This window comes from Lissotriton vulgaris, chromosome 1_1, assembly GCF_964263255.1.
Source record: "Lissotriton vulgaris chromosome 1_1, aLisVul1.2, whole genome shotgun sequence".
Taxonomy (NCBI): Eukaryota; Metazoa; Chordata; class Amphibia; order Caudata; family Salamandridae; genus Lissotriton; species Lissotriton vulgaris.
In genome coordinates, this window is record NC_141685.1 from 572,357,215 (window position 1) to 572,429,303 (window position 72,089).

Genomic DNA, 72,089 nt, shown 5'->3' on the forward strand with positions numbered 1-72,089 from the left:
ATTTCTCATAAATGAGGCCCCAGGACACTAGCAACTCCCTCGCCCCACACACACACAGAATGTCTTCATTGGCAGTGTTGTCCTGCCTAGTGCGATTGGTCATTATTAAAGGTTGCTGTTATTCACCAGGCAGATGGACCCATGCTTCCAATGAAGAGGAGGAGGAGTAGAAGGAAGAGGAGGACAAGGGAGTGTTTCTTTTGTTGCAGGTTTTTTGTTTTCAACATGACTGTGTTAAAAATGTATTATTTGTTTAAGCATGCCATGCTGTACACCCTAGACCATATAAAGTGCATACTTGGTGTGTCAAGGAGCATTCATACTGCAAACTCAGTAGTGACGTAGCTGCTACCAGCTGTACTACTGGCTCATTTCAAGATAATGTGGCAGTATCTGCTGACATCCCTCTGCCTATCTTTTTGCAAACAATGATGTAGGGTGCAGACATTATGTTTACTGATATTTCACACTACATTCAATTTTCAATGCAACTTTAAATGCAAATCCCCAAGGTCAATGTAGGAAAGTCTGGGTTTTATGCACTGCTGCCATTTATTTGTGTGGGTGGATCTTTCCATTAAGCTTGCGTACTGTTGTGTAATTTCGATCAATTTGAAACATATTTGTCCAGCGAAATTCCCCAAATTGTGTTATTATGCCACATCATGTTCCCACCCAGCACTGCAGCCAAAAATTAGCACACAGGAACAAAGCGAACCACCCAAAAATATTTTTTTTAGGTGAAATGTGGCTTCATAGTGGACCCAAAGATAAATTTTGAACTAAAAAAGAATGCCAAATGCCTGTTGGAAATTTCACTTAATTACGTGTAATGGCCTTTTAATTTTCTGAAATTTTGGAATTTACGCAAAAGCAAATTACTTCAATTTTGCACAATACCAGCACCTAGGAATACATTGTGCGGCTAAAAAAGAGGGAGCACATTTTTCCGAACAGCAAAATGACATGCACTCAGGATGTACAAATAATCTGTAATGTTTACTCGTTGACTCTAAATGAGGGTGTACAGGGTCCTCACATGGTCCTTTAAAATAGCAACACACCAGCCATCAGGACTGGGCTTTGTCCGAAGTGTGTGATATTGAGATTTTTAAAGGTCTGGAGGTACAAAAGATGCACATGTGTTGATACACATGTGATGCAGAAGAACATATTATATATGTGCTTGTGTTTGTTCCACTTCTTCAAATGACTTGTGATGTATATATAATTCTCATACAAGATATTGGTTCTGAGCCTTGAAGCTTTGGTTTCTTACTCCCCCTGTACTTCACCCTGAGCCATTAAGTCGAAAACATTATCACCATACCCACATCAGAATGAGGAATACAACTAAAGCAAAACACTTTTGGGTTGCGAAAAGTTGTTTTTAGTTGTTTTTAGTTGACTCTGTGTCTGGCAGGGTGACCTCACATCCTAACAAAATATGTCACATACTATAAAGTGCATTTGTAAAGCAGATATTCACCCTTGAGCCTCTTGGTGCCAAAATGACAGATGTTTTTTGTTATCCAATGCAATGGGACACATTTTATTAACATTAGAAAGATGAGAGGCTCCTATGAGATTTGAGTCTGTCATAATGATGCCAAATACAGATCCCTCGAGGGGATGCATTAGTCCACTGAGCCACCAGATGAACCGCCTCACCATACTATACTGAATGCAACACAATGTGGCCAACAAACATTAACCACTTCTGCCAACAGAAGTTCAAAGTGACCTGCAACATAAAGGATAAGAGAGCCTGGGTACTCGCCAATGACTACACCACACACGGAGCCCAGTATTACACGTCTTTGTTCATCTGAGTGTAACTGTGAACTCAACATTCTAACCCAGCCTTCATTGCATTCCGCTCTAACACTAACGTCACAGTTCTAAGACCTCTATCAGTAGCTAAAAGGGTTCCATCATTTCTAATTTGCAAGACACTAAAGCCCTTCCCACCTCTCTTAAATAAAAAAATTAAATGTTTTACAGAATAGACATATATCAACATGTACAATTAAATCTCTTCAATCAATCTTTTTGGAGCTTTAATTGTTCGATCTAATCCTGTTTTTGGAAACTGGGACCTGTCACCAACACTGACCAGGATCTGTTTCAACGGTGTAGGGGCAATAGTAGTGATCCAGTCTCTCCTTTAACAGTTAGATCTGATGAAAGATTAGTTGAGTGCCTGAAATGAGAAGAGTCTCTGGTAATAGACACCCCAGGGCACTGGGCAGTCACCATGTGTCCTCTAGCAGACACTGATTGAAAAGGTTCTGCATCAAAGAGAGTGTTAGACTAGAAATGTTCCTGCTTACGCATTATTCTATGTAAGTTAGCATTCGCAGCACCATTTTCTCTTTGGGTGTCATTTTGAATCATGATCAAAACTAATCCTTTGCTATTTCTGAGAAACGGCCTCTGCTAGGTTTCGTTTCTCCAAGGTTGAGTTTTGCTTAACTGATGAATAGACTGTTCTTATTAATGCATACCATTCTCTCTAGATAGAGGCCTTCTCTCACTTGTCTAGTGGCAGGCATGGGCAAAATGACCTTGAGTAGTAGATAATGTGTGCCCAGCATCTGAATCAAAACTTATCCTCTGTTTTTTACTTCTTATCTGTATCTGCTTGGAAAATTCCACCATGGGCGTACCTTCATTGGTTTTAAATGTACTTAATGTATCCTTATGCTTGCTGATTTCAGTCCCTCTACAACACTCCTAGCGACTGGGCATAAACAAATATTAGTTTGTATTCTCTACTGTCTGATCGACTCTTCAATTTTTATGGAAGGCTAAGAGGTGGTCATTAGTGACCCGGGTGACCCGAATCGGGTAATTTCCTTCAAGAGCATCAGATTTTCTTTCCCGCATTTGTCCTGTGAGCACAGGATCTCCTTTCTTAAAAACAAACTTTTTCACATGTCGGCTTTTGTCAGCATACGCATTCTTCTTTTGTTTGTTAACCAAGTCCTTCTCATGAGCCGCTGTTTCATCTTTCTTTATCTGTTCCATTGTTCCATTGGGGTAACTTGATGTTCATTACTCTCCTGAATATCAATGTCACAGGACTTTCACCTGTGGTCAAGTGACATGTTAAATGATCAATCAATCGATCAATCAATCAATCATGGTTTGTAAAGCACGTCTACTCACCCATGAGTGCTGGCGTTCAACCTTCAATCGAAGAGCCATATTTTGAGCTATTTCCTGAATTGGTTCAGAGATGGGGATTGTCTGAGGTGGAGAGGCAGGGTGTTCCAGCTCTTGGTGGCGAGGTAAGAGAAGTATCTTCCTCCGGTCCTTGTCTTGTGGATACGAGGGACAGTGTCCAGGGCCAACTGGGTGGTGTGGAGCTATCTGGTGGGTACATGGCTTGAGAGGTGGTGGTTCAGGTATGCTAGTTCTGCATCTCGGAGGGCTTTGTAGGCATGTGTGCGGGCTTGAAAGTGATTATTTTAGTGACTGGGAGCCAGTGGAGTTCTCTGAGGTGTTTGCTGATATGGCTGTGGTGGGGGATGTCGAGAACCATTCTGGCTGCGGCATTTTAAACATTCTGTAGTTTCCTGAGGGTTTTCTGGGTGGTGCCGGGGTAGAGGGTTCTGCCATAGTCAAGTCTGCTGCTGATAAGTGCATGGGTGACTGTTATCTGATTTGGTGGGGACCCACCTGAATGTCTTTTGAAGCAGGTGAAGCACGTGGAAGAAAGATAAGGAGGAAGCGTAGATCTGACTGTTGATTGTAAGAGAGGAGTCCAGGTTTTGGTCATGGTCCGTGGGGGGTGGGCGGGGTTTGAAATGCGGAGGGCCACCAGGAGTCGTCCTATGCTGGAAGGATGGCTCCCAAGATGAGGACTTGAGTCCTGTCCGAGTTGAGTTTGAGGCAACTGTTTTTCATCCCAGTGACAACAGCCTGTCTCCCGCTGTGGATGTTGTTTCTGGGGGTTGTGGGTTTGTTGGTGAGGGACAGGATCAGTGGGTGTCATCGGCATAGGAGACAATGTTGAGTCCATAGTTCCTGACGATGGCTGTGAGAGGGGCCATGTAGCTGCTGAGGGAGGAGCCCTGGGTTACTCCACAGCTGATCTCCATGGGTTTGGAGAGAAACTGAGGCAGTTTGACTCGCTGTGTTCAACCGGTGAGGAAGGAGTGCATCCAGTCCAGGGCCTTGTTGCAGATGCTCGCATTGTGGAGTCTTGTGATTAGGGTGCGGTAAGAGACGGTGTTGAAGGGGGCTGAGAGGTCCAGAAGGTTAAGAGCTGTGGTTTAGTTCTGGTTGAGGATGGAGCGGATGTCATCGGTGGCGGCGAGAAGTGCGGTCTCGGTGTTGGGGTTGCTGCTGAAACCAGATTGGGAGATGTCCAGAACGTGGTTTGCTTCAATGAACTCAGAGAGTTGGACGTTGATGGCATGTTCGATGACCTTGGCTGGAAAGGGGAGCAGGAAGATGGGTCTGAAATTCTTGAGGTCTGTCAAGTCACCAAATGGTATCTTTAGCAGAATGTTGACCTCGGTGCGTTTCCAGTCATATGGTTAGGTGGTGGTCTCGATGGAGCAGTTGATGATGTGGCAGAGTTCAGGATGATGGTCCAGTATAGCAGGATCTGTTGAGGTGCAGCGGGGTTGGATGAGGTGGTGTTAGGCTTGGTGGGAGGGTCTTGGGTGTTAAAGTTGTTGTAGATCTGCCTGATCTTGTGGTGGAAGAAGGTGCTGAGTTTGTCGCAGTGGCAGATGGGGAGGGTGGGATGTCCGTGGTCTCACTGTTGGGCTTGGCAAACTCATTGACCATGGCGAAGAGCTCTTTACTGATGTATGCCTTTGCGTTTACTCTGTCCTGGAGGGCCATTTTCTTTGTGGTTTTGAGGATGAGGTGGTGTGTGGTAATTGTGGCTTTGAAGGTTGAGTGGGTTTCCAGGGCTTTGTTGTTCTTCCATTTCTTCTCTAGTCATCTGCAGGTGCGACTGGACTTGTGGAGGATGAGAGTGAACCGGCTGGCTTTCTTGGAGTATTGCTTGCCGGGTGCCTTTTTGAGGGGAGCAAGGCTGTCGGAAAAATTGGAGTTTCATCAGTAGAGCTAGCGTGCTGCCGTATTGGAAGCTGTAGGCAGTCTAGTAGTGCTGAGCGAGGCGATGAGCTGTTCTTCTGTGACCTTGTTCCAGCTGCGGCCGGGGGGGCGGTGAGGGCATTGATGTATGATAGATTTGGTGAATGCGAAGGGCACGCAGTGGTGGTCGGTCCAGAGGAGTTCTGTGGTGTGGCTGAAGATGATGTTTTCCACTGGCGAAAAGGACAGGGTCAAGTGTGTGTCCTGCTGCTTGAGTTGGAGCGGTGACTAGCTGCTTGAGTCCTACATTGGTGAGGTTCTCAAGAAGAGATGTGGTGTTCTGGTTGTTGGAGTTGTCCAGGTGAAAGTTGAAGTCACTGAGTAGGATGTAGTCAGTGGATTAGAGAGCCTGAGGGGTGATGAAGTTGACAATGACTTCCTTAAAGCGTGGGCGAGGGCCCCATGGTCTGTAGATGAGGGTCCCGCAGAGAGTGGTGCTGGAGTTAGTCTGGATCTGGAAGTGGAGGTGTTCCATTCTTGTAGTTAGGTTGTCCGAGTGGGTTGTCAGGCAAGGGTGTTTTTGTGGACGATGGCGATACCTCCTCCAGTTCACCCAGAGTTGAGGGCAAGTAGGGTGCTTGTGTCGTATGAGTGGAAGGTCAGAGGACCAGGGTCCGTGGTGCTGGGCGTGGTCCAGACTTAGACGGGAGCAGACAGACTGAACTTTGACGTGCCTTTGGTGTGCCAGTGGGTTGCCTGCTGCGTGTGGTCGCCATCATTTAGAGTGCGGGGGCTGGACAGCTGAGAGGTGGGAAACACAAGGAGACAGAAAGTGGGACTGAAAGGGGGCAGGCCACTGGGGATCGTAGTGGGAGGGGCAAAGCACAGCTAAAGGACGAAAAAGAGGAAAAAGTGCCAAAAGTTTGAAAGGGACAGAAAGAAAAGGCAGGAAATGCCTGAAAAAGCTGAAGAAGAGAGACAGAGTGCAGACCAGCAGCAGAGCATAGATGATTTACCACTAGAAGACCAGGGATGCAGGAAGAAAGCAGCAAAAAGCTGAAAAAAGCCAGGAGATGGGTAGAGAAAGCAGAGAAAAGAGAGACAGAGGGAAGTCCAGCAGTAGCTCAATGACGCTCTACCACTAGAACACCAGGGATGCTAGAGAAGAGCAGTAAAATAAAGAAAAAAGTGGAGAGAAAGGCAGAAAAAAGCTGAGAAAAAAGAGAGACAGAGGTCAGTCCAGCAGTAGAGCAGAGACTCTCTACCACTAGACCACCAGGGATGAGGCACGGCCGGGTGCCTGCGGGTGGAGGAGGGCCTTTAACCACTTACCAGAAGGTCAGAAGATCAGCAGCACGGAGCTCGGGCAGCAGCTACCAGGTGCGGCTGTGCAAGGAAGGGAGCAGTTCACTGATGTAATGATAAGCTCTCAATGTAGAATTCAACACAGTTTTCAAATTGGCTTCTCAAGAATAACACGTTGCACTACATTCTTTAGTGCAGTCATATAACACTCAACCAATCCGTTGGCCTGTGTCCACAAAGTGTGCATTTCTGATGCTTTATATTCATATGCTCCAAGAAATCTTTAAACTGTTGACTGTTAAAAAGTGGAACATGGTCAGACTTCACTATGGCTGGGACACCCCATGTCACAAAGATGCTATCTAGTCTTTTAATGACTTGTTCTTAAGCAGTAGATGAAAGATCTCCAATTAATGGAGATCATGAGTATTCATCTATAATCACCAGCAGGTGATGTCCGTTGTTGAGTGGACTGAAAAAGCCAATGGCTTTTCTCTCTCATGCATGCTTTGGGAGTTCAGACATGTTCATGTTGCGGTTAAATGGCAGCTGGTGTACTTCATTTTACAATGAAGTTATATAGGACTCAGCCATCTTGGATGGAGTAATGTCACCTTGTATAAGAACTTTGGAAAAGTAGTTAGCAGGGTTCTGCTCCTTCCCTGGATATTGCACCATGGTATAACCATACTCTTGTAACCATAGTCCCAATCTTTTAATGCAAGGATGCATTTTGTCCTTGATGATCAGTTACCAGCGAAAAAAGTTTTCAGTATATGAATACATGGAAATGTTCACAAACTCATACCATGGCTAATTTTTCTTTTTCTGGTTGTGATTGAGCATGTTCTGTTTGGGTCAAACCTCTACTTGCATATGCCAAGCTATGGCTTTGAGCATCCGGGTGTCCGCTGTGGTGTGCAAGGATAGCACCCAACCCGACTGCACTAGCATCAACAACAACCTCTGTATGAAACTTTGGATAGAAGTATGCCATTTCAGTAGGATTCTCAATGGCTTGTTTGATTGTCTTAAAACGTTTCTCACATTCACGTGACTAATGAAAAGAAACATTCTTTTTTGCCAAGTCTCTCAAAGGAGCACTTACAGTGGCAACGTCTTGCATGTATTTGGAACAGTAACTTGCCATGCCATAGAAACATCTTGTGGGGGACCAGAATTTGACAGCGGTTTTGCTTTAGCAGGATCTGGTGTCACACCCCCATCAGAAAAGCTATGGCTGAAGAATTTTAGCTTTGTCTTATGGAACTCACACTTGTCTGCATTCAAAGTAAAACCTGCTCCAGCAAGTAAATGCCATACTTGTGTAAGAGTTTTACTGTGTTCTTTTTGTGTAGCTCTGAAAACCAGGTATGTCATCATTATAATTGAACACATTCATGACAAGCTGTATGATTTGTCAAATGATGTCTTGAAAAAATTCTGCTGAGGATGACACACCAAAACATAGTCCTTAGTATTGAAACAGACCAACATGGGTAGAAAAGGTTGTAATGTACCTGCAATCTTCTTTGAGTTCCAACTGATGATAGGCTTTACTTAGATCAAGGCCAGAGAAGATCTTTGTACTATTTAGTTGTGTTATCATGTCAGCAAAGTGTGGACCTTGATTTCATTCCCATTCAATTGCCTTGTTTGCAGCCGCGGTCGGTAGTGGGATGACCTGCAGGGCGGTGACATGGGGAGGGGGTTTGGCAGGGTGGGGGGGGGGGTAGTAATGTATGGATTACAGAGTTTTACAGGTAAGTAAACATAAAAGTAAATAAAACGAATTACGTTGTGTGCACTGCATCACCAAATACGGTGCAGTGCATGCAACGAAATTTGTTTTATTTATTTATATGTTTTCTTACCTGTAAAACTCCATAATCCATACATTACTACCACCCACCCTACCCCTCCCCCTCCCCACGTCACCGCCCTGCAGGTCATCCCACTACGGACTGCGGCTGCTTGTTTGCCTGATCCATATGCATACAGCTCCTTCATTGTCCTTTTTAGGGACTACTACTATGGGAGAAAACAATGGTGTTGGACCAGTAGAATGCTCAATATTATCATGCTTTTTTTTTCTTCTCACAACAGATTTTATTAGTTGCATGGTAAAAATACATCAAGTAATTCTCTGATCTCCAGAGACAATCACTAGGGCAAATGATCAAGGACTGCAACATGCAAACATTTTGTACGGGCGAGCAAACAGTAAATTAATCAAACAAAGAAAATGCCTAGTTGTGCAGAAACAAGCCCCCCGCCCACCCCCAACTCCCCCCTCCCTCCCATACGTGCTGCTGCCTACTCCGACCGTGTCGTGCCATGCATGTTGCAATGTTCGCCATTACACAGGTTATGAGACTGTCAGATTAATTGTACATCATCCTCCTCCGGTGGCGGGTCTAGGTCCAAGCCCCGATAGTCTGCCCACCGCTTCCAAATTCTATAGTGCTTAAGAGGGCACCCCCGTGCGACATACACCGGCTGTTCCAGGCCCATACAAAAGTCCATTCCATTCTGCCATGCTAGGAAGGAAGGGGCACGAGGCACCTTCCAGGATCTCGCAATGTCCCTTTTTGCCAATGTCAGTCCCAACAGTAGTAGATGACGCCTGTACCGGTTGCCCCCAACCCCTGCCAGAACATGAAGAAGAGCCAATTTGGGGTCCCTCTGCAGCTCCCAAGCAAGTACTTCATTCAAACACTGAAACACTCTGTCCCAAAACCGCCGAAGCGCCCCACAGCCCCACACTGTATGTATCAGCGTCCCCACCTCAGTGTTGCACCTAAGACAATACGGGGAAGCAATCAGTCCCGCTCTCCACAGACGCTGTCTAGTAAAATATGTACGGTGAAGGTACCTGAATTGTATTAATCGCAAGCGCGTGGAAACGGCTGCTCCCCTGGGCCCTTCCAGGGCCTCCACCCAATCTTCCTCTTCAAGCTCCCCAACATCCCGCTCCCACTGGGTCCTGAGGTGGGCAAGGTCTGTGGCGCTGTGGCGCACAAGGGTCTGGTATATGCGGGAAATCTTTTTGTCCGGCAGCTCCCCCATGAAGACCTTGGCCTCAATGGGACTAAAGTCTGGTACATCTTCCACACCCTGGATATACAGGGTCAGAGCATGCCGGAATTGGAGGTACTTGTAAAATTGGGCATGTGGCATTTCAAACTCCTCCCGCAACATGGCAAAGGACTTGAGCACTCCCCCAGACATAACGTCACCCAGGGTGGAGATGCCTATCGCGTCCCACTGTCGAAAGCCCACCAGGGCCACTAGTTGAGGCAGTCGTCCATTCTGCCACAATGGGGTTTCTAGGGTCAGGACATTCCACCAGCCGACCCTGCGCAGGGCCTGCCGCCAGATCTGTAAGACCACCAGACGGCAGAGATCTCCGAAGCGCCGCCGAGTACAATAATGTGTGTAGGGAGGCAGAACCCATGAGGAAACGTTCCACCGCATAAGCGGGATTGCCCCTGTCTGCGTACCACCAGTCATTGAGTACCAGTAGGTGGGATGCTTGATAGTATGACAACAGGTCAGACGTGGCCAGGCCCCCTTCATATGTGGAACGGAAGCAAGTCCGCAACGCGACTCATATCACGCCACCTTCCCATAAAAAGCCACTCAATGCCGCATTCAGGCGTCGGAACCAGGTGTGTGGGACCAACGCCGGATGATTCTGTAATTGATACAGTAGGCGTGGGAGCGCGACCATCTTAAAGATGGCAGATCTGCCCTGAATGGAAAGCGGCATCCTGGCCCATGCCCTAAGATCTTCACGTGTTCGTTCCCAGACCGGGGTGATATTGCGCTCCAGGGCTACGGAAGCGTCTTCTGTGAGGTACACCCCGAGGTATTTCACGCCATCTACCGTCACCTGCAGCCCAGTGGCTGCGGACCTCCTAGAGTCCAGAGTGTGGACTTCCCAGGGTTCATATATAGCCCCGACGTTTCTCCAAAAATTTGCAGGATCCGCATAATGCGAGGCCCCGAGCGTTCCAGGTTAGTGAGAAAAAATAACACATCGTCGGCGTATAGGGCTATTCTATCCGCCACACCAGATGACCACTGAAAGCCCCTCAGCTGGGCATCGATCCGCACCCACGCCGCGAGGGGTTCCATTGCGAGCGCAAAGAGGTACGGGGAGAGGGGACACCCCTGCCTAGTTCCCCGCCGGATACTGAAAGAACGAGAAATGCCACCGCCGACACATACCGCTGCCGTCAGGTCCGTGTAGAGGAGCCGTACGTATGCTATGAATCGGGGACCCAGATTCAGGCGACCCAAGAGAGCAAACAGATATGTCCAGCTCAAAGAGTCGAACGCCCTATCCATGTCCGCCAGCAGCAACGCAGCCCGCTCTCCCAGACCCCGCCTAGCCGAGATCGCAACCTGAGCTCGCCTGATGTTATGGCGAGTGGCCCGCTGGGGCATAAAGCCGGCCTGGTCCGGATGGACCAAGTCCGTGATGTAGGGCTTGAGCCTGTTGGCGAGGGCTTTCGCCAAAATCTTGGCCTCGGTATTGAGCAACGAAATAGGTCTGTAGGACTCGTGTCTCTCAGGGGGGCGCCCCGGCTTCAGGAAAATTACAACCTCCGCATGTCTCCAGTCCGGGGGCAGCACTCCCCTCTCACGCGCCTCCTCGATAACCGCCCGGAAATGGGGTGTCAACAGCGTCGCGTAGTGTCTAAAAAATTTGCACGGGAACCCATTCGGGCCCGGTGCCTTGCCTGGGTTTAGCTCACCCAGGGCAGTGCCCAGCTCGTTATCCGTCAGAGGCCGGTCAAGTATATTGCGGACCACATCCGAAACGGCCCGTGGCGGAAGATCGTCTATGAAGCGCAGCACCATGACGGCATCCAGGCACTCCCGAGGCGCATACAGGGTCTCGTAGTAGGAGGCAAAGCTACCCGCTATCGCTTCGGGCTCCAACAGCGGCTCCCCCTCTGGGGCGACTATCTGGGGCAGTGGCTGTGCATGCATAATGCCCTGGCACAGGCGGTGGAGCATTTTACACGATTTATCGCCCCATTGGTATATGCGGCTCTGTGTGGCCAGCCAAACCTGGCGGGCCTCATTCAACAATACCGAAGTATACTGTTGTTGCGCCAAACCAAGCTGACGTCTTATCCGTTCGCCATCTTCCCCCCGACCCCTGCGCTCCAGGTCCTCCAAGTCCGCCTCGCGCCGCACCAGTTCCCTACGTTTCTCCCTCCGCGCTGCCGAGCACCATGAAATATCAACCCCTCTCATGGTGGGTTTCATGGCCTCCCACAGGACCGCCGGGGATGTCACTGAGCCCACGTTGACGGACAGAAAGTGCGCAAGTTCACAAGTAACGTGGGCGCGATAGGAGGGCTGTGTTAACTGCCAGGGCGACAGGCGCCACCTGAATGGCTGCCTAGTGCGCCCAGTGCTGACCAGTACGGAGATCGGAGAATGATCAGAGAGCGCCCGTGGCAAGATATCTGCCGACAGGAGCCTACCTGCCATCGCTCGCGGGAGGAAAATGTAGTCCAGGCGCGAAAACGAGTCTCGCGCAGCAGAGAAGTATGTGAAGTCCCTACGCGTCCCTCGCTTGTACCTCCAGGAGTCAATCCAGTCCAGCCCTGTGACCATTGCCCTCAACCGAGACACTTGCCCCTCCCTCCCCGCCACCTCGCCTGCAGCGCCCCGCCATCTGTCCCATGAGACATCCATAACGTCGTACCAGTCTCCCCACACAATCGATAACACTGTTGGCATATCCACCCATAGGGACATCAGCTTCTCCACCAGGGCCCATTGCAGTGGGGGCGGCGCATACACGCTACCAAGAACAACCATCTCACCACCAATCTCGCCCTGTACAAACACATACCTGCCCTGCGCATCTAGCCTTGTGCGTCTATGTGTGAAGGGAACTCTCCGATGGATCAGAACTGCCACACCCCGCGACCCCCTCGTGAAGCCTGCATGGAATATCTGCGTAAAGCCAGTACGCTGGAGGCAGAGCGCCTTTTTACCCAACAGATGGGTTTCCTGCTGGAGCAGTATGTCAGTTCCCCTACTTTTGGCCCACGCAAACACAGCCCCTCTCTTCACCTTATCTAGCATACCCCGCACATTCCAGCTCAGTATGCATGTCCCACAGGGATCTAACCGAGAGCCCCCAACATCCGAAGACATTTACGCAGCGGCTTATAATTCAAGCATGTCATTCCACAGGTACCAACAGCAGCACTCACCTCGGATCAGATGCAGCACAGCACACACAAACCCCTCCCCTGAACTAGAACAGGCCCAATCCCCAACAATCCCCCCCCGACCCCCCAACCCCCACCCCGCACCTCCCAAACGTGGAAGCACCTGTCGTGGTCAGGGAGTGGTCCCGGCCCCAACGGGGAGCCAGGGAGCACCCCTTCCAATGGATCCCCTCAGCACAACCCATGTCAAACTAGGTTGTGACCCCTTCCCAACTCTGAGAAAGCGTAGCCTCCAGCCAAGCTATAGCGCCCTGGTCAAAAAGAACTGTCAAGCAGGTGAGCAAGTATCCCATTCACCCCGCCACAGTCAAGGCACTTCATCAGTAGCTTCCTGCGAATTCTTGTCATTGCTTGTGTTGGATCTTGATTTTGGGCTGCGGTGCGAGCGGGAACGGCCCCGGTGCCCACGCTGATCGTCAGGACCCCCACTCGGGGGGCCACCGGTCAAGGAGTCAGACTCACCGCCCTTTGCCGTATTGACCCGCACCCTGACTGTCTCATCTGTCCACTGAAACACGGCCTCCGGGGTGTCGAAGAAGATGGTTCGGGACTGGAAGATAACCCGCAACCGAGCCGGGTATAGTAAGGCATAGGGTAAGTTCAGGCCCCGAAGGCGGGCCTTGGCCGCAGTGAAGGACTGTCTCTGCTGCTGCACCAATTTCGTGTAGTCCGGGAAAAAAAGGATCTGAGAGTTCTCGAACATGAGCTGACCCTTCAATCTCGCCTGTTTCAGGATAGCGTCCCTGTCGGCGTAGTTCAGCAATTTAGCGATCATGGGACGAGGGCGTTCTCCCACCGGGGGCTTCTGCGTCAAGGCCCGATGGGCCCTTTCAACGACGAAGCAGCGCAAGAGGGTATCAGCCGGCATCCACCCCTCCAGCCATTGCGTTAGGAAGCGCTCAGCATTGCCCTGTTCGCAGTCCTCTGGAAACCCAAGGAAGCGAAGATTACTGCGCCTGGCGCGTCCCTCTGCCTCCTCCGCTCTCGCCACCAGGCCTTTTTGTGTCCTCTCGAGGGCCACAACCCTCTTCTTTAGGGTAGTCATGTCGTCTTCTACGGCTGATATGCGCGTCTCCGCACCAGTTATGCGTTCCACAGCGTTTCGCAGGTCCTGCCGAAGGAGCATAACATCAGAGCCCACCGCCCCAATCTTGGCGTCCAGGACATCCCTGGACTGCATGATCGCGGCCAAGAGGGCAGCATTATGCGGCACCGGGGTTTGCCTCCCTTTGGCGCCCGCGGCCTCTGTGAACTTATCGATGGGGCCCTGTTTGCCCTGATTGCCACTGCCTCCCCGTGTCATGGTGTTGTGGGGGAGGGGGGCCCCGTGCCAGCCGGCCACAGCCCAAACCCCTCAGCCGCTGACTCTCATGACCAGGTATCCTGCAACAAGGCATCAGTCCCAGGAAGGATGCACTAAATAGAGTCTTTCAGCAGTAGCTTCGCCCCCCAGCCAGCGCCCCAATATGTCCAAGAAGCGATGCAAAGTCCCTAGGCTCTTGCCGGGGGTAGGGGAGAGGGGGTCCCACTGCACAGTCCTCTCAGGCCCCGGGGTCCGATCTGACCCCCGAAATGTAGCAGGGCCCTGTCAACCCCGGCATCCCCCCGCCGCGACCAGTAGGTGCCGGTCCTGCCCCCCTCCTAACTGGGTCTGGGTCTCACTGGCATTGCGGCAGCAGCCGTGCAGGGCAGAGGCAGGGGTGCGCTCGGGGCCTGACACGACCCCTGAATGCCTGCGCGGCTCCACTACCTCCTGTCCACCCTCCGGGTCCCGCTCTAACCTTGATCTGCTGCAGTCTCTCGCCGGGCCCCAGATCAGCCCCTGTCCAGGCAGCACCGCCCTCCAGCGCCGATGAAGGTGCTCTTTGCGGCAAGATGGCAGCCGCGCCTCTCAGCTCTCCCCGCCGCCATGACCCACCAGGCCCGCTCCGCAGCCGCCACCAGCAGCGCAACCCTGCGGGGGCCGCTCCTCCCAGGCCGGGGGGGCGGGGGCCGCCGCTATTGTTCTTTGACGAAGCTCCGGCAGCACTCGGAGCCGGCTCCCCAGTGACTCTCTGCGCGGCCCCTCTCACCCGGTGGGATAGTCCAGAAATCAAGGCCCCGGCTCCAAAGGCCGCACCACACCGCAGTCACCCTCCGGGACGTCGCACCGCCTGAAGACACGGTGTGGGCGGCTCCGGCCGCAGAATTCAAGTGTCCGGATGTTAGGGACTGGCCCAACTGCAGGGAACATAGAATGTTGACCAGGGGCAGGATATAGTAAGCAGGATGATTATCGGCTGGTCGGAGCTCCGGCTCTATACGACCGCCATGTCCGCTGGCCAAGCCACGCCCCCAATATTATCATGCTTAAGTAACGATTTAAGTTCCTTTTCAACAACTTCTTGCAAATTAATAGCAATTTGTCTATATCTCTGAGCAACAGGACGGACATCCTCATTAATATGCAACTTTGCTTTTATAGTCTTAAGCTTTTGCAAACCAAGAAATTACTAAAGGAATTGACTGACTATTTTGTGGTGAGCATTCCTGTTGTAAGACACAGAAATCAGTCCCATATCAGCTGCTGAACTGAGGTTTAGTAGACAGGCACTTGACACTGTGCCTTTAAGCACATGGATGGGTGCTTGAACCTTTGTTTCATTGTTGCTACAAATGAACCTTGAAGTTTTTAGGAGCGTCAATGCAGCCTATTAAACACTTTGGTTTTTGATGGCGCAAGTTCTGGCAATGGAGATAATTTACTACATTTCTCCTCAGGCATACTATTTATAGATGTACCACTGTCGATAACAAAAGATATTAAACAACAATTTACTTTCAATGTAATCTTCAGACAATGTTTGAATAACTTTGGTGCATGTCTTTTTTTACTGGCATTTTTCTTCATAAGCAGCTAAATCAAAATGCACATGCTTTCTGAGATACACAACGATATGACAATTTTTTTTCACTTTCTCTTAATATTATTGCAAATCAACTGTTTGATGATGATTTAGATGACAATCGACTATGTTCAGTGTCAATTTGTCTTAACTGATGTTGCTGCTTGGTCTTGTAAGTGTGCCTCGAATGTTGCTTCTGGCGATCATTTTGTCTTCACGCTGTGAAACACTTACTTTTTCCTTTGATATATGTAAACCGCCTCAAAATGGTTCTCCTTCCCACAGCCTTTACATATCTGTCCAAGAGCAGGACATTTACTTTTGTATGGAAACGAAAATCCACATCTAAAACACAACTTTGTTTTATGTGTAAACATCACTTTGTGTCTTTCAGTCTTTTGTGTTGGCCTCCTTTTCACACCCATGACGTACTCATTCTAGAAGCCTCTGGCCTCCATGTCAGCAGCTTATCTATTAGCACGCTCTTAAGCTCTGGCAGCCATTAAGACTCTTCCAGACTAAGAGTTTCTCTCAGCATTTGTCTTCTGAACGAATCTGACAAACATCTGCCAATAACTTTCAGACTCATAGCTTCTTCATCATTAAATTAATTGAACTTACAATGTCTGATGAGTATGCCAAGTCTCTCCACAAATTCAGCAAGGGTTTCACCAACTTTCTGATGTGGTGGTTGAAGATGTATAGTTTGTAATCAACATTGGGCGTTGGATTAAACTTGAGATTCAATGATTCTTTAATCTTATATGTGACTTATTTGTCAGTTCTCAGCATTTTCTTAATTACTTTTTTTACACCATCACCAGCAAGATTTTGAGATACTTGATAATCTTTTTGTTATCGTCGTTTTTTTCAAGTGCATCACCAAAATCATCAAATGACACTATCCAAGCAGTTCATCTAGCACCAATATTTAGCTTTTTGACTGTATCAAACTGAGGTGGGGGTTTCAGGAAAAACAGTGGCATTGTAGCCACTTCTGGGAGTGGTTGACACTGAGGGTTGAGCTCTCTCGGTCTCCCTAAGCTATTCATCATGAGCCTGTTCAAGTGAGCCATCTCTAAGGCCTTAAGATGTGCTGGACTCCGGAGGACTTTTGGTAAAACAGTCTCTGTTGTGGCCTCCATTGGAAAAGCAGCATTTCACAATTTCAAAGATATTGGAAACTGTATTGATTGCCACGCACTTGTCAAACACAACCCCTGTGCTTGATCTGGGTATCAGCAACTGGCGCTGAGGTCATACTGGCTCACTTTACTCAGGTGTTAGTGAGTACATACCTTTTTTATTCTTTGGTATCCCTTTGTACTGCCTCTCAGCACTTCTAAGCACAGCGCTATCTTGTAATTTGCTGTCACTCTTTGAAAACCTGGTTGTATTTGTCTTCAACGTCAACGCTTCAGATTGCGTATGACTGTATCTTACATAGCCGAGCAGTGCCTTTATGTACGGTCTGACTAGAAGGTTTTCGGTCACCAATATGTATATTTCTTTGCAATGCTATAGCTGTATTCAACTTCTCTACAGTAGCTGTATGTTGCGCTTTGACTCCACATGCATTAAGAGTCAGTTCTATATTTTGACTGCAACATACGTGGCATGCACGAGCAGTTTGCCTGGACAACGACAAACTCTTAGGGAGAGCACTGTTGATCTTGGGGTTACTTATCTCTTAACTTGTTACCGGGCTCATTTTGGTCCATGATGTGATAGGATGAACCTTTACCTCCAACAGTTACTTTTACAAACAAAAGGGAAGAATTTGAAAGAGATTATTTGAATTGGCCAGTTCATTTAGAGGCAGCACCGGACCATTTTTGGCTTAAATAAGCTGGTTGAATCCCAAGGGACACTATACTCTTATGTTGGAAGGAATAGCATCTGACTCACTGAGTATTTGGTACTGTTATCACTTTGGACGACATCCACAAAGTTACTGAATAGGAATCAGTCATCTTAACAAGAAGACCCTGGGTGTCTATGAAATTTGAGAGAACTCTATGGTTTTTTTTAAACCTTGAAAAAGTTACTTTTGAACGAAACACATGTCGGCTGCCGATCCACCGCTGTACAGGAGTTTTACTGTATTACGCTCTCCATCTCTGTAATACCATGTCTTTGCAAGATTTGCTTTTGAACTAAATGCATTGAAAATGTTGCCAAATTTGTGTATTTTATAGATATTAAATTGAACAGCGAACTATTCATTGCTCCTTGTTTAAATTGAGTATTGTATAACTGGATAACTTTCAACGAATGAATTACTGAATAGATCGGAGTGCTGAGGTTTATTTCCATGTATGACATTGTTACCAGTTGTGTCGACCTCCCCAGCTTGGGTACCCGTCAATGCTTACGCCACAAATGGATCTTAGTGTTACACCTCTTTATTCATCTGCATGCAACTGCAAACTCAACATTCTAAACCAGTCTTCATTGCATATTGTTCTAATGCTTACATCACAATTCTTCAGAGTCTATCAGGAGACAAAGATGTTCCATCATTTCTAATTCATAAGATACTACAGAATTAACAAGCTGAAGAACCTAAGGTGCCCCAACAGCATTAATAAGGAAAAGTGAACCGCAAACAGTGCCATCATACTAGTTCATGAAGCATCTTGCACGAATATCTTCCAAACATTGATAAACCATTTGGAATAAGAACAGCAGCCTATGAATTTCTGAGATGAGGCAGAATGAAAACACACGCTAAATGCATTGCCAAAAAGATGTATTCATTTATTGCACAAATGACTTTGCATCAAGATATGTTTGGTGAGTATTTGACAGACGTACATTGGTACTAAGTTTGGTATGTCAGAAAAAGCAACAAAAAGCATATATTTTGATCAACAGACCCGTCAAATTTATTTTGAACTTCTAGGAATGTGAACTAAGAATAATAATGCATTGGTGCACATTTTCTCATTTGTAGAATGAAATATGGAAGTAAACCTGTAGAAATTATAGGGCTTATGTTGAGGACTAATCATTATGAAAGATCTGAAATGAACTTTGAAGCTAATGCCAAAGCACAAGGCCCCGATAGGCTCATCAGTGTCTCTTTCAACATTTATTGTGTATGTAATTTTTGGTTGTAAATGTACTACAGGTGTCAGGTTCTCGCTTCGCACTAGAAAAACTCTCTAGGATCAGAGCAACAAACAATATGGTCCACCTCTTGACATCCTCAAGTCTGATTGCTGAAGAAGGCACATAGCTTTAGTGCGATCAAGTGAGGGAAGGGGTATGAGGTAGGGTCCTGCAGGCAAAGGTTTACATACCTGGAAAGAGAATGAAAGGAGCGATAACTATATAATAATTTCAAAACTCAGAAATTCTCACTAGATATTTAAGGTTATTACCTTATAATATGCAGAGTATTCACCAAATCAAACAGATTCTAATATATGATACTGGAACTACTAAGCCTCTTTTTCCTGCATGGACCTATGGAATAAATGACATTCACCGATTGAAAAGACCAAATATATCTCATCACTTAACCCTGAAACATTCATACATACATACAAAAAGGGAAAAACGAATCAAAGAAATGGAAAAGGAAAAATAAATACTAAATAATTCTCAAAATGAATTTCTCTTCAATGGACTCAACTTCATAAAACTCCAGAAGTGTTGCCTAAATGTCAGTTTTCATTAATGCTCTGTATTGCTCATGGAGAGTGAGCAAGCATTCTTATCCAGATAGTTTTCACAGATTTAGAAAGTAAGGATTTGTAACTCCAATTGACAGTTGTGTCAATTGGAGTGTGTGTAACCGCAACCCATACCGACCTTGGCTGCTTTGCATTGAGGGTGTTGGCGAGGGCACTGGCAAGTCATTGCTCCTTTGGTTCCTGCACTTTCCCTTCTGATAGTTGGGAGTTCCAGTTCCGAGCTTTGGGAAATGCAGAGGGAGGGCATTGCACATAAGTCCTCTGCTGTTGAATTTGGGAATTTGTTGCACTCTCCACCGGTACCTGGAGGGTTTGTCATCACAGCTTCTCTTGGCGCCAGCTGCTGGGATCTCCTCAGTGCTGTCCTCCGGGACTTTCTTGAACTGGGAGATGTTACGGGTTACACTCTCTTGGCCTCTTTGAGCGGTTACTTTGGTGCCTTTGACTTCCACTACTATCCACGGGTCTAGTTCAAATGGTAACCAAAACTTCCCTCGGGATGCCGGTCTTGCACCAACACATGGCCCCCCATTAGGACTGAGTGTTCTCAAGCGTCTATTTTCTGGGAGGCCTCCTCGTTGTTATGGGTCCTTCTGGAATCTGATTGATTTTGGGGGGTTGGGTGTCTGTTCCCACACAGGATGATGTGGGATGGCGTCCATCACAGTTCGACCAAAGCATAGCTTGCTCAGAGAAATGCCTGTGGTGAAGTGCGGGGTTAGCAGGTATTCTCATAAGAATTGGTACAAGGTTTGCTCCAGGTTATGTCTCTCTGCTAAGGCGATTTGGATCATTTTGTTGAGGGTTCTCATCAGGCGCTCCACTTTGCGCTCCACTTTGCTATTGGCCTGGGGCCATTGTGGGGTTAACCAGAGGTGTTTGACATTGTGGGATGCTAGATAGTCCATTAGCTCAGTGCTCGTGAATGGCGGGCCATTTTGTATATTAATTTCTCCGAAGAGTCTGTGTGTTACCATTAGGGGTGGGCGGAAAATCCGTTCCGCTCGCGGATTTTGCGGATTTTCGGGAAATCCGCAATCCGCGAGATTTGCGAATCTCCCGCAAAATCCGCAAATCCGCGAGCAGCGGATTTTGCTCGCACTGCTCGCACTGTTCGCGTGAGTTCGCGTGAGTTCGCGCCCCGCGAATAAGTGCAAAATTGCAGAAATACGATCTTAGCAAAACTGAAAGTAACTACTTACCAGGTTCAAAAGTTCAGGCTCATCATTAGTAGCCATTTCCTGTAGTGCTTCCTGAGGGGCCCCTCCAGAGTTCAGTTGCCAGTTGAAACTATTATGTGACCCTGCTCTGAACCTCAGAATAGTTACACATATGCCACAAAGGTCCTGAATTACAGCTAAGGGAGACAAGCAGGAGCCAGGCTGGAAGTTAAAATCCATTAATCAGCCCCTAATTCATTATTGTCAGTTGGGGCAGGGCAGGTGTTGTAACTAATTTTGCAACAATGAAAGCACTTAGCAAGTGCAAAAGATCACTAATCAGGGCGCACTAAGGAAGCAGGTGCCAGCTAAAAAAATATTCTGTGACACATTAATCAGCCCCAAATTAATTCAGGTCACTTGAGGCAGGGAAGGTGTGCTTTGCTTTGCCGAAAATAATGTACACTGGACAACCAGAGGGTGTGGTGATGAAACAGAGGGTGGCATGGGTGGGCCAGAGGGTGGCATGAGTAGTCAGAGAGTGGCAGTGGTGACAGAGAGTGGCAGTGATGAAGAAGAGTGTCCCAAACAGGCTGGACACGTAGAAACAACAAGTTCGCGAAACTTGCGACCCGACAGGTAAGTTCGCAATTTGCGAAAGTGTACAAAACCCTCGCGAACTGGCAGAAACACGGGCGAACACAAAAAAAAAATCCGCAAATTCGCGGGAATTCGCGGATTTTGCGGATTGCGAATCCGCAAATCCGCAAAATTCGCGAACGCGAGATCCGCAAAATTCGCTCATGCCTAGTTACCATGAGCTTTTCGAGCTTCTGTATTACTTGAGCTGCAGACGTTGTTGATATAATTTTACCTCGGGGTACTGTGAAAAGTCATCCACAATGACTAGCATGTGTTTCCCTCCAGGGAGCCTGCCGAAAATTCGAACTCACGTTTTCCCACGGGATCCTGAGAGCTACTTCAGTGATAATTGGTGTGAATCGATCTGATTGACTAGTCACTAAGCAGATGGGACAGTGCCTCACAACTGCTTTTATCTTTTGATTTAGGCCAGGAAACCAGACCTTAGTTCGGTGTTGGTTTTTAGATTTGATAATCCCTTGGAGGGATCCATGCGCTAGGAGAGCAGCTTTATGGGTCAGGCCTTCGGGTAGCACAAGGCGTGGACCCCTAAGGAGGCAACCATCAGTTGTTACAGATAGTTCCTGGTGAACCTGATACAGGGCTTTCAGGATTGACTGAGCTGTCTCAGTAGGGAGTGGCGTTGGATTTTGCAGTGTCTTCCAATCACCCGAGGTGACTGTTTGGATGGCGATCTGAAGGCAGTCGTCTTCCTTCGTGGCCTCTATGACATCTTCCACGGAGATCGGGAGGTGCCTGGATCTTTCTACGATCATCCACACATAGTCTACGGTGGCTGCAGCCTCAGTGGCCTCAGGGAGTGTGACAGGTCGGGTGTGCCTTGATAGGAAGTCTGCTGGGTTTCGGGTGCCAGGCCAGTACTTGAATATGAATTGAAATTCTTGCAGTTGTAAAATCCATTTCTCAATCCTCAGGGGAGGACATGACGAGGAGCTGTGAAAAAGTGGGATCAAAGGCTTGTGGTTGGTGATGACAGCAAATGGGTGGCCATATAGGTATATGTAGAAGTGTCGACAGACCCACAGGATTGCAAACGCTTCCTGCTCGATCTGTGAGTACCGCTGCTCTGTTGGTGTGAGTGTTAGGCTGACATAGGTCACTGGAGCCCGTTCTCCGCACACTTGTCGCTGAACTAGGACTGCACCTGGGCCAGTGGGGCTGGCATACACTATGAACTGTGACTCTCTCTTGGGGTCGAAGAATACCAGTGTGCTGTCTGCGGACAGGGCTGTCTTGGTTTGTTGGAATGTTTCTTCCTGTTCGGGTCACCATGTCCATGGGCTGGTGGCTTTGGTCAGGTCTCTAAGTGGGCCAGTTTGGTCTGACAGATTCTTGATGAACCAGCCGTCTACGCCCGTCCGCGCCTGGACCGCACCCAGTGCCAGACCCCCTGGTCCCCGCCTTACCCTGCCCACCCGCCTCACGTATGACGCCGCTACTCTCCTCGCCCTTAACCCCGGGCACTCACCACAATGCTACGTAGCTACCTCGGGACGCACCCACGGCCCCTTCGCCTGTCGCTCCTGCACATTCACCAGCGACAAGACGCATACCACATCCACTAACCCAAAACACAGCTCGGACTCTAACCACCTGAAGTGCATCCTGCTGAACACCCGCTCGGTACACAGACACCCCACTGAACTCTGGGACTTACTCAACACCACATCACCGGACATCGCCTTCCTTACTGAAACATGGATGAACGCATCATCAACACCCGACATCGCCATTGCCATCCCTGACAATTACAAGATCATCCGGAAAAACCGCTCCGTCCAAACAGGAGGAGGCATCGCCATCGTCCATAAGAACACCATCAAAATCACGACCAGCTTCGACGATAACCTTACAACCGCCGAACACCTCCACTTCCAGATCAACACCGACCCCAGAACCACACTTAGAGGCACCCTCATCTACAGACCACCAGGAACCCGTATACAATTCAGCGAAGACATCACTGACTTCATCAGTCTACATGTCCTCGCCTCCGAGAACTACATCCTACTAGGAGACTTCAACTTCCACCTGGAAAAGAAAAACGACAACAACACCACCACCCTTCTGGACAACCTGGCCAATCTCGGCCTCAAACAACTTGTTGACACCCCCACCCATATAGCCGGACATACGCTCGACCCAATCTTCACCTCCAGCAAACACATCTCCTTCGATCACACCACAGCTCTCCACTGGACAGACCACTGTTGTGTTCACTTCAACAACAAAACAACCTCGACCCACATCCCCCCACAACCTATCCCCCGGAGAAAATGGAACAAAATCACCACCGACCAACTTCTCACATCGCTCAACCAAAACCCACCCGCCCTCTCTTCGGACCCAAACCAAGCTGCCATCAAATTCAGACAATGGACAATGGATCACTCACAGCGCTGACGAATTAGCACCCTTGAAAAACCACCACACCAAACAAAACAACAAAAAGGCCCCCTGGTTCAACAATGACCTCAAGAAATCCAAAAAGCAATGCCGTACTCTCGAGAAAACATGGAGAAAAAACCCAACCACCGACAACATGACCACCTTCAAGTCAGCCACCCGCAAACACCACCAGCTGATTCGATCCACCAAGAAATCAGCATTCAAGGATCGACTCGACAACAACGCCCATAACAGCAAGGAACTCTTCAACATCGTCAAGGAATTCACCAACCCCACTGCAGCCTCAAACGACATCACTCCCTCCCAAGACCTCTGCGACTCGTTATCCTCCTTCTTCTACAACAAAATTGCCGACATACATAACAGCTTCGAAAACAATTCCAACGAACAATCCTCTCCACCGCCCTCAGAACGTAAACCACCCTCCAACCACCTCAACGCCTGGAACCCAATCACCACTGAAGACACCATCCGCCTAATGAATTCCATCCACTCTGGATCACCAACCGACCCATGTCCCCACCACATCTACAACAAAGCAGACTCCATCATCGCACCCCATCTCCGTAACATCATCAACTGCTCCTTCAACTCTGCTACCTTCCCAGAAAGTTGGAAACATGCCGAAGTCAGCGCCCTCCTGAAGAAACCCACAGCAGACCCCTCCGAACATAAAAACTACTGCCCCATATCCCTCCTCCCATTCCTGGCCAAAGTCATTGAAAAAGCCGTCAATAGCCAACTCGCCACCTTCCTGGAATCCAACAACTCCCTCGACCCATCACAATCCGGTTTTCGAGCCAAACACAGCACCGAAATCGACCTCATCGCAGCAACAGACGACATCCGAACACTACTGGACAACGGAGAAACAGTGGCCCTCATTCTACTCGACCTCTCTGCCGCCTTCGACACTGTCTGTCACAGCACCCTCACACAACGCCTCAGCAACATTGGCATAAAAGTCAAAGCCTTGGACTGGATAATCTCATTCCAGAACCCAGAGAGTACGCCTCCCCCCTTTCAGATCAGAGGCCACCGAGGTCATCTGTGGTGTACCACAAGGATCATCACTTAGTCCCACCCTCTTCAACGTCTACATGAGCCCACTTGCCTCCATCGCGCGCCAACACAACCTTAACATCATCTCCTACGCTGACGACACCCAGCTGATCCTTTCCCTCACCAGAGACCCCAACACCGCCAAAACCAATCTCCACGAAGGCTTTAAAGAAGTAGCCATATGGATGAAAAACAGCCGCCTGAAACCTAACTCAGACAAAACGGAAGTGCTCATCCTAGGATCTTCCCCCTCGGCCTGGGACGACTCATGGTGGCCTTCGGACCTAGGCTCCGCACCCATACCCACTGACCACGCACGCAACCTAGGCTTCATCCTGGACTCCTCCCTCTCGATGACCAGACAAGTCAACGCCGTCTCATCCTCCTGCTTCAACGTACTTCGTATGCTCAAAAAAATCTTCCATTGGATCCCCACCGAGACAAGAAAGACTGTCACCCACGCACTGGTTACGAGTCGTCTAGACTACGGAAACACCCTCTACGCCGGAATTACAGCCAAACTACAGAAAAAACTCCAACGCATCCAAAACGCATCGGCGAGACTCATTCTGGACATCCCTCGCCGTGATCACATTACCGGCCAGCTAAAAGACCTCCACTGGCTTCCCGTCAACAAGAGAATAACTTTCCGTTTCCTCACCCACGCACACAAGGCCCTCTACAAACTAGGACCCGAATGCCTCAACACCCGACTATCCTTCTATACACCCAACCGCCAACTAAGATCCTCCAATCAAGGCCTCGCCGCAGTCCCGCGTATCAAAGATCCACCATGGGAGGTAGATCCTTCTCCTACTTAGCGGCCAAAACCTGGAACTCACTCCCCACTCACCTCCGCCTCACACAGAACCACATCTCCTTCAGAAAAGAACTTAAAACCTGGCTATTCGATAAATAATGAACCCCCTCTCCAAGCGCCTTGAGACCCTCGGGGTGAGTAGCGCGCTATACAAATTCTTGAACTTGAACTTGAACTAGGTTACCATGCCCAAGAAACTGCAAACTGCGTACACTAAAGTTGGGGCTGGTGCTTCTTGGATGCGTTTCACTTTGTTGAGGTCAGGGCTGATGCCCTTATCGGAGAATCGGTAGCCAAAGAAGCTGATATCTTTCCACAGGAAATCGCACTTCTTTCGGTGTAGTGTGAGCCCACTTTCTCTGATGCGGGAGAAGACAGCTTGGAGATGAAAGAGGTGTTCCTCCAACGTGAGAGTGTGCACCAGAATGTCGTTGCTCATGTTGAGATCTGCTTTCAGCCCATGGAGAACGTTTTTGACAATGTTCTGGAAGACCTTTGCAACGCTGAAAATCCCAACGTTGAGCCTGGTGTACCTCCAGAGCCCTGCGTGAGTCAAGAAATTATGATGGGGCAGGAGTCTGGGTGAAGTGATATTTGATTGTAGCCAGACCAGAGATTCATCTTGGAGAACTACTTGGATCCTGCCAGCTCACTGATGATGTCATTCATGGTCGGTGTGAGGTGGCGTTCTCACTTAATTACTACATTTGGGACTCTCATGTCTACAAAGATGTGTACCGCATCAGGTTGTTTAGGCTTCTTTGCTACGACGATGGTGGATACCCAAGGCATTGGTTCTCGCACCCATTTGATGATGCCTGCTCTCTCCAGAAGTCGGAGGGGAAAAGTGATTCTTCGGTGACAGAGGGCTATCGGAGCAAAGCGACTTGTCAATGTGTAACTAGATGGCTGGTCCTTTCAGACATTCAATCCTCTCAAACAATGGTGTGAAATCCTGCAGTTGGCGGTCCAGGTCGTGTGCATGCATGGAGAATGCGAACTGGATCAGGTTAAGGTCTTGAGCGGGGCGGCAGCTAAGTAGAAACCCTTACCCTTCCTGTAACACGTAGACCTTTGCAGGCATCATGAGAGACATCCACTTGGAAGACGCCACACAACTTCAACGGTGAACGGTTGCTGAATGTGTATACTTGCTCGTTGGTGCTGCCGAGTGCTGGTGGATTGGGCAGACTGCAGTAAATGTTTGCGGGCATGAAGTTTCATGGTGGCTCCAGTGTCAATGAGCGCAGCAACGGAGTGGTCTTGCACTCCTATCTGGCAAATTGGCACAGCCGGCCGGGTAGCCTTGAGCGTATCCAATGTTCTCATCACTTGGACAGTGGCTATGTCATCTTCATCCATGTCGCTGCTGGACAAGTCATCTTGGTGCGGTTCGACTGCACGCACTTGCTTCTGTGGGCCTTTGGGCCGTCTTCTTTGTGAGACTTTGGAGAAGTAGTTCTGCTAACTACATGCACTGCAGGTTTTGCCACTTGCAGGGCAGGTTCCATTGTGAGGGTATGAGCCTCCACACCACCCACACGTGTGACTCTTCAGGCTTTGAATGGCTGAGTGTTGGGCTGGTTTGGTGAGCTTTGGTCTGTTCCCGCACGGCTCCAAAAGTATGGCGTTGACGCGTTCTTCTTTGATGGGTGTTACGGAGTTGGGGCCCATGTGAGCCGCCCAGGCCTTGAATAGTTCTTTGGAGCACCCTGGTGTCAGGATGTCTCTCATGGGAATGTTATACTCCTGAAGGATGCGTTTGCGCAATTTAGATGAGGCGCACCCTTGAATGAACTGTGCCAGGACCTCCTCATCTTTGCCCGGGAGGGTGCAGGTGCTCGCCAGTTCTCTAAGCCACCTGTAGAAGATGTCTACCGACTCGTACAGTGAGCAGCCGTCACAACGCGGGCATTGCCATGCGCTGCCATTAGGACGCTGCTTTTACAACGCCAGTCGTTTCAACGACTTGCGCTGGAGGGCGCTGTTGGAAAATATTTAGATTAATTTTCTCTTACAACACCTGCCCTACTGTAATGTGGGCTGGAGTTGGAATAGAATAGAAAATTAAACTATTCCACTATCCAGCGCTTACAGCGCAAGTCGTTGTAACGACTTGCGTTGTAAAAACAGCGTCGTAATGGCACGCGGGGTAAAAGCCCGCATTGTAATGTCATACAACCACTCCTACGGCAGCTGTCGTGCCTGGTGGAGGATAAACCGCTCATAGTCAGGGTTGGCGTAGGGTTCAACGTGTGCTGTGTCTTGGCATCACGCATGTTGGCATAGTTTTTAGGAGGTCGGGCCTCTTGTACTGTCTTGGACATCTTGTGGATGTCAGCTCCTCCTAAGTGGAGGAGCATGGGGCATCTATGTGTTATTGGAATTTCTGCAGCCTCAAAGTAAGTCTCTAGGCATTCAACTCACACCTTCTAGCATTCTACTTGGGTGGGAGGCCCCATGATGGTGAACGGCTCCAGCCGCGGGACTGACGTCATGATGGTGAGTGGAGCGCTGCGGTAGTGGGTGGTTGGTTAGAACGCTGTTCTGCTGCACTGCTGGGCGCACTTATAGCTGGTGGGACCGTGGTACAGTCCTAGGCGTGCAGCGAAAATGGCTGTGACTCTCCATGACATTGCAGGAGCTCTGGCAGGGTGCTTAGGGTGCGAGTCTTCTGGGAGGGCTCTGGACAGAGCAGGTTGTGTTTTTTTGGGCTTCATAGGCCAGCTATTTGCCTGCGTTGTGGAGTTGCAGGTCTGCGTGGTGGTCCTTCCTTTCAACAGTGTGTTACAGCACCGGCCTGAGCATTCAGAGTTTGTTGGGAACAAGCATGTACTGGGAAACTGCTGGCTAGGGTGTTGTGATGAGACAGGCACAACACATGGAGGCCGCAACTGGGGCCTTGCGCTCCTCGCCGCATTGCAACTGCTGCTCTGGCAGGGGCGCTACGGTGGTTTCTGGTGTGATGTTGCAGGAGGACGGAGCAAGTACTACACAGAAGCAGTGTAGGGGTAGAGACGCTCACCTCCAGTGGTTCATCGCGTACGGCATGTGGTCATCCACTGCTGAAGGCGGAGGTACTGCGGTGAAACAGCCGGGCAGCAGTGACACCGCAGGAACGGAGGCTGCAAGTGGCTGTTGTTCCGGTTTTACCGGGCACACTGCAGCGTACGCTGTGGGGGCAGGAACCACCTCATCGCCAGTGTGGTGTTGTGCTGGGTGATTGCAGGCCTAACCTCATGGCACATAATTATAAGCTGGGAGCAGTGCTTCAGGTGATGGACAGATAATCACGCCCGGAGCCCCGGGCCTTTTTTTTCTTTTCTTATGCTAAACCGGCCTACCCCAGTCCAGACCTTTATGGTCACATGCATGGGATCCCAACTAATCTCTCCCCTCTGTTACTGGGAGAGGTGGACTCACCCTCAATTCAATAACACTACAGCTATTATGCAATGTACTGATTCCAATCGTCATCCTCCTAGATGTAAGGGCAAAGTTCTCTTGAACAAAACATGTTCCATTGCCAATGTCCACAATCAAAACAATGCAGATATAAGAACAACTGCTGAAGACTCCCTACCTGGGATTTGGATAGCTCAGCTTCTGATTAGCACTGACAACAGGAAACATTTTCACCACCGTGAGGCAGCGTGTCTCACAAAGCAGCTATGCAATGACTCCAAACTTCTTCCCAAACCACCATGCTCCGGCGGTATTCCTATGAAGGAGCACAAACCTTCCTGAACAGCTCCGTATTTTCTGCAACAAACGCCTCTCTCAGAAACATCGATACAAGCCAGACTAATATTCCACTTGAAACCAATTGTGCACGCCGCCGGATATTTAGGCCCCACCTATGTATCCCATGATCCTCCTTCATCAATCGACTCCTTCTCAAGCATCATGGGAATTGTTGTACTTTACTGTGAATCTCCAACGAAGTCAACCCCCACAATTGCACTGACCGCTTTCACTTCCCTGTTACGCTGCATGGAATCATCTTTATGTCCTGCTATGAAGGTGCTAATCTGAATCTTGACAACAGGTTAAGTATAATGTTTATATGTTGTAACCTCAACCATTCTGTTAACTATTCTCGTTAAAGCAAGAATAAGTAGGGGACACTGACTACGGACTCCTGAGGCGGAAAGCCGGGAGCTAGATTCTACGATCATTTTAAATATTTGAGTGTCATACTGTGTTTTTTAACTTTGCTCTTTACTTACCTGTGCTGACATCCTCTAAACAGCGCTCTGCGCTGCAACGACCCCTCCTTCTTGCCGCCATTCACGAGGGCGAGGCGCGCCTCCAGACACGCCCCCTCGGTTGGCCACGCCCCCCCGCCACGCTATAAATAGTGCGCGCCAAACGCTGGGCGCTGCACTGACTACGGACTCCTGAGGCGGAAAGCCGGGAGCTAGATTCTACGATCATTTTAAATATTTGAGTGTCATACTGTGTTTTTTAACTTTGCTCTTTACTTACCTGTGCTGACATCCTCTAAACAGCGCTCTGCGCTGCAACGACCCCTCCTTCTTGCCGCCATTCACGAGGGCGAGGCGCGCCTCCAGACACGCCCCCTCGGTTGGCCACGCCCCCCCCGCCACGCTATAAATAGTGCGCGCCAAACGCTGGGCGCTGCACTGACTACGGACTCCTGAGGCGGAAAGCCGGGAGCTAGATTCTACGATCATTTTAAATATTTGAGTGTCATACTGTGTTTTTTAACTTTGCTCTTTACTTACCTGTGCTGACATCCTCTAAACAGCGCTCTGCGCTGCAACGACCCCTCCTTCTTGCCGCCATTCACGAGGGCGAGGCGCGCCTCCAGACACGCCCCCTCGGTTGGCCACGCCCCCCCGCCACGCTATAAATAGTGCGCGCCAAACGCTGGGCGCTGCACTGACTACGGACTCCTGAGGCGGAAAGCCGGGAGCTAGATTCTACGATCATTTTAAATATTTGAGTGTCATACTGTGTTTTTTAACTTTGCTCTTTACTTACCTGTGCTGACATCCTCTAAACAGCGCTCTGCGCTGCAACGACCCCTCCTTCTTGCCGCCATTCACGAGGGCGAGGCGCGCCTCCAGACACGCCCCCTCGGTTGGCCACGCCCCCCCCGCCACGCTATAAATAGTGCGCGCCAAACGCTGGGCGCTGCACTGACTACGGACTCCTGAGGCGGAAAGCCGGGAGCTAGATTCTACGATCATTTTAAATATTTGAGTGTCATACTGTGTTTTTTAACTTTGCTCTTTACTTACCTGTGCTGACATCCTCTAAACAGCGCTCTGCGCTGCAACGACCCCTCCTTCTTGCCGCCATTCACGAGGGCGAGGCGCGCCTCCAGACACGCCCCCTCGGTTGGCCACGCCCCCCCCGCCACGCTATAAATAGTGCGCGCCAAACGCTGGGCGCTGCACTGACTACGGACTCCTGAGGCGGAAAGCCGGGAGCTAGATTCTACGATCATTTTAAATATTTGAGTGTCATACTGTGTTTTTTAACTTTGCTCTTTACTTACCTGTGCTGACATCCTCTAAACAGCGCTCTGCGCTGCAATGACCCCTCCTTCTTGCCGCCATTCACGAGGGCGAGGCGCGCCTCCAGACACGCCCCCTCGGTTGGCCACGCCCCCCCCGCCACGCTATAAATATTGCGCGCCAAACGCTGGGCGCTGCACTGACTACGGACTCCTGAGGCGGAAAGCCGGGAGCTAGATTCTACGATCATTTTAAATATTTGAGTGTCATACTGTGTTTTTTAACTTTGCTCTTTACTTACCTGTGCTGACATCCTCTAAACAGCGCTCTGCGCTGCAACGACCCCTCCTTCTTGCCGCCATTCACGAGGGCGAGGCGCGCCTCCAGACACGCCCCCTCGGTTGGCCACGCCCCCCCCGCCACGCTATAAATAGTGCGCGCCAAACGCTGGGCGCTGCACTGACTACGGACTCCTGAGGCGGAAAGCCGGGAGCTAGATTCTACGATCATTTTAAATATTTGAGTGTCATACTGTGTTTTTTAACTTTGCTCTTTACTTACCTGTGCTGACATCCTCTAAACAGCGCTCTGCACTGCAACGACCCCTCCTTCTTGCCGCCATTCACGAGGGCGAGGCGCGCCTCCAGACACGCCCCCTCGGTTGGCCACGCCCCCTCCGATTCCCTGATTCTTCTCCATAAATCATGTGTCTTGGCAGGAAGCGCAGCGGACGAGCGCAGCGGGCGCGACGATTGCGCGCCGAAGGCGCGCTTAAGGCAAGCTCGTCTGCGCTCGTCCGCGACCGGCCGGGGCTAGGGGCTCGTCACTCTGCCCCGCGTATCATCTATTCCCCCGACCAACTTCGCTGCTGCCAGGGCCCCTGGTCCATCTCGGACCCTATCTGCTCCCGCATCTCATCCCTTGGTCTTTCCTCTGCTTCTCCCATTCTCTGTCCTTCCCCCACAGTGGACACCCCTTCCGGGTCTTATAGCACCGCTCCCCCATCATCCCCCAAAGCCCTTACAGCCTTTTATCTCAACACCCGGTCTGCCGTTGCCCACGCTCATGAACTCTCAGTTTTATTGGATCTCCATGCTCCCGACCTTCTCTTTTTGACTGAGACATGGTTCTGCGATGACTCCCTCCCTGCCCTACTATCCACCCTACCGGCCACCTACTATGCCCTCAGGGCGGATCGCCCTTCCGGCAGGGCCGGGGGTGGCGTGGCGGTCATCGCACGCACCAATCTCCCCTTTCAAATGTTATCTTTACCCAACATCGCGACAACTGAATTCCTGGTGATCCGCACAGCTTCTACCTCTCCCCCCCTGACCTGCTTCCTCACCTACCGTCCCCCTCAGTCCCCCTCACAGTTTCTTCCTGATTTTTTGGAGGTCTTGGCCACCATCACAATTAACAACTCTTCCATTCTGCTCCTTGGCGATTTTAATTTCTGGCCCTCCGATTTCGCGGAGTGCCCATCCTCCAAGGAATTCTCCGAAACCCTTTACTCCCTCAACTTCATTCCCCACGTTTCCTCCCCCACTCACATCAAAGGTCATATACTCGATCAGATCTGGTCCCTGAACTGCCCTGTGGATTCACTCTCTATTACCCCTTGCTCCTGGTCGGACCACCACCTAATCTCATTCCTTCTTCCAATCCACCCTCCAGCTAAGCCCCCCCGGCCAAAAAACACCTGGGTCCGTTCATGGGGTCGTGTTAACCTGGAGAATCTCTCCTCCCTCCTTACCTTGTCCCTCCCCCCCTTACAGGGTCTTCCCACTCTTTCCCAGGTCGACGCCATAGATCAGTGGCTCTCCAATGGACGCGACGCTTTGGCCCCGCTCAAGCGCATTACTTCCAAACGCGACAAGGACGCCAATCGGTGGTTCACCGAAGAGCTTAAGACCACCAAATTAACAGTTCGCCGCGCGGAGCGAGCATGGAGAAGGAATTACTGCCCCACCCTGAAACTGGTCTACACTAACATCTTGGGCCAGTATAAAAAAGACATCTTGGAGGCAAAAACATCTTACTTCTCCTCCAAAATCTTAGCCGCGGAAAACCAGTCCAAGAAGATATTCACCATCGTCCACAACCTAGCGTTCTCGGACAGAACTACTCTTAAGCCGGCCCCCTCCGAAGCACTCTGTTCTTCCCTCAACAACTATTTCATTCACAAAATCATCACCATCAAGGCTAACATCCCGCCACCCTCCTCCTCCTTTGTCGACCCCCAATGCCCCCCCCCTAAGGGCGAGCTTTCCTCACTTCCCCCTATCACTCGGGAGAGCCTGATCACCTTGGTTCCCCTGGTCAAATCCGGCTCTCCTCTTGACCCTTGTCCCGCTCACATTCTCCGCCATATTTTTGTTTCTTGCCCTGACCCTCCCCTTCATCTTCTTAACAGCTCTCTCGCCCAAGGCATCGTCCCTAAACCCTTGAAATCCGCGGTAATTGTGCCCATTTTAAAAAAACCCGGGGCAGATCCCTCAGTCCCCGCCAATTTCCGTCCTATCTCCCTCCTACCATTCTTGGCCAAGGTGCTCGAGCGCCACGTCACCTGCGCTCTGAGCTCCTTTGTGGAGAATCATGGTGCTCTTGCCCCCCGTCAAGCCGGTTTCCGCCCCGCACACTCTACGGAGTCCGTTGTCCTGTCGGTCCTGGACACCCTCAGGGAGGGCATGGACACCAATCAGCACCAGGCCCTTGTGCTCCTCGATCTCTCAGCCGCCTTCGATACGGTGGACCATACCATCCTCCTCTCCCGTATCGGAGCGGCGGGGATCGGGGGGACCGCCCTGGTCTGGTTGTCCTCCTTCCTGAGTGACCGCACCCAGGCTGTTCGACTGGGTGACTTCACGGCGGACGTCCAGAAAGTTCAGTGCGGGGTTCCCCAAGGTTCCTCCCTTTCTCCTCTCCTGTTTAACCTGTACATTGCTCCCCTAATCTTCTCTCTTCAACAGATGGAGGTCGGCGTATTTAACTATGCGGACGACCTCCAGCTTGTCTTCAATCTGTCTTCTCCTTCCTCTATTCTAAACTTTCAATCTGTTATGCTCCACATCAGGGACTGGATGAACCACAACCACCTTAAACTTAACCCTGACAAAACCGAGTTGGTGTTGACGGGTGGTACATCCAGCCCCTGGTCCCCTCTTTTCTGGCCCCCCTCTCTTGGCCCTCCTCCTACTCCCGCTTCCTCAGTTAAAACACTTGGCATAAAACTTAATTCGCAACTCACCCTTCACTCCCAGGTTAGCTCTGTGGTATCTTCTTCCTTTCTTTCACTGCGCACTATACGTAGGGTGTCCCGTTTCTTCACTTTCTCTGCTCTAAAGCTCATCATCCTGGCCATGGTGGTATCCCGCCTGGACTACGGCAACGCCCTGTATGCCGGCATCCCCGCCTACAGTCTGCGTCGCCTGCAACAGATCCAAAACCAGGCGGCCCGCCTGGTTTTTAAACTCCCCAAATTTCACCACTCTACCCCGCTCCTGAAATCACTTCACTGGCTCCCTGTGCGAGCCAGAATTGAATTCAAGCTTGCTTCCATCACCTTCCGGGCCCGACACGGACTCGCACCTGAATTCATCTCCTCCGAGATTGTTTCCTATGTCCCAACCAGAGAACTTCGTTCGTCCTCTCAGTCCCTCCTCACCATCCCACGCTATCGGAGAAAGAAGTGGGGAGGCTCGAAATTTGCCACCCTCGCCCCTACCCTCTGGAACTCTCTTCCCCTTGAACTCCGCACCACCACTCTTTACCCACAATTCCGTAAACAACTTAAGACCTATCTATTCACGAAATCTTTCGAATAACAACTTCCCTGTTCCCCCAGCTTTTTAACTAGGATCCGGTCAGTAATAGCGCCAAGAAACCGCAGGTATATGAGCGCTCTATAAGAAATTTTAAATTCAAATTCAAATAAATTCAAATACCTTTTAATTTTGTTGTAAAGAATGGATTTTGTGAGTAGCTTGTATGATGTCCCTGGGCCTGGCTTGATGGGGGCCTCTCCGCCAGCGACACTGCTAGATAAACCTAATTCTAGCACCTCACATAGGTATACTACATGGGCACTGCGAAACCATGCTCCCATCCAATTGCTTGCACATTTGCTTCCATGTGTGAGAGTGATATGGTACTGAGGGTCTTCAATAGCACTGGTGAGAGAGCGCAATTTGAATAAAAAACATGTATGAACCATACTTACAAGCATATCGCATAAACATAGGAGTTGTAACGTGAAGTTGACACTTATAGCATAAAGTTAACCGATGTAATCAAAGTAATATAGGAAATGTAACTGTATTCACTTTAGAACATGCATTAGATTTAGAAGGCCCGTATACGTAGTGGGCTAATGTAGAGAAGTGTAGAAATGCTTACGAAATGTAGAACGTGCAAAGTAGAATTCATGTACGTGTGTAACTTTAAATGGAGAAACTGCGTGAAATGTAACATGGAGAAATGTGCAGAGAGCATACACGGCGATGTAACCAATGAGAATATAAAAGTTATACTCTACGTAGTTTATATTCTATGTACAATATATTCACTTATATGTAAAGGATTTGCTAAATGCGATTGTATATAAATGTGTGTTAAAGGTTATACTGTGTAGAAGGCTTCTTGTAAGAAATGTTAGAAGGGTTTAGGTCATTTGTGATTTTAACCTGGCTGACCAAGGGTTCACAGGAGTGTAGTCCGGTGTTTGTAATTTAGTGGGCTCACAGGAGTCGTGAATAGCCTTGATGTGAACGTGCGAGCCAAGGAGTCTAGTGTTTGCTAGATTTAAGGTGACAACGCTGGACAAAGTTTATGGCCTAAACGTGATAAGAAGCGCTTGGAATTTGAGAGTTGTTTTGAGAAGCCCATTCACAGGACCAAGAAAGGTTATATACATAACTATAAAGATTTGAGTTCTACTAAGGTTATGAACTTATGTTCTGAAAGTGTCAATTGTAATATTGAATGAAGTCACCAACAAGAAGACGAAGATGACATCTGAGGAGAAAGGTCAACTTAACGGACGGCGAAAGAGACGAAGCAAGGAAAAGCTAGAAGATGACCTCACGGGGAAAGTCCGTGGTGGGCGTCGAAGGGGCGTTCCACCCACACTCTGATTGTGTATTTTAGGGACAGCACCCCGGGGAGAAGATAGCGGAGGCGAAAGTGAACAGCTCCGAGCAGAGGCCATCATAGAGAGCTCAGAGTAGATGACTTGAGCAGATGCGCTGAGAGAGATCAGAGCGCAAGAGAGCAGTAGGCCGAGGACCCTTAGAGAGCGGATGGGTAGGCAGAGAGGGTACTGCTTCTTAAATTTAAGTTACCTTTAGAGGCTAAGAGAGTTTGAACTTCTTTGGGAGTCAAACTGCTGACACCTTTTTAGGTTAGGAACTTGCGAAGTAGGGATGTCACGTAGTATAGAGTAGGGACAGATTTAACTTGATTAATTTTCTCTTTCTGTAGATGACGCAAAGGAACCACTTCACATCAATGCTTTAATTTGCTGATTCTCGAATTGATTTTGTATTCTTTTGTATACGTTTTGAGATTTATCCTGAAAGGATTGTATTCGCATTTAAATTTGACTTTTATATAAAACTTTCAAACTTCATCAGTTGTAAGTGGTTCTTCAGAGTGGCGTCAGTTAATGGGGTTTATCTAACCTATGCGGGGTTTGTCTTTTACTCAATGACAGATAAAAACCGGTCCAAAATTGACGAATGAGATAAGTTATTAAATTGATCATAAATTGATATTAAAATCTCATTCCCCGCAGTTGGTAGCAGAAAAAGATGGTTTTCTTCTTGAGGAAGACAACCTAGGTCAGGTCTAGTTTACCCCAAGGTCCCTAGTCATCGACGACCAGAAGAAGAATCCCTGCCGAAGACGGTGCTGACGGTGTATCGAGAGAAAAGCAGCAGAGTCGGTCGAGAGTGAGTATAAGGGTCATGCGTTGTAAGATTGCGGTATTTTATGTTGTACTTGTGTTGTAATGTCAAGCGGAGTTGAATGCCTGTAGTGTGATTGAGGGAAGGTTGTGAGCGCGCGCAACCGGATGAAATCTTAAGCTCCAGGGAAGGACTTAAGTGGTTCGGGTGTATCGAACACCCAGAGTAATTTGTCTACCATTGAAAGGGGGTCATGAGGTACAATTGATCGCCCGACAGACCGATGATAGGGGGAGCGTAAGAGTGAGTGAATGAGTAACGGACGCTGGTCGTACGTTACTGTGTGTAAGTAACCTATCAGTTGAGGCGATTGTCTGACCGTAAGAGGGAAGACGTTTTGCCAGTTGAGGTGACAATTACAGTTAGACTGTGGCCGTACAGTCAGAGAAAAGTGATCGCTTGGACGGAAGTAGTCATTTTTCAGCGTATGAATGAAAACGCATGCAAGATCGTGAGACGAGTTGAGAAAGAAGGAGAACTGCTGCAGAGGGGACGAGTGACGTCAGCGTAGAGCCGCGCTGAGATTGGTCGGTTGGCGTAGAACCGCTCTGAGATAGGCCGATTAGCGAGAGCCGCGTAGGGATTGGTTGGTGTTTGTCATCGGGACGTAAACAAGGAAGGGAAAGAGGAAAATAGTAGAGTATCAAAGATGAAGTGTTTTAAGAGTTTAAGAGCAATCTTTAGGAGGAATAGAAGAAATTTATATGCCGGAGAAGAAGCTCCACCAGAAGGCACACCAGCTTATCATATGGCAGTAAATGTAGGCTTACACTCGATACTATGGATCTCCAAGTGGAATAGGCTAACTGAAGGGAATAAGGAACTGACGTTTCCGAGATTCGGAACGTTTAAACTAGACGTATTGAACGAACTGAAAGCGGTAATGCTTGCAACGAGACCTCTACCGAGGCCAACACAGTTTGAAGCCCTTAGTGCATGGTTTAGAGCAGCACACGAAAAGAGCGTAAAAAGGCGCCAAGAAAGAGTGAGAAGATCAGTAAAGGCAGTGCAGGATGCGAAATGGGACGAGGAAGCGAAAAAGTGGAGAGTACAAAAGATAGAAGCAGACAAACTGTACCCGATGCTAGAAGTTACGGGAGAAAAGAAACCTCTAGAGGAAGATGAGGAAAGCGAGATGGAGGAGGATCTGATAGAGAGGCTATTAACAGATAGACCACCTCCGTACAGCGGAGGGGCCGCAAGTCCCATATTACAACAGGAAGACGGAGCTAGATGGGGGGAATATAAATCGATCCCAGTGACAGAGTGGGATACCAAGAAAGATGAGGAAGTACCTCAATCTAGTTCCGAACAGAGAGTAGTGGGAAGAGTAGTGGTCCAGAAGGTGCCAGAAACGCGACATGCAAGGTCATACCAAATGCCAGACGCTTTACAGGTACCTGTTACCATAGGCCCTATTGTGTCAATCTACAACCCAGAAGGGGTCCAGCAGGAGGAACAGGCACGATTGGACAGGGAAAGGGCAGAGATGGAGAATAGGAATACCATGATAAATCCTCAGAGGCAGATACTAGCACCGATGAGTCGGAGTACCCCATTAGATGCCGCAACAGGTCCCTGGGTAGAACAGGGGGGCCAAAGAGGGCCAATGGACTTGAGAGGACCAAAACCGAAATCCCATAAGGAATTAAGGGAATACCTGAAAGAATGGGATACTGCTGAAGGGATTCGGAATAAAAGTTTAGAAAAAGGAGCAGAGTGGAGAGACCAGGATAACAGGATTCTCTCTCATTGTGGAGCTGGCGAGAGCAGCCCGGAGTGGGAGAGAGGGAGCCAGGAAAGCAGAGGAAATAATTGTCCTACTATCAGCGGCAATAGGCAAATGTGCGACGACAGGAGTGCAGGGTGTGGCGAAGTGCCTCGCGTCACCTTTAGTGAGGGGGAACGAAGGACGCAGGAGTACCGAAATACTTTCAGATGCACTCACCATACCCCGGGTGAAACAGTGCAACATTGGAATCACGGGAACATGGAGAGTCGCGAAGGGTCTCGCCATGCATCCGGTGAACGTGAGCGAAGTCACGAGAATATAGGGAGTCGCGAAACGTCCCGCCATACTTCTGGTGATCAAGAACGAGATCACGGGAATATGGAAGACCGTAGAGGACCTTTCATTTTATTGAGCGACACCAGACAGCAAGCGAGTTACAGTGGTTTTGAACAGAACGGTGGATCCTATCTTGTATCTGGAGAAACCGAGCCGAAAAGGCGCAATGTAGGGATGGGGGATGGAGTAATGTTCCACCACACCCCATAGGAAGATGGAAAGGCTTGGGATCTAGAGAGGTGGGAACAAAGAGATGGAAGGAAAACTCCTCATAACTCACCTGTGTTTAGGCGTAGGGCGCATAGTGGAGGTGAGAGGGGTATGAGCGAACCACCTAGGACTGACATACTGAGAGCTGAAATAAAAGCAAGACGGATTGATGTAATGAGCTTAAAATCAGACTTGGACGAAATAATAGACGGCACAGTGGCAATAGAGAGGTTAGAGCTGTACGCACCAGATGAAATATTGTTCTTATCCAAGGATGTTACTCGGAAAGCAAGGGCAGCTCATGAAAAACTATCTGAATTAGCGGAAAAATATATGATAGACATGTCACGAACTAAAGCTTTACAGCCCAATCATAGGTTAAATTGCACAGATCGAGATTTAGATGAACGTAGAACGATAGGACTAAGAGTACACATAAGGGAACTGGTCATGTGTATCAGAATATGGAAAGATCTGGATAGATGGGAGGAAAAATGGTCTAAGAGGGGATCCGTCAGAAGAAGTACAATTGTGAAGTCCCAAGATACAGGCCTAATGAGAATGGAAGCTTTCCCTTTGCGAGAAATCGCGAACGGAAATTACGTTCACGTACCTTGGAGTAGGGGGGATTTAGCGGCATTTACTAATTCTTTCCCGAAGCTAAGAGAAAACCCCGTAGAGTGGTACAAGCAGGTAGAGAGGTTCGTGAAGATCTCTAAGGTGCTGTGGATCGATTTGAACACATTGTTCGATATCGTAGTACCCGGAGATTTGTGGACGGCATGCAAGCTTAATGTTGAATGGCCCGCTTGTGAGCCTCCGAGAGATACCCAGACGAATGGTCCATCAGTTAGAGTCATGGAAAAATACGAAAGAGTAATAACATGGCTAAAGGAGAAAGTGCCAGTGCAGGACATAGACTGGGTTAAGATAGATCGAACAACTCAGGAGCCCAAAGAGACAGTTCACGAGTTCTATGAGAGGTTACTGAAAGCATTTAAACAATACAGTGGGTTAGACGTAATGGATCCTAAGGACATAGGACAGTTTGTGTCGAAGTTTGTTTTAGGATTGAGACCGGACATAAGCCTGATGATACAACAGCATTTGATCTGTTGGCAGAATAAACCTTTAGACGAAATTTTGAGGTATGCAAGGTACTGTAGCGATGAAATAGATTCGAAGGCAAAGAAACTCAAGGAAAAGCTAATGCTGGTACAAATGCAAGCAGCTGGAAAGGGTGGACAGCGGCAACAGGGAACAGGAACGCAAGCAAAGAAACAGAATAATCAGAGCAGAGATGAGGAGGAAAGACCAAGGCCGAGAATGGATATTGCGACACTGAAAAAGACAACGAGGTGCCATCAGTGTAATGAGGTGGGACATTGGCGACGCGAGTGTCCTTACAATGTTGAGACAGGGGAATTAGAACAAGAGGAGGAAGAGGTACAGAACAACGTGGTTAAGGGAGCCGCAGTCCCGAAGGGAAAGTTTATCAAAGGGGGGACTCAGACTCCTCGAGCCCCGTTCCCTCAACCGCCTCGCATTACAAATGGAGGGAAAACCTATAGACAAATGCCATTGTTTGTAGGAGGAGAAGAATGCTACTACGTTGATCCTCTTACAGGGCAACGAGTGAATAGGGAAGAAGACTGTACTCTAGGTGCAGCCCTGGAAGTAGATCAGAGAGGACCATACGTAGAGGCTGAAGTAGCTGGATGTCCTACAACCTTTTTGGTGGATACGGGGGCCACTCGATCCACGCTGAGATCAGCGGTAGTCCCAGGTCTGCCAATATCGGGAGAGACGATTCAGGTGGTAGGAGTCGCAAACAAGAGGATGACGAATCCTCTGACCGAACCAGTGTCAGTAAAGATAGGGAATTACAGTGACGAACATCAGTTTGTGATCTGTGATTCTAGCCCTGTGTGTTTGCTAGGAAGAGATCTGTTGTGTAAACTGAATTGCACAATACATTGCACACCTGAAGGAGTAGAAGTGCAGACCAATGATGAGGATGCCGATTTTAAGGTTGTAAACTCGCAGGAGTGCGTGGAACTATATCCTACCTTAACAGTGGAGGAGCTTCCACAGGATTTGAGGGAGAAAGTGTCAGCTGAGGTGTGGGATTTTACTGGAGAGGAAATAGGATTGATCAAAGGAGTAGAACCAGTAAAGATCTTGGTAAGACCCAATGCTGAATATTCAAGAACACCGCAATACAAGTTGACACCAGAGACGATTGCAGGAATAAAGCCTGTGATCGAATCCATGATTAAACAGGGAATACTGAAGGAGATCGTGGGAAGTCCATGTAACTCCCCGATTATGGGTTTGCAGAAGCCTAGTGGGAAATACAGAATAGTGCAGGATCTTCGAAAGATTAATAATATTGTTGTCTCATGTTGTCCAGTGGTACCGAATCCATCAGTGATATTATTTCAGATACCGTTCCAAGCTGAATGGTTTACCGTGATAGATTTGTGCCAGGCTTTCTTTTCGATTCCTTTAGATGAAGAGAGTCAGTATCTTTTCGCTTTTAAGCTGGAAGATCGCGTTTTAACATGGTGTCGTATCCCTCAGGGGTATACAGAAAGCCCATCGATCTTTAACCAGCTATTAAAAAGAAATCTTGAAAGTCTAGTACTGCCTAAGAGCTCGGTTCTAGTCCAGTACATAGACGACCTCCTAGTTGCGTCAGAAACTGAGGAAGCTTGCAGAGTAGACACCATAACCTTGCTAAATCACTTGGCCGAGAACGGACACAAGGTGTCTCCAAGTAAATTGCAATATTGTATGACTGAGGTGCAATACTTGGGCCATAGGATTGAAAAGGGAAAACGGAAGGTGTCTCCAGACAGAATAGAGGCGATCATGAAAATGAACGCGCCTACAACACAAAGAGAAGTCAGGATGTTTCTAGGTATGGTCGGTTATTGTCGGCAGTGGATAGCCAACTTTTCACTAAAGGCAAAACCGTTATTACAACTGACGCACAAAGGAGTAAGTGATCCGGTACCATGGGACAAAGATTGTTTGATGGCATTTTTGCAGCTGAGGGAGGACTTATGTCGTGCCCCGGCTTTAGGGATGCCTGATTACACAAAACCATTTTTGCTTTACTGCTGCGAAAGAGAGGGATGCGCGTTAGCAGTTTTAGCTCAGATACATGGAGATGCGCGTAGGCCAGTTGCTTATTTTTCGGCTACATTAGATCCAGTAGCCGCAGCGTTGCCCGGATGTCTCAAATCCGTAGCTGCAACGGGTGTCAGCATTGAACGTTCTGAAAGCGTGGTAATGGGACATCAGTTAGTGGTGTATGTACCGCATTCTGTAGAATTGTTAATGACCAGGACTAAGACTCAGCATCTGACAAATAGCAGGCTCACACGCTACGAGCAAGTCATACTGGCTGCCGAGAATGTGACCCTAAAGAGATGCTCCGTCTTGAATCCTGCAACTTTGATGCCACTTCCAAATGAGATAGATGATGAAATTTGTACAGACCATGATTGCCTTGATGTGACTGAACTATGCACCAAACCGAGACCTGATATTGTAGATGAGCCATTGACTGACCCCGATGAAATATTCTTTGTTGATGGTTCATGTGTAAGAGACAATATCGGTCAGCTGAGAGCAGCTTATGCAGTTTGCACAATTACGAGAGTAATAGAAGCCGCTTGCCTGGAAGGAGTACACTCCGCTCAGGTAGCTGAAATTGTTGCTTTGACGCGTGCTTGCCTAGCAGGCGACAAACTTCGAGTCACCATATACACAGATAGCCAGTATGGTTTCGGGGTAGTTCATGATTACGGGCAGTTATGGTCTCAAAGAGGTTACATGACCTCCTCGGGTTCTCCCATAAGGAATGGAGAATTCGTGAGACTCTTGTTAGAGGCATTGCAAGGTCCAGCAGCCATTGCAGTTGTCAAATGTGCTGCGCATACAAAAAATGTAGATTTTGTGTCACAAGGTAACCGCTATGCGGATGAAGTAGCGCGTTATTGCGCAGAACAGGGATATTCTCACACTGATGTAAAAGTGGGGGGAATCCAAGAAAGAACGGAATTGACAATGTTGTTGGATACTGTAGATACGTGGGATGAGCTAAGGAGTGTTCAGGAAAATGCACCAGATGATGAGAAAAAGAGTTGGGAAACAGCGGGTTGTACTAGAAGTGAGATGAACTTCTGGATATCTGCAGATGGGAGAGCAGTTTTACCAAATGAACTTGTTAGTCCAATGGCAAGGAAATTGCATGGATCAGCACACATAGGTAGAGACGCTATGGTGAGAGTATTCAGACAAACGTGGTTCAACCCGAAGTTCAGAGTAGCGGCAGAAGCAGTGTGTCAGCGATGTGCGATCTGTCAGCAGCTAAACGTAGGAAAGAGAACACCAGTCACGTTGAGTCACATTGGGAGGTCTGGGGGGCCTTTCAATAGAATGCAGCTTGACTTCATAGAAATGCCTAAATGCAATAGACTCAGATACGTTTTAGTGATTGTTTGTATATTTTCTAGATGGGTTGAGGCTTACCCTACACGTAGGTGCGATACACTTACAGTAGCAAAATTGTTACTTAGAGAGTTAATACCGAGGTTTGGGGTGCCATCCTCTTTGGAATCGGACAGAGGAACTCATTTTAACAGCGAAATAGTGAAGATGCTATGTTCAGCTTTGAGTATCGATCAGAAGTTACACTGCAGCTATCGACCAGAAGCTTCAGGGATTGTAGAGCAAATCAACAGCACAATCAAGTCCAGACTTGCCAAAGTTTGTTCATCAACATCCCTGAGTTGGCCAGACGCACTTCCAGTGGTTCTTATGAGCATACGTAGCACACCAGATAGGAAAACAGGTCTCTCTCCTCATGAAGTGCTAATGGGGAGAGCCATGAGATTGCCATCGGTTCCGACTGCAGCCCTAGTGAACATCACAGACGATTTGATCTTGGACTACTGTAAGGGACTATCTGATGCCGTTAATTCTGTGTCCCTCCAGGTCCAGGCTGCGGAGGTTCCATCAGCACAAGATTTGTGCCATGACCTGAGTCCGGGGGACTGGGTTTTGGTGAAAAAACACGTCAGGAAGAACTGCTTAGACGTGCGCTGGAGAGGACCGTTTCAAGTCATACTTGTGACGAATACTGCAGTAAAGTGTGGAGGTTTGCCAAACTGGATACATGCCTCACACACCCGAAGAGTGCCAACACCTCTAGAAGAAACAGCTCCTCTCTCGGAGGAGAATCCGGCGGAAAGCGGAGAAGCCATAGAGGGGGAAAGCCAAGCTGTGGAGGTGATCGAAGAGGCTGAGACTGAGACGGAACAGGTCGACGAAGGTCAGGACACCAGTGGGACCGAAGTCGCCTCAGGAGAAGAGAGTAATTGGGAGATCGAATCAGATACTGAACAAGCAGAAAGTGACCAAGAGACAAGTCCAAGAACAAGGAGCGGGAGGACAAGGAGTGATGAAGCTAGTTGGCCGGAGAGAAGGAGAAGGCCAAGCTTAAAAGCAGATCAAGAAAGAGCTCTTGTCCCGATCGCTGAAGAATCGGATCAGGAAGAGGAAACTACAGACTCAGGAACTGAAAGTCCAAGAAGATCGAGAAGGGTACGTGTGCCCTGCAGAAGGTACGCCACCCCAGAGTGGACTTATCTAGCAGATGTCTTGGGGACAGAAATCTGGGAGAGTGAAGAAAGTGAAAGTAATCGATCACGATCCATTTGTGGCAGTGGAGATATGGATGTTGACGCCTGGACTCGGGACTGAGGGGTTACTGACTTTCACACTTCCCATACCCCCATATTTGAGTCAAATTCAAGATCTAGTGCTAAATAGATTACAATTTCCGACTTTTGGTCATCAAATTCCAGAGGAAGAAGAAAAAGTCATTTGTTTTGAGTTATTGGAAATAGTTGTGAAAGCTGCAGGTGCGAGAATAATTGTTGATGCATAAAGACTTTTGTATATAAGCTATAAAGAAGAAGATAACTTAGCGCCGAGTGGAAAGAAGAATAAAATTAGGGATTACATTTAGAGGACGGAGAAGGGTTAGGGTTGTCTGTTGCTAAAAGAGAAAAGACATTGTTGCGAAAAAGAGACTTTGTTGATAAAGAGCACTTTACAGACTGAGAAAGCAAATAAAGCAAACAAAGACTGGAAAAGAAAACTTTTCGCAAAAGAAGGAGCTAAGCTGTTTGATAACATGGAGAACGGCAACCCAAACCGAAAGGCTAGATGCATAGTAGGTACACTTATAACGGTAGTAATTTTTCTCATAATTACAGTAGTGACAATATCATACATAATAGGACATGAAACCGATAAAGAAACAGCAGATGTAAAGCCTGTAACGACTTTGAGACCTGCTCTTGTGGGGAAGAAAGAGGAGAGCAATGAAATACGTGAAAAGGCGTTACTGGCAAATGAAGCTCGTAGATTACATGTAGACGAGTCACAGGGAAACTTTAGGTCAAATGCATATGCTAAATTATTATATGAGTATATCGATGCCATGGAGGCCAAAGAATGCTATGTATGTATGCAATTGCCGGCTTCTGTAGACGAAGGCATTAGATACCATCATCTCCCATTGACTTATGGGATAACATGTAGTTTACTGCTTAGTATATTTTATGGTAGGGAAGGATTCGAGTACTACTTTTCAAATTATGATTCGGTACTGCCTGAAGTTCCGAATTATAAGCAAATGAATAAGTGGGACTATTACAAAAAGGAGGATAGATTAGCCAAATTCTTTCTTCCATGGGATACACTAGATACATTATATGCACGCAGAAATAATCTAACTTGCAAAGTGTCAGAGGTTGAGAAAAAGTTTATAGGACAAGTAGATGACCGATACAGAAGGCAGAAGATTCTAAAAATGTCAGGACAGTGGAAAACTGATTGGACCGAAGAAGAGAAGGCACATAAAAAGAAAGGTAGCAATGGTCCAATAGCTTTGGATAGAACGCAGAAAGGAAAGTTATGTTTAACTCGAAGCAAGACGTATTATGAGAGTGTATTTGTAGGTGAAGTAAATTGCGAACATGCTTTTAGATTAGAGTACTATACGAAAGATTTCATGAAAGGGATGCAAGCTATTCCGAATGTGTATTTTGTATGTGGAAGAAATGCTTATGTAAAACTACCGGACAATTGGTATGGTTCGTGTTACTTGGCAATTGTCTTCCCCAAAATATATCATGCCAAGGATTTAGCGATAATAGAAGGAAAGGCTTCGATGAGAGCGAAAAGGGAAGTAGGAGATGCAGAAGTAGTTGGAGATGTATTTGGAGCGATGTTTCCTATGTTAGGTTTAATACTTAACGATGTTAAGATTAGGAGACTAGCTACAGTTGTAGATAGACTATCTGCAAGTACTGCAAGGTCATTAATGTTAGTAGAAGGCGAGATGCAGTCGATTAGAGCAATGGTTCTTCAGAACCGACTTGCTTTAGATGTACTGCTAGCAAAAGAAGGCGGAGTTTGTAAGGCTTTGAAGGTTCAGGAATGTTGTACTTATATTCCTGATAATTCAAAACCACTTGAGAAAGTCATAAGCAACATTACACAGATTCATCAAGAAATCGAAGATTTATCAAAAATAAATGTTTGGGAAAAAGTAGGTCATGGAGTAGGAAAGGTTGGAAGTTGGTTTGCCAACCTTGGTAAAAGCATAGTATGGTACATATTAAAACCTGTATTGATAGTATTAATTTGCATAACCACATTGTTAGGTTTCGTGAAATTGTATAAATGGTATAGGTCAAACCAGTTACAACGATCAATGAGAGAACAAGAAAGGAGATTAGCTGCTTTACAAGATCAACAGTACAAAAGTTTAAGAGCTCTCGAAACGATGAAAAGAGGGAATGTTGTAACTAGTTCTGTGTAAGGGTGCTATTCAAATTGCATTTAGTGATGACTCCAGAAGTCATCAAAGGGGGGAACTGAGAGAGCGCAATTTGAATAAAAAACATGTATGAACCATACTTACAAGCATATCGCATAAACATAGGAGTTGTAACGTGAAGTTGACACTTATAGCATAAAGTTAACCGATGTAATCAAAGTAATATAGGAAATGTAACTGTATTCACTTTAGAACATGCATTAGATTTAGAAGGCCCGTATACGTAGTGGGCTAATGTAGAGAAGTGTAGAAATGCTTACGAAATGTAGAACGTGCAAAGTAGAATTCATGTACGTGTGTAACTTTAAATGGAGAAACCGCGTGAAATGTAACATGGAGAAATGTGCAGAGAGCATACACGGCGATGTAACCAATGAGAATATAAAAGTTATACTCTACGTAGTTTATATTCTATGTACAATATATTCACTTATATGTAAAGGATTTGCTAAATGCGATTGTATATAAATGTGTGTTAAAGGTTATACTGTGTAGAAGGCTTCTTGTAAGAAATGTTAGAAGGGTTTAGGTCATTTGTGATTTTAACCTGGCTGACCAAGGGTTCACAGGAGTGTAGTCCGCTGTTTGTAATTTAGTGGGCTCACAGGAGTCTTGAATAGCCTTGATGTGAACGTGCGAGCCAAGGAGTCTAGTGTTTGCTAGATTTAAGGTGACAACGCTGGACAAAGTTTATGGCCTAAACGTGATAAGAAGCGCTTGGAATTTGAGAGTTGTTTTGAGAAGTCCATTCACAGGACCAAGAAAGGTTATATACATAACTATAAAGATTTGAGTTCTACTAAGGTTATGAACTTATGTTCTGAAAGTGTCAATTGTAATATTGAATGAAGTCACCAACAAGAAGACGAAGATGACATCTGAGGAGAAAGGTCAACTTAACGGACGGCGAAAGAGACGAAGCAAGGAAAAGCTAGAAGATGACCTCACGGGGAAAGTCCGTGGTGGGCGTCGAAGGGGCGTTCCACCCACACTCTGATTGTGTATTTTAGGGACAGCACCCCGGGGAGAAGATAGCGGAGGCGAAAGCGAACAGCTCCGAGCAGAGGCCATCATAGAGAGCTCAGAGTAGATGACTTGAGCAGATGCGCTGAGAGAGATCAGAGCGCAAGAGAGCAGTAGGCCGAGGACCCTTAGAGAGCGGATGGGTAGGCAGAGAGGGTACTGCTTCTTAAATTTAAGTTACCTTTAGAGGCTAAGAGAGTTTGAACTTCTTTGGGAGTCAAACTGCTGACACCTTTTTAGGTTAGGAACTTGCGAAGTAGGGATGTCACGTAGTATAGAGTAGGGACAGATTTAACTTGATCAATTTTCTCTTTCTGTAGATGACGCAAAGGAACCACTTCACATCGATGCTTTAATTTGCTGATTCTCGAATTGATTTTGTATTCTTTTGTATACGTTTTGAGATTTATCCTGAAAGGATTGTATTCGCATTTAAATTTGACTTTTATATAAAACTTTCAAACTTCATCAGTTGTAAGTGGTTCTTCAGAGTGGCGTCAGTTAATGGGGTTTATCTAACCTATGCGGGGTTTGTCTTTTACTCAATGACAGATAAAAACCGGTCCAAAATTGACGAATGAGATAAGTTATTAAATTGATCATAAATTGATATTAAAATCTCATTCCCCGCACTGGCATTCCGATTAACAGAGAGAAAATGATGTTTGACAGATTTGTGCAAACCTAAATGTTTGGTTTGTAAAATGGCCTGGCCTTGACAACTTTTTTGAACTTAGTCAACAAACACAAATTGCTGTTGTGAAGTACTTAAATAACTCTTCATTGTCGTTTAAAATGCCCAGAGCGCTTGTTGCTATGTGGTATTTTTAGAATACTGCAAGGTAAACTCATTAAGTACAGGCGTCATGACATGCTCTCCCCTACAATCACATTTCTGGCTTTCTTTCCCTGAAACTTTCCGGTCCAGTGTCTTGAACCTCATCCTCATTGTGCTCTTGTAGTTATGAAATAACAAGTATTATTTAGGCCTGGACAGAATTTTAACTAAGCCAAGTAATCAGAATAATTTTGGTGTTTATGCATTATGATCTGATGCAGAATTAGAATAATTATGCCATTACTCCTGCTTGAGTAACTAATAGTAATTTGGGGGAAAATCCTACAGCAAAAGGACATTTAGTGAACACAAGCAGCTGTTTGCCTTCACTGTCAATGTTCTGCTGCATTTGCCACTATTTCTTGGTACAACAAATATCCTGTCATCCATTTTGGGTTTGAGGGTGCATTTTGCGCTAAGACAATTGAGCTAAATGCTGGTAGTAAGTTGGGGGTAAATCATACGGCAAGAGCACATTTGGTCCCGTCAAGGGTGTATCCCTCACCAGAGTTGCTATTAACTGCCACAGTAATGCTCCCTGTTGCTGTTAACCCACCCTGCATATTTTTAATGCTCTTTCATAAAAGTAAAAGGAATTGTCAATGTTGTGCTGCACCACAGAATACCATTAGGAAAGCGAGGGATGTTTGACCCCCCCTAGACACCTCACCACCGCGGCCACCATCTTTACCGAACATCCTTCCAGCCTGGCCTTATTTTCTTCCAAGTTCCAATGTATTTTCTTCTAGTGCCAGTTTCTTTTCCTCTAGGTCTAAGGCTTCCAGTTGGTCCCAGCTCCCTTTCTAATGGTCTGTGACGGAGATCCAACTTGCAGATGGCCAGGTCAGAGGTGCTTGTGCGGGCAGAAGGCACTTCTCTTCCATCCCTGGATGGTGCACTAAAAAACTCATGTTGAGACACGTTATCACCTTCTCCTTCATCCTCTGAAGTTCTCTCTTATTCAGAAGAGACCTGCACTTAGCATGCTTCCTCCCAGACCATGAAGTCCTTCACAAAATCCGTCTTCTTGGCAGTATTGCCCAGCTTCAGCTTACTTTCTTAGCAGAGGGCCTTCATATCCACCACTGTGAGAATTTTCAAGGTAGCCAGATGTTCTCATAGAATTTTTAAAAATGGAAAAATTAGAATAAAAAATAAGCCAGAAAAATCTAAGTTAGTTTCCAACTTCTTGTCCTCACCCTGCAAGGGCAAAGCGTAATTTTACAGTGGAATTCACTCCCAGCAACAATGCCAACTACTATGTCTGTTTGAATCTAGAAACTGTGTAGGTTTTTTATTTACCCAGGAGTTAACATTTTCTTATGTTACAGGATTTCTGTTACATAGAAAAACACTTTTATTGAAGTATGGATATGCATTGGAAAGACTGGTGTTTATTTTTGCATACAAACCCAATCACAAGTGCAGAGCTAATCACAAGAAAAAAAATTCTGCTTTGTTTGTAATATGACATAGTACACTGTGTGCATGGACAGTAGGACAAAAATAGCACAGCCTTTCTGTGTAACTGACCGAATGGATTCTCTACTGCTTTGCATGTAAAAAAGACGTCTGGATCTTATTACTAGGATGTCTGTATGTATGTATTGGTTTTTATTAAGCGCCTATCTCACCCGTATGTCTCATAGCGCTAGCTGAAAAAGAGGGCCAGGTCAGAGCAGAATGTGTTTTTTTGTTTTGTTTTTCATTTATTTCTTAGATAAGCCGTGTTTTTAGGGCTTTACGAAAAGTTGCACAATATTCAGGGATGCCCAATATTCATGAAATGGTTTGCATCAAAGTGGAGCATGTTAGAGAAAAATGTGTCAATACACTAAATAGTACCTAGGAGTCGAACAACAGATGGGTCATTCACCATGGACAACAAACTTTATACCATACAAATAACACAAGTGGGAACACACCATGCAGACCTTAGTGTGATAACCGCTCTAGATCAGAAAAGTTAGAAATATGAGGAAGGCAATCATGGCTTAGTTGTTAATCTCCATGCAGCAAAATAAACTGTATATCCAACTATGTGTTGGTGCTGATTGGATTATATCTCATGTCTTATTTGCAATGTTCCATGCTTTTACTAGTAGAAATAACTGAATTGACCTATATAGTCAGAAGTTCTAGGCCAAAAGGATCTTAACCACATCACAACATATGGTATTTATATCGCTCACCTTCGTATGTCAAAGGGCAACGAACAGGCACCCAACTCAAAGAACAGAATTGTACTTAAGCATCCAACTCCGCTATGCAAAACTTGTTAATGACTATTCAAAGGATATACATGCGTTGTAGCACGTCTAAGTAGGCTTCAGCATTAAGCAAAATCTCAGTCAGTGATCCCAAATATGCAAAGCAAACAACCTGTCGTACACGCGTTCGTCCGTATACGGCACTCTAGACAGTGCCCTCCCCGCAATAGATGGAATCTAGCCGCATCTCAGCGTGTAAACACACAATCATTTTATCGAGTGTTTTCTTTGTACACTCACCTCTCCGTCGGTGTCTCCCGGCAGTCGTCCGAACTGTCTGGGGGGGCACCGGCAGCAGAGATCACGATCTGTTTATGCGGTTGCAAGTGAGTTCAGTCAGGTGATCGGCGTGACCGCCACAACGTCGGTCACGTGATCAGTGTGCATAACGGGATTTGTAGTTCGTTTCCCGTTTTATGTAGTTCTGCAAAATATAAATCGCCAGGGCTCCCTGTTTTTAGATGTTAATGCCAACAAGCCCAATGCGTGAAGATTTAACGCGATCTGTCTACCCGTTTTTTATCGTTATGTTGGTCATTTGAAAGGTCTACTGTCCCCGTATTTATATACATACAAAACCATTTCCCACCTTGTGTGATACCTGTTATGCTGCTTATGTTGATATTTTCAATATATATAGTGGGAATTCTTGTCTTCATATTAACCATTTGATGTAGTGTGCAATATTTGAATTGAGTCTGTATATCGATTCAGTCTACATATTGTAGGAGACACAACCAATTCTCAAACTATAGATATAAATGGAGTATGTTTAAGGAGTCCTTTATACTGCAGCATTAGTCATGATGTTCAAGTCTGTAATATTCTGAAATGTTATCATTAGGAAGCACAATTGGCTGTTAGAAGAACATCATGTGTTTTCATTGCTAGAGTAACTCTGATCTTATTTGTCCTTATCAGCCGTAGCCGAAATTTGTGCTCTGTCTGTACACTCTCTTATACAAAGTTTCAAGTATCTATACGCTATGTATAGTTGGATGTTTATGGTAGTGTAAGTGGTTATCCCTGGTTAGGGTGATATGTGTATTGGGGATTCAAATGAGGTAGAGTGTTAGTACCATGTTTAGACAGTTGGTGTATTAGGTAATCGGGCTAAATTATGCTCAGTGATCTAATCATTTTAGAGGGACATCCACGGTATTGGCTCATTAAGCCCAGCCTTATCACTGTTCAGTTTGTAAACCCATTTCTGTTCAATTTTGAACAGAAAACGGGCAGTGTCAGGACAGAATTCAGGTATACGTGGCTGTTCCAAAACAGTCCAATGAAAATCATTAGGACCGTGTCCAACCTCCAAGAAGTGTGCTGTAAGGCGGGTAGCTTGTTTACGGCACCGCACTGTGCTCTTATGTTCTTGTAACCTCGTCCTTGTATGTATGTATTGTATGTATGTATTGGTTTTTATTAAGCGCCTATCTCACCCGTATGTCTCGTAGCGCTAGCTGAAAAAGAGGGCCAGGTCAGAGCAGAATGTGTTTTTTTGTTTTGTTTTTCATTTCTTTCTTAGATAAGCCGTGTTTTAGGGCTTTACGAAAAGTTGCACAATATTCAGGGATGCCCAATATTCATGAAATGGTTTGCATCAAAGTGGAGCATGTTAGAGAAAAATGTGTGCCATTTTGAATGATAGCCTTTAGACTTCACAACTCAGCCTAAAAGGAGACTGCTTCTGATCCAGGGGTTTTGTGTGACATGTACATTACATTGATAATCAAACACAAGGAGACGATGGACGGAGTGCTAAAACTTGTCAGACACTCACCCCCAGTCCTAGTCCTTTTTTTGCCCTAAGTTGGATGGGTATGTCCAGACGTGGGTCCCTTGATGCTTGTTTCCTGTCAAGGGTAGACCTGGCTTGGCAGTTCGGGCAGGACTGTTCCCATGAGGCACATTGTCGAGACTGATTTGCATATGGCTGGGTCTGAACTGGGGTGGAGAAGTGAGCTAAAGTACGATGATGGATTCAACTCAGATCTGTGACTGGGGGTGAGTGTCTGAAAAGTTTCAGTGCTCCGTCCATCATCTCCTTGTGTTTGCTTTGTTCGCCCTAAGTTGTCAGGGTAGGCTCAGACGTGGTTCCCTTGCTCACTTTGCTACTGGATTCAAGCTAGCCTGGCTGATGAGGAGTGTTACCACAAAACCTGTACCAGGATGCTGGTTTCCAGTTTAGGGAAGACCTGTCTTTGCAGTTCAGGCTGGACTGTTCCCATGAGGCACAGGGTTGAGACTGGTTTGCATATGGCTGGGTCTGAACTGGGGTGGCGAAGTGAGCTAAAAAGCGATGCTGGATTCAACCCAGTTCTGTGACTGGGGGTGAATGTCTGAAAAGTTCCAGTGCTCCATTCATCATCTCCTTGTGTTTGCTTTGCGCACCCTAATTTAGCTGGGTATGCCCAGACGTGGGTCCCTTGCTCACTTGTCCACTGGGTTCAAGCTAGCCTGGGTGATGAGGAGTGTTACTCCAAAACGTGTCCCCAGATACTGTTTTCTGTTTCAGGGAAAACCTGGCTTGGCAGTTCATGCTGGACTGTTCATAGGAGGCACCGGTTTGAGACTGATTTGCATATGGCTGGGTCTGAACTGGGGTAGCGAAGTGAGCTAAAGAACGATAATGGATTTAACCCAGATCTGTGACTGGGGGTGAGTCTCCGAAAAGTATCAGCACCTCGTCCATCATCTCCTTGTGTTTGCTTTATTTGCCCTTAGATGGTATGGTATGCCCAGACACGAGTCCCTTGCTCTCTTTGCCACTGGAGTCAAGCTAGCCTGGCTGATGAGAGGTGTTACCCAAAAACTGGTCCCAGGGTGCTTGTTTCCAGTCCAGGAAAGACCTGGCGTGGCAGTTCGGGCTGGACTGTTCCAATGAGGCACAGGGTCAAGGCTGATTTGAAGTGAGCTTAAGAACGATGGATTCAACCCAGTTCTGTGACTAGGGGTAAGTGTCTGAAAAGTTTCAGTGCTCTGTCCATCATCTCCCTGTGTTTGCTTTGTTTGCCCTTAGTTGGCATGGTATGCCCAGACGCAGGTCCCTTTCTCTCTTTGCCACTGGAGTCAAGCTAGCCTGGCTGATGAGAGGTGTTACCCCAAAACTGGTCCCAGGGTGCTTGTTTCCAGTTCAGGAAAGACCTGGCGTGGCAGTTCGGACTGGACTGTTCCAATGAGGCACAGGGTCAAGGCTGATTTGAAGTGAGCTAAAGAACGATGGATTCAACCCAGATCTGTGACTAGGGGTAAGTGTCTGAAACGTTTCAGTGCTCTGTCCATCATCTCCTTGTGTTTGCTTTACATTTACAGCTGCATGTTCTTCTAAGATACTTACTCTGTATTTATTGTAGGCATACTCCACTGCTAGGGGACTTTCATTAGAGGGATGCATAGTATGCATTCCCCGAAGGCCCACCCCATACTGCTGAATCTGTGCCACACACTCTGCCCACCATTGGCACTCTGTACTGAAATGCCCACACTACACTGTCCACTCTTTACCAAACACTCTACCCACCATAGGCATTGTAAGAAATTGGTGTTAAATTAGGCCAAAGAGACAAGCAAACTATGATATTTTGCTCTCAAAGAGTTCTTAAGTTGGGACTAAACGTGCTGGCAGATGTACTGATGGTTACTGTGCTAAACACTTTTCTGTTAACTGTTGAAACTTTGGAAGTGTGGATTTGAAAGAAGCATTCAACTTTAAAATTGACACATTGAGGTTTTTTCTGTGCTACTGTTTCTTTCGTATATAAGGGGTGCACCCAACCTTAACTATATTTTGGAACACACAATATCGTGATTATTCTATAGAGGAGAATAATTGTAATTACAAAGAGATATGAGATGACGGAATGGATGTCTGTAGGACGAAGAAGACAAGACAACATATTTTTTAATGCACACGTTTTAGAGATTGTGAAGACAGAGAAAAATGAGGCGCTTCTCATGTGTGCAGTGATGGTGTTCCAAATCCTTGTGCCGGTCAAAGATGCATCTGCTGAGCTTTCTTACCGGTTGCGACTGTGAGCAGGGACAGCTGAATGCTCTCGCTGCCCTGTGTCAGGATATATCGCTGACGCTACTCGAGGACAGTGTGTGTCCTCTGGGGTAAGATGGGGCCACACACGGGAAAGTAACATGATTGGCTCAGGGAGAATGGTGCTCGGAGGAAGCAGCTCGTGGAGTGCCCGAGGCACCGACGACGCTGTGTACCGACTTCTGAAAAGAGAACTTTGAAATAGCCCACTTACTGCATGCGGTAATGATGGCGTTTTACCAGTAAGTAGTAACTCGGCTTAGAGGAAAAGGATCGTGCTTGATAACCTTTCTTCTTTCCTGAAGTGGTGGCTACTACTATGTTTAGATGTACTTGAAACGCTGCCAGACTATTTGGCAATGGTCCGCAGTACACCCAGTCAATTAAGAGCCATTGCATTATTGTCATTATTCATTTGTTTTGTGCTGCGTAAAATATAGTGCACTTACTTAAAAATGATAATGGCCGTTATAACTTAATAGGTCAGTTTTAATGCAGTGCATTCTGTGCTCCCTGCTTCCTTACTTTTCTGCTTTTATCCTATTTTATTTTCATTGTGAAGTACTTACTTCATTTCAGTTTCACCGTGGATGCGGAAGTCAAGGTCGTGCATTTAACAAGTTCAGTAGCACTTTGCTAAAGTTTTAAAAGAAACAGACCGGTCGGATGAACTTAATAACAACCGCTCTTTATTTCTACGATTTATTTGGTATTCATTTTAAAGGAGAAACATGAGCCCTTTTTCATAATGTGTTCCAGCGTATTTATGCATATGATTATGAAAAAGTGTTTCCACTGAATCTATAATCGTTTAAATAACACTGTTAGAAATGGAAGGTCTCATGTTCAAGCTTTTGGTGTAGGGCAGCACCTAATGCCTTCTTGCTGCAGTGCCCTAGGTCAGAAGAAAAGGGCAGGAACGTGCTTTATCCATAAATGTGCCCTATTTATAAGATACAACGCATTCCTGTCCGAGCACTAGCACACAATTGGATGCTGTGTGCTAACTTAGGCACCCTTGCACCATGGTGCAGGGGTGTCTGCGTGGTGGGAATGATTGTTTTGTGCAGGAAGGGGCACCTTCCTGCACAAAAACAATAGATCAATCAATCATCAATAAATCCCGGTATTTATAAAGCGCACTACTCACCCGTGAGGGTCTCAAGGCGCTGAGGAGGGGGGGTGTGGGGGCTGCTGCTACTTCTCTATATGCTGCTGAATGCATAGAAAGAGGAAGTAAGACATCTTAAAAACAAGGAGAAATAAAGTTATTTATTTTTGTTGCGCAGGCTTTCTATGCTTTCCCGGTTTTTTAGAATGTTGTAAATCTGGGAGCATGCCAAATGCCATGAGTGTTGCATGGGAGCATGCACTGTAATGCCCATGTCACGCTTCCCCATTGCAGTGTGAGGCAAGGCTGTGACTTATGCTGCTTTGCCTCACACCATATCTACAAGGGCAAGAAAAGCAATGCAGGGTGGCTTTACCTGGTCTTGAAGATACAGCGCTGCGCTGTTCACTGCCAGAACGTCAATAAAAGTGACTTTCTCTTGGCACACAGGGGCTTGGAAATGAGAGCCGTGGTTTCTAGTTGAGAGCGGTCAAACACCAAATACACAGGAATACAATATCAAACCAAGCCTTGGCAATGCCAGTAGGTCTGACTTTAAAGAATGTTGTATGGAAATGTGAAGCTTTATAAGTAAATAACATAGGAAATAAAATGTGTATGTGTGGAAGCAAAGAACTGTAGAATGATATTGCTGTATGTTAACCCCTTCCCTGCGGCGCGAATTCCGCCATGGTGCGGGGATTTAATTAGGGGGCGCAACTTCTTGCGTGCTCAGGATGCCCCCCGGCCATCCTACGTCACGGTAGGCGTGTGCGGAGGATGGCCGGGGGCCGTCTGAGATCTGCCCACTAATTATTTCCTCCGCACAGGTGTGGAATTTGCACCGCCCTGGGAAATCGGCGGCTTTCGGAACGGGCCCCCGCCGTCCTGAGCACACACCCACCATGGCGTAGGACAGCTGGGGGCCACCCTGAGCACACAACGGGTTAAAAGGTCATTCCACAGTTGCACTGTCAAGCCAGACCTAGAAACCCATGTAGGTTAATGACTGCCCTACCTCTGTATGTGTTGCTTCCATTGGAAAACTACATCAATCATCTAACTTTCTAAGACACTGTAATAGCTTCCAATGTCGTGTGTGTGCCCCTGAAAGTTGAAGCTCAGGCAGCTAGATAAATCAACAAGATGATCACAGCTGTTGAGGGCAAGCATTTATTTTGTGGCAGCACACAATTTCTGCCCAATCAAATCATGTACTTCTGGCTCCTAACATGTAGGTGGAGCCAAAGGCCCTCTCTAGTAATGCTTACATTATTGTCTGGCAGCAGCTGCCATAAGGGCCGGCTTAAGCGTTGGGGACACCCGGTGCGAAAATCATCGTTGGCGCTCCCAAACCCCATGACCACATCCTTGGATTCTATTACTACCATCAGGCAAAAGGCCCTCATCTCTCCAATCATAAATTATTGCCAAACATAGCACCCCCCTGAGGTTATCACCCCTCCACGGGTCAGCGCCCAGTGCGGGTGCACCAGTCGCACTGCCCTCAAGCTGGCCCTGGTGCCAGGCATAAACAAAGAACCCATATTTACAGCTGATTCCAAGGCACACATCTATAAATTAACCTATGATGCTGATAAAAATAAGCTTCCCATAAATACAGTTACAATAGCCATTTTTCCAAAGGTCAAAGCCCTGGTGTCCTGAGCAATAGAAGGAAATAATCAAAATTAAGTATAAGTACTGGCAAGAACAATATTTCTGTTTTAAAGTGCTAATGCATGCAAAGAAAGGTATGTTTAAATGCACACCAACTCTTTGTGCAGAGTCACCTTGCAACCTGCAGCATGGCACCACAAGCTTGGGGAATAAAAACCAGAGAACAGACATTGAAGAGACAGAGTCAGGCTGCACAGAGAGGAGGCGCACATTATCTGTGGATGCTTCTGTTTGCATCTGTTAGTACAATCAATCCAGGCCTATTGTCATGGCCAAAACTGGATTGTTTTTCTCAGTGAGTGACCCTTCGTGTGAAGGGTATATTGAGACATGTGTTTCCTTGCATGCTGTCCCGTAGCAGTAGCACTCAAGCTATACATCAGCAATGTGTCCCAGCATCTGGTCTGAGTTGCTTGTTATCCCATTCATAGGGCATTCAGCTTGGAAATTCAGGCTAGAAGGTTACAACTACTGCCGGACTACAGCTATTTGCATGTAGTTGGTTCCTGTCCATAGTGTCGCAGAGAGGCAAACAATAGAAAGGAGTGATATGTAAACCAGTGTAATTATCAGTGGCTGAGACTAGTTTATTCATTCTATTGATCACTTTTTTATTTTTCTCAGTAGTTTTAAGTGTGTGACAGCAGTCGTTGATGAGCAGACTGCTGTTGCAGGTGCTATGGTCACTACTGTTGAAACATATGTTGTTGTTGTTTTTCCTTTGGTGGTGAAATAGTTGTTGCTGTGGTCCACAAATCTGTTGCAGCTTTGGTTGTTGCTAGGGTCCTTGCTATTATGGTAGCGGAAGTTACTCCTGTGGTTCTTGCTTTGCCAGAATAGTCGTGGCTAACCTCATCAGGTGCAACCGGCAAATACTGTATTTTACAAATGCCCATTTTTTTTTAGGTGCTTCTAATTGCATATAGGCGTAAAAAACTCAGTGATTAACTGCTTCATACTGTATTACTGGTACAGCCTGGGGCAAGGACTCTAAATAAAGTATGGGGATTGAACAAAATATGTGGCCATTTCTGCTCCGGTAATTGTAGTGTTGTTTTACTAAGAACAAACCTGAGAGATTGGTGAATATTACGAAAACCAAAGTGGGTCAACCTACTAATTGCAGTAAAAAGAAAGTTATTTATATTGTGATGTGTTCATGTGGATCTCCCTACATTGGTCAAAGAAAGAGACCAGTGAATTCTATACTCAATTTCACTGAGCACAGAACCTGCATTTGGCATAAAGGGGTCATAGATGTGGGTAAACGTTATAAGTGTCATAGAAGGAATTCAGATATGGCGGGATAATGAATTTCTTTCATCATGTATGACATAACTGAGAAATAGTAATTTTGGTTGTAAAATGGACCATTAGCCGCTCACTTTATACTTCTAATTTGTAACTTGGACTCTCCCCATGACTTGAATACAGTGGGCTGTGCATAAACCATCAGGCCATAGAGGGATTTGTTTTTATGAAGAGAAGTACTCATTTGTTGGTAACTATAGGAATGCAGACAAATTTGGTTTACTGATACTGGTTAACCCCATCAGCATTAAGATTTACTTATAGGGGCATATTCTCAAGAAAGCGTGATAACCATCGCAAGTAACTTAATGCAACTGTTCATATCGCAGTCTATCACGAGAAAATAACACCGCCTTAATGTCCAATTCCCAACCCGGCGGCACTATGCAATAGTAGCATGATAACACGCCAAATGACTGCTCAAAATCCAACGCGACTAACAAAAAAAGGGAAACACGAACTCCCAAAAATTTGCGATGCCCCAAAGCGCGATACCAAAATTAACGATAACCAGCAACAGCCCTGCAATACCCACGCGTCATGCGGGAAGATGCACTATAAAAGCCAAAATGAAAAAACTCACCAAAACCAATTCAAACAGCGTAGCACCATGGATACATCCGAACCGAGTTCAGAGGAGAACCCGAACTCCACAAGCCCCACGGAGGACCATCCAGAAACCCCATGTTCGGGGAAGGGCAAGGAGAATAGGAAGACGGGGCTCAGGCCGCAGGAAGACCGGCTCATCATCGCGGAGGGGATAGAACACTACCAACAACTGTTCGTCACCTCCACTGTGGCACTCGCAACACAAACAGAAATATGGCAGACCATTGTCACAAACATCAATGCAGTCAGAGTAGCGAGGAGGTCCATGGAGGAGGTCAAGAGATGCTGGCATGATGTGCAAAGGCAGACCAAACAGAAACTCGCCGCCAACAGGAAAGCAGCAACGGCGACTGGAGGAAGGGGGCCTGCACCACAGGATATGCTGGATGAGCTGGAGGAAATGGTGGCCAAAGTCACCAGTGTGGAGACGGTGGCATGAGTCGGGGCCTGGACACAGCCCGATATGACTTGACCCAACAGCAAGAGGGTGAGTGACGACCAGGGACTGGGGGACAGTGGGAGATGGACACAATAGCACACATGCACGATCATGTGAAGCACACTGCACTCGCACAATGATAGTGGAACACGTCCCTGATACCGTTGGCACAGTGCAGCACACATAGAAACACCAAGTAGGCCGCCATCCACCATGTGCACATATGGGTCCCCGCCAAGTGACCAACAACACGACCAATCCATGCACATGTGATGAAACCAGAAAAGCAGCGGCTGCGTGAGCCACACTGACGAAGCAATTGACACTGCATGGCAGCAGCCCAAATAAAGGAACTTGTGCAGGAAGCAACATGGAGGTGGCCCAGTGTGGATCACATCCATGAAGGAGCATGTCACACTCTGACAATCCATGTGCACCTAAAACCCATGCCGTCCAATACACATAGCAGACATACAATGCACAAGGCCACAAAATCTGTGCAAGAGCACAAATGACCCAAGGTGCAAACATCCCAGCCCCTGAAGAGCACACAATGCAAAGGCACACCACCAAGGGACAAGGGTCCATGAAATCAGAGCTGCAGGGCCGACTCCCCCACAATGCAGCACACACACATAGCAACCACAGTACATCTCCAATTATGGCAATATACGACAAAGTGCAACACCTAAACCACAGGATAGAGGACACAACAGGCTCCGCTTCTGCATAGTAACTGTCCACTCACATCTGGCATTGCCTGACACTGTGTGATGACAATGTACAGGTACCATCACACATCCGTCATGGACTTGGAAAACCCACTGTCTGCCATCAAATAGCCAGCTCCACCAAAACAGTCACAATGTGCATTGTCATGCAGTCTGCATGTAAATATCTGCAAAGCGGCAACCTACATGGGAACCTCTGTTAACATGCATTTCACCTTAGCATTGCAGGGGGACAAACAACACTTACTGCAGAGCAAACCACAAATTCCATCAGTGATGATGAAGAGGACAACCTTCACATCAGTTCAGACACCCTCCAACGGATAATGGACAGCCTCCACACCCCACCCCAGGAGCAGGTGGCCAGCTGCCTCAAGGTGACCCCACCATCAGCACAGACCACACAGCAGCAAACACACACCTCTACGGCTATCTCCCAGAACCCCCACGAACAACACATGGAATTCAAACGCTGTGTGTTGGGTTGCCAGGTGGAGTTGGCTGATCAGCTGCGGGTGGGTTTCAAGCTTGTGGCAGCCAAACTGGAAGCCATACGTCGGTGTCTGAGTACCATCAGGGACCACTTACAGTCCCTAATGGACACACACTATCCGCACCATACTCCATGACAATCCTTGGCTGACATCGCTGGGGCCATCTCTTGGATAGAAGAACTGCCTAGTCAGACAGGCACCAGCAATGACAGCACAGAGTTGGCACATATGCGCAGTACTATTGAGACCATGGAGCAGATGCAGGCTGGAAGTTTGGCTGCCACAACTGAACACCAGCAAGATGTAGCTGGGATCTTCCATGCCTTGCACTACATCATCCTGCCATTGCTGCCACTGAGCCGGGCACAGATGACTGCAGCGGGAACTGTATCACACACCTCTCCAACCACTGATCTGTCAGTGGCACACAGTGATACAGCCCTATCACCATCACACCCTGATGTGTCAGTGGCACCCAGTGATGCACTAACAAAGAAATGAATAAGGACTTGCATAGCGTAGTGAATCCAAAAATTAATCCCTTGTTGATGGTCTGTGGCGAGCTACCAGAGATGACGCTGTCTGTGCCAATCAGCGTAAGCAGTAAAGACTAATACACAGCTCCCTCCACTTGGAGGAAGACTCCCTTGTGCTCTGCACTCAAATGACAATAAAGTCTAACAGTTCATGCAAGTTCATGAAAAAGTTAAATCCACGAGTTAGAAAGGTTGCTCCAGTTTTTTAATCCATACTCATTAGTTTCATGAGTAGTTAAAGATTGCTTGAAAAGTAGGTTCTATGAACATAATCCATGAAAGGTATCATCCAACGTTAACAATCCCAATCCCAATGCATTTCGGGCTGATACCTAGCCCTTCTTCAGGGAAATGCTCTACAAACATAAAGGAAAATATCATGCTGTCACTGATTGGTTCATACACATAAATTGGCTACTAAACAATCACTAAAAGTATACCATGCTGTGCACTTGTATAAACTGATATGAAGTGGTGTAAAGTCATAATACTCAAAAACCTTAACCCATGTAGAAAACAAGGAAGTGATATCAATTAAAAACGAGTAAAGGGGAATCTGTGGCGTGCAGAACTACGCTTGAACTAAATGCGCTATAACACGGAAACGATAAAACCAATGCTCACTGGAACCCATGTGTTCAAAAGAATGTGAAAAGCAATACGATGCGGAAAGTAAATAAAAGTGCCCAAACAAACAATGAACGAAGAGCCTTAGCTTACAACACTCACGGAGATGATTACATCGGAGTGCCAGGGTCATCCAACCTGTAAGAACATGAAACCGTGTAAGAGACCCACTCGGTCACCATGAATGAACGCGACGCGTTTACAAAGGTCCTCAGTAGAGGTACTTACGTAGTGGAGTGCACAGATTCCCTCAATCTGCGCCCTGTTCGAAGCATCTAACCACGGAGGTCTAAAGGTATTAGGTGAACGTGCGGCGTGTGATGTAGAAATAGACGAAGGACTGAAAAATGTGAAAATAGCTAGCGCCATGTTGAAAGGGTGAAATAAAAAACGAACGTGATAAACAAACTAACGACAAGAGAAGCAAAGCTCCCTAATCTATCACCAATCTTAAACAATATGAGCAATCACAAGCAAAACGAAAGGTCATTACAAGTATCTGGCGTCACATCTAAATAAAAAATGTATACATGTACAAGATATTACTATTCACATGGTTACCGTCAAAAATGATGCATGATATGAGTTACACAGAAAGAAACAGTAAATGACCAAAGATGCAAAGTCTATAAGTAGCATAAGAATTCCATCCTGTCATTTAATCCGTGTGGCTGCATCGTCGCCAGGAAGCGGATCCAAAAGTTCTCTCTCTTCAATAACGTGTTTTTGTTGTTATGTGTGGGTGTCACTTGCTCCAATATGAGACATTTTAATTGGGCTACTGTGTGTTTTTGTTCCAGAAAATGTGCAGCTACTGTAGATTTTATGTTCCCAGTTCTTATGTTGCTTTTATGTTCCAACCACCTCACTCTTATTTTTCTTTCTGTGTGATCGAAGTGCTACGTCGGGCACACAGAAAGAAAAATGAGAGTGAGGTTGTTGGAACATAAAAGCAACATAAGAACTGGGAACATAAAATCTACAGTAGCTGCACATTTTCTGGAACAAAAACACACAGTAGCCCAATTAAAATATCTCATATTGGAGCAAGTGACACCCACACATAACAACAAAAACACGTTATTGAAGAGAGAGAACTTTTGGATCCGCTTCCTGGCGACGATGCAGCCACACGGATTAAATGACAGGATGGAATTCTTATGCTACTTATAGACTTTGCATCATTGGTCATTTACTGTTTCTTTCTGTGTAACTCATATCATGCATCATTTTTGACGGTAACCATGTGAATATTAATATCTTGTACATGTATACATTTTTTATTTAGATGTGACGCCAGATACTTGTAATGACCTATCGTTTTGCTTGTGATTGCTCATATTGTTTAAGATTGGTGATAGATTAGGGAGCTTTGCTTCTCTTATCGTTAGTTTGTTTATCACCTTTGGTTTTTATTTCACCCTTTCAACATGGCGCTAGCTTCTTTCACATTTTTCAGTCCTTCGTCTATTTCTACATCACACGCCGCACGTTCACCTAATACCTTTAGACCTCCGTGGTTAGAGCCTTCAAACAGGGCGCAGATTGAGGGAATCCGTGCACTCCACTACGTAAGTACCTCTACTGAGGACCTTTGTAAATGCGTCGCGTTTATACATGGTGACCGAGTGGGTCTCTTACACGGTTTCATGTTCTTACAGGTTGGATGACCCTGGCACTCCGATGTAATCATCTCCGTGAGTGTTGTAAGCTAAGGCTCTTCGTTCATTGTTTGTTTGGGCACTTTTATTTACTTTCCGCATCGTATTGCTTTTCACATTCTTTTGAACACATGGGTTCCAGTGAGCGTTGGTTTTATCGTTTCCGTGTTATAGCGCATTTAGTTTAAGCGCAGTTCTGCACGCCACAGATTCACCTTTACTCTTTTTTAATTGATATCACTTCCTTGTTTTCTACATGGGTTAAGGTTTTTGAGTATTATGACTTTACACCACTTCATATCAGTTTATACAAGTGCACAGCATGGTATACTTTTAGTGATTGTTTAGTAGCCGATTTATGTGTATGAACCAATCAGTGACAGCATGATGTTTTCTTTTAAGTTTGTAGAGCATTCCCCTGAAGAAGGACTAGGTATCAGCCCGAAATGCATTGGGATTGGGATTGTTAACATTGGATGATACCTTTCATGGATTATGTTCATAGAACCTACTTTTCAAGCAATCTGTAACTACTCCTGAAACTAATGAGTATGGATTAAAAAACTGGAGCAACCTTTCTAACTCGTGGATTCAACTTTTTCATGAACTTGCATGAACTGTTAGACTTTATTGTCATTTGAGTGCAGAGCACCAGGGAGTCTTCCTCCAAGTGGAGGGAGCTGTGTATTAACCCAGTGATGCAGCCATTACCCTGCCACACACACCGGACAATGAGGAAGTATCGGAGGACTAAGATGTGGATGGTAATTTGTATGTGAGAAAGGAGGTAGTAGTCTCTATCTCCAGCATATGACCTGTCCCTGCCTGGTTCTACCCTATGCACCATGCCCTGGGACAACACCTTCTACTGACCCTCAGAACACTCAGCGACATACACATGGACCACGACATGGACCGACATATCTTCACTCCTGGACAATAACACAGCACTCCTGCAGCAAACTACACTCTCCCTTTCATACCTCACTTACCAATCCCCAGTGGACTCTGGTTGGCCCACCACTGGGCTCCCATGTAATGTGGGCTTTGCATGGCCATGTACACCTCCAGCTCCGGAATGCACCAGAATGTGAATAAATCATTTGGAATCACGCAGATGTTTAGAACCGGCTTTTTGGAGACCCCTCCCCCACTAGGAGAGTCAAAGCCAGCGGTGCAGGGGACACCTAGAATCTACGGAGAGTCAAAGCCAGCGGTGCAGTGGGCACCTAGAATCTACAGGTTCATCTTGCTTAAATCATACATTACCAAAGACACCAGAACACCAGACGTGGAGGGAAGTAAGTTATTTATTAGCTCGAGCTAAGGACCGGGTCCCAGAATGGTACTAAGACAATTCTACGGAGACTGCTGCTTTACTCCGCAGCGCACACATACTTATAGCGCTATCCACGCCCATTTGCACAATACATAGTTCCACATTTTGACAAGTTCCTCATCAGACAAGTTCTTCGTCAGTCTCATGTGGTGCAATCATGGCCAGGGGACATCTGTCTCTGATTGCACAATGTACACAGCCTTGTGCTTCCTTGCCCAATTGTGTGGTCACAGGGCGCAGCCTCATGCTTTCTTGATGAGATGGTGTGGTCACGGGGCACAGCCTCGTGCTTCCTTGACCAGATGGTGTGTTCACAGGGCACAGGAGTTGGTCGTGACAGGCTGAGTTACCAACAATGGACAGGATATGGCTAAGTCTCTGACACAACTGGGGGGGTGAGGCACACAGGCAGCTTCTCGGAATCGGCTCGACCACAAGGAGGAAGGACGGTTGTGCAAGTTTCAACAGGGACGTGGAAAGCAATTCTTCACCAGGTTGCAGAGAGCATGGCAACACAAAATGGAGTCTCGTGGGTTATTTTAATTACAGTTCAACAGTCCCTCCTTCTGCCATGCAGAGGCAACAATCAGTCGTCATCCAGGTCAATGTCCATCATCTCCTTGACCTCTTTCTCGATCATCATCATGGCATTGTGATGGTGTGAATTCACTTGTTTGTGTGCCAAAGAGGTGGCACAGAGCCCACACACATTGCGGGCCTGCATTGAACACAGAGGCAGCAAGAGAACAATGCGGCTGCAAGGATTGCAATGAAAATCATTATCTTCCATCCCCACTGAGATACAATGCTCCAAAACCAGCCTGTTAGGGGACATGAACCCTCATCCTGATGGATGTGGGAAGCAATCTTATGGAGCTTCTGGATTGCTTGATAAACTGTCGGTGCATTATCAGGGATGTAAATACAGCAACCTATTTTGATCAATGTGCAGACTCCTCCACGGTCCGCCAGTATTATGTCAAGCGCCATTCTGTTCTGTAAAGTCATGAGGCATCCGCTTGAAGTTCAGCCATGATGTTACTGAGGGCACCGGCAGTCGCGTTGATGGTGGCCTCTACCACCCTGGTGAGATGTTGGAGATTGCAACTATTGACCATAGGGCCCCAAAAGGGGAGGAACCCTTTAGCAAAGTCACCGAATTCTTGGCCAGCTGTGTCTTCAGTATAAACCACACCTCTCTTCTGGATGTGGTGTTTTGCATCGGCTGTGTAGGTGGGGGAAGCAACCAAGCAATGTAACAGGTGCCTGCCCAAGACTTGGGCAGCCAGGTGTAGGCCTTGTTCCCACACACAAAGTACGTATTCAGTTAAGACACCAGAGCTGGGAGAGTCGAACCATTGAACTGGAGCGTGTAGGCCCAGTCACTTTGCCCCACCCATACTGTTCCATTGCTTTTCATGCAGTATTTTCCAGGATGTGGGTAGCAGGGAGATCCCTGAGAGGTGGCAGTCTTTTATTTCCCCCACCATTGTAGATGTTCGATGGATCAAAGGACCCATGATTGTTCTCATATTCGTTCTTTTCTGCTGAATCTTTATCTATGATTGGCCTCTCCGCAGCCATGAAGTGGCGGAATGCTTGTCTGCTACTGATCTTCCCCAGGGATTGTGTGGATGTGTCACCTGAATAGAATGCATCAAAGAACACAGTGTACCAGCCGTAGGCCGGACCGGCTCGAGAAAAAGGAGCAGGAATCAGGGACATCCCAGTGCTTGCAGTATGGGGCAGCAACCCTCATACCCAACAGTTTGTTGTGTTCACCACAAGCTGGTGCAGGTGTAACATTTGAATGAAAGTGTTGTTAAAGAAACCTGTCTTCTGTTCTTCTCATGGGTGGGTAATGAAACATGTTGATGAGGCGATTCTGTAGAGGTAGGAGGTTCAGGTGCTGCAAGGGCAGTGTGTATTACCCATCCAAGGCAGGCCAGTCCCAGTGAAATAGTCATTAGTACGATTTGACAGATCGAGTACCGGCCACGTATTGTCTTTATGTACTCTAGTTTCTTTATTTCTTTGCTCTTCAAGCTTTCAGTGTTCATTTTGTTCATCGTCTGCTTCACTTGGTCTTCCCTAGTTGCTGCCTGTGATTGGTGGTTGCTTCACTGGTCAGTGATTCCGGCGGTCCTATTGGCACGTTCCGGTCCACTGTACCGGCTCCGGTAAAAAAAAAAAAATACACCGGTGTATCACAGCCCTGCAGTGATTTGTCGGACCATGTCAAGCAGAGGGCAGAGACCTTTGTCTCTTCAGTCCTTTTTTCTGGGTCGGAGGTTGTACCAGGTGGACCTGGGCGTTGTTTGATAAGGAAACAAAGGCTCTGGCTGTTGAGTGTCCCTCAGATGCGGAGGAACGGCAGATTGCAGGGTGTCATCGTCCTCTCGTTCAGATGAAGCCCAGGCAATGTTGGCGTCACTGAAGGGTACAAAGTGCGAGACTTTCTCACATACGTCGTCTCCCAGGCCTTCCTTGACCCACCGGTAGTATGGTAGTGGAAGAGGCACCTTCTTGCAGTGCACTCCGTGGACCCAGTTTTTTTTTCCTGCCACCTTTACTGCAGACCTGGTCGCCAGCAACACTTGCTGGGGCGGCTTCCACCTCGGCTCCAAGTTCTTTGTTCTCTGTAAATTGCGGATGCAGACCCAGTCGCCTGGCTGGATGGTGTGACCAGGGCCCTCGGGTTTGGGTGGCAGGATATCTTGGACCTAACGATGAATGAGACATAGGTTAGTGGTCAATTCATGTAAATAATCAATCAACAATGGGTATTCAATATCAGAGTACTTCTTTGGGTGGGGTACTCCCCAAATATTTGCTGGCCGACCAAACACTATTTCGTATGGAGATAGTCCGGTATGAGAATGTGCCGTGGCTCTAGTTGATAGGAGGGCAAGGGGCAGGGCGTCCAGCCAAGACAGTCCTGTGTCAGCCTGGATCTTTGCAATTTTTAATTTCAGTGTTCCATTGTGGCACTCAACCAAACCTGCTGACGGGGATGATTGACGGCATGGAATTTCTGTATGATCCCCATCCCTATACACACTTTCTTCATTATTTCCCCTGTAAAGTGGCTTTCGTTGTCGCTCCAGATAATTCTGGGCATCCCAAATCTGGGAAAAAAATCCTTCAACAGTATTTTGGCAGTGCTTATAGCAGTGTTGTCCTTAAGGGGGTAGGCTTCGATCCACTTACTAAAGGCACACACAACTACCAGGACATATCAGAGATTGTTGCATCTTTCCATCTGTATGAAATTTATTTGGAGCACTTCGAAGGGGTAAGATGGGGGTGCGAAATTCCCAGCAGGTGTTGGTGTGCCTTTTCCCGGGTTATGCATCAAACAAAATCATGCATTTCCTGACTAACATCTCAGCATATTTTGGGATGTGTGTTTTTGCCATACCGGAGCTAGCAATTTGCAAATACCTTTTGCACTAATGTGAGCTGGGCCATGAGCCATAGTGACCACTGGCAAAACATACGCATCGGGTAACAACCATCGCTGTTGTTCAGAAGGATCCGTCCAGCAGCCATTCTCATTTAATGGTCCTGTTTGCTCTTCCCAGAGAGCCTTTTCCTCTCTAGTCACCTCTGCCTGTATTTCCTTCACATTCTCAATAGTATCCTCGTGCATCCCTTTCTCCGGTACCCAGTTTGAGGAGCCAGCTACATACATACGGGCAGAGACATCTTTATCTGTTACCTTTGCAGTCTGGTCAGCAAATGCATTACCCCTTCCTATGTCATCAGTTACTTTCTTGTGGGCGCTACATTTGACCACAGCTATCTTTGAAGGAAGAGTCAATGCTTCTAACAGCCTGCTGACCAGATGACCATGCGGTATCTTAGTACCGTGAAAAGTAAAAAATCCCCTCACAGCCCATAGTCGCCCAAAATTATGGACCACGCCAAAGGCGTACTGGCTGTCAGTGTAGATGTTGACGGTTATCCCCGTACCCAGTTCACACGCTCTTATCAGTGCTACTAACTTGGCAGCCTGTGGTGATTGGTAAGGTATTCTCTCACTTTCCACTACTGTCTGTAACGTGGTGATAGCATAGGCAGCAGTTGTGCTACCATCAGGAAGTTTGAAGCAAGAACCGTCCACATACAGGGTACCATCAGTGTAAGTGAGGGTTGTGTCAGTCAAATCCACACGGCCTTTAGTCTCTTCCTCCGTCCGGAAGACACAATCATCTGGAACTAGTGTCACCATCAACAAAGGGTAGCAATGTGGCTGGATTTAGCCTAGTGCAGCGTCGGATGGTGATATGACTGGCTAAGAGAGTCAATTCATATTCGGACAAACGTGCACTAGTAAGGTGTTGAGTTTTTGTTCTATTTAATAACGTGTCAACTGCGCGAGGAACCATAACTGTAAGTGCAGTATCAAGGACCAGGCCAGCAGATTGGCAAATGGATATGGCAGCTGCAGCTGCTGCTCTCAAGCGACTGGGTAGTGCGCGGGCCACGGGATCTAGAACTGCAGAAAAATATGCACAGGGGCGTTATCTGTCGCCAAAGTGCTGTGTTAGCACTGACAATGTTCATTTTGTTCATCGTCTGCTTCACTTGGTCGTCCCTAGTTGCTGCCTGTGATTGGTGGTTGCTTCACTGGTCAGTGATTCCGGCGGTCCTATTGGCACGTTCCGGTCCACTGTACCGGCTCCGGTAAAAAAAAAAAATACACCGGTGTATCACAGCCCTGCAGTGATTTGTCGGACCATGTCAAGCAGAGGGCAGAGACCTTTGTCTCTTCAGTCCTTTTTTCTGGGTCGGAGGTTGTACCGGGTGGACCTGGGCGTTGTTTGATAAGGAAACAAAAGCTCTGGCTGTTGAGTGTCCCTCAGATGCGGAGGAACGGCAGATTGCAGGATGTCATCGTCCTCTCGTTCAGATGAAGCCCAGGCAATGTTGGCGTCACTGAAGGGTACAAAGTGCGAGACTTTCTCACATACGTTGTCTCCCAGGCCTTCCTTGACCCACCGGTAGTATGGTAGTGGTAGAGGCACCTTCTTGCAGTGCACTCCGTGGACCCAGTTTTTTTTTCCTGCCACCTTTACTGCAGACCTGGTCGCCAGCAACACTTGCTGGGGCGGCTTCCAACTCGGCTCCAAGTTCTTTGTTCTCTGTAAATTGCGGATGCAGACCCAGTCGCCTGGCTGGATGGTGTAACCAGGGCCCTCGGGTTTGGGTGGCAGGATATCTTGGACCTAACGATGAATGAGACATAGGTTAGTGGTCAATTCATGTAAATAATCAATCAACAATGGGTATTCAATATCAGAGTACTTCTTTGGGCGGGGTACTCCCCAAATATTTGCTGGCCGACCAAACACTATTTCGTATGGAGATAGTCCGGTATGAGAATGTGCCGTGGCTCTAGTTGATAGGAGGGCAAGGGGCAGGGCGTCCAGCCAAGACAGTCCTGTGTCAGCCTGGATCTTTGCAATTTTTAATTTCAGTGTTCCATTGTGGCACTCAACCAAACCTGCTGACGGGGATGATTGACGGCATGGAATTTCTGTATGATCCCCATCCCTATACACACTTTCTTCATTATTTCCCCTGTAAATTGGCTTCCGTTGTCGCTTCAGATAATTCTGGGCATCCCAAATCTGGGAAAAAAATCCTTCAACAGTATTTTGGCAGTGCTTATAGCAGTGTTGTCCTTAAGGGGGTAGGCTTCGATCCACTTACTAAAGGCACACACACCTACCAGGACATATCAGAGATTGTTGCATCTTTCCATCTGTATGAAATTTATTTGGAGCACTTCGAAGGGGGAAGATGGGGGTGCGAAATTCCCAGCAGGTGTTGGTGTGCCTTTTCCCGGGTTATGCATCACACAAAATCATGCATTTCCTGACTAACATCTCAGCATATTTTGGGATGTGTGTTTTTGCCATACCGGAGCTAGCAATTTGCAAATACCTTTTGCACTAATGTGAGCTGGGCCATGAGCCATAGTGACCACTGGCAAAACATAGGCATCGGGTAACAACCATCGCTGTTGTTCAGAAGGATCTGTCCAGCAGCCATTCTCATTTAATAGTCCTGTTTGCTCTTCCCAGAGAGCCTTTTCCTCTCTAGTCACCTCTGCCTGTATTTCCTTCACATTCTTAATAGTATCCTCGTGCATCCCTTTCTCCGGTACCCAGTTTGAGGGGCCAGCTACATACATACGGGCAGAGACATCTTTAGCTGTTACCTTTGCAGTCTAGTCAGCAAATGCATTACCCCTTCCTATGTCATCAGTTACTTTCTTGTGGGCGCTACATTTGACCACAGCTCTCTTTGAAGGAAGAGTCAATGCTTCTAACAGCCTGCTGACCAGATGACCATGCGGTATCTTAGTACCGTGAAAAGTAAAAATT